The 70,902-nt window shown below is 41.3% G+C and overlaps 4 protein-coding genes across 5 annotated transcripts; 2 read left to right on the top strand and 2 right to left on the bottom strand.

Moving 5' to 3' along the window:
* Positions 1 to 1,940: 1,940 nt before the first annotated feature.
* LOC128776235 (putative oocyte-secreted protein 1 homolog) lies at positions 1,941 to 9,519 on the bottom strand. Its single transcript, XM_053900608.1, has 3 exons — positions 9,333 to 9,519; positions 5,763 to 5,941; positions 1,941 to 2,045 (listed from the first exon to the last, which is right to left on the bottom strand). The coding sequence occupies exons 1-3, from the start codon at positions 9,517 to 9,519 to the stop codon at positions 1,941 to 1,943; spliced, it is 471 nt and encodes a 156-aa protein (XP_053756583.1).
* Positions 9,520 to 14,069: 4,550 nt separating this feature from the next.
* Positions 14,070 to 24,479, bottom strand: LOC128776085 (oocyte-secreted protein 3-like). Its single transcript, XM_053899196.1, has 5 exons — positions 24,401 to 24,479; positions 19,722 to 19,900; positions 17,323 to 17,420; positions 15,108 to 15,249; positions 14,070 to 14,304 (listed from the first exon to the last, which is right to left on the bottom strand). Exons 1-5 carry the CDS (start codon positions 24,477 to 24,479, stop codon positions 14,230 to 14,232), a joined length of 573 nt encoding a protein of 190 aa, XP_053755171.1. The 3' UTR covers positions 14,070 to 14,229.
* Positions 24,480 to 33,604: 9,125 nt separating this feature from the next.
* Positions 33,605 to 41,221, top strand: OOSP2 (oocyte secreted protein 2). The gene is made up of 4 exons (XM_053899195.1): positions 33,605 to 33,668; positions 37,948 to 38,126; positions 39,044 to 39,147; positions 40,961 to 41,221. The coding sequence occupies exons 1-4, from the start codon at positions 33,605 to 33,607 to the stop codon at positions 41,157 to 41,159; spliced, it is 546 nt and encodes a 181-aa protein (XP_053755170.1). The 3' UTR covers positions 41,160 to 41,221.
* Positions 41,222 to 56,233: 15,012 nt separating this feature from the next.
* On the top strand, positions 56,234 to 70,481 carry LOC109246498 (membrane-spanning 4-domains subfamily A member 3). 2 transcript variants are annotated; one of them, XM_019414498.2, is made up of 7 exons: positions 56,234 to 56,439; positions 61,554 to 61,725; positions 62,370 to 62,504; positions 64,966 to 65,022; positions 66,908 to 67,066; positions 69,297 to 69,398; positions 70,022 to 70,481. In XM_019414498.2, exons 2-7 carry the CDS (start codon positions 61,570 to 61,572, stop codon positions 70,049 to 70,051), a joined length of 639 nt encoding a protein of 212 aa, XP_019270043.2. In that variant the 5' UTR covers positions 56,234 to 56,439; positions 61,554 to 61,569; the 3' UTR covers positions 70,052 to 70,481. The 2 variants fall into 2 exon arrangements, with proteins under 2 accessions (XP_019270043.2, XP_019270045.2); XM_019414500.2 differs by lacking the exon at positions 62,370 to 62,504.
* The last annotated feature ends 421 nt before the right edge of the window (positions 70,482 to 70,902 follow it).

Here is a 70,902-nt window from a genome sequence, read left to right as displayed (position 1 = left end):
GATCATGACCTGAGCCGAAGCGTGACACTTCACTGACTGAGCCACCCGGGTGCCTATCCCAAATTTTAAAAAGTGCTCACCACCTCTAGCTTATAGCTTTTTCTCTTCATGGAGAGCTACATCCCAGGTTAGTAACACATACTAATGTATATATTCAGGATTTTCCTCCTCTGCTGTCTGGGAAGGAAAATCCGTATAATTTAGGAAATGTCCTCCCTGACAGCCATTTAATCCTTTCAGGACAGAGTCTGAGCTTAAGATATTTCTGAGCGCACATTCTCGTGGATTATTACCTCATTAAATTCCACATTCTATGATTTTCGTATTAATTTTAAAACATGTATATTTAAAATTCTCTTAATATTGATTTTGGTAAGGATGTTTCCTCCATTGCCTCATCCTGCTTGGATGAGTCACATGGCTGATGCCAGTTAATGCCAGACAGACAGCGGCTGCCAGAAAGATCAACACCTCTAGTAAGCAAGGAAGCATGAACCAGCCCTTCCTGAACTGGAAGCACAGGCATTTACACAATTTCCCGGTAAAAATCGTATTGTTTGTGGTTACAAAATATCCGTGGACAGCATTAATCTATGTGCTTTAAGTAAGCTCACCTTCCCTTTCCTGTTGACTGTCTCTCCAATGTATAAATTTGCTATTCCTGATCTTTTCTTGAGGCCACCTTGTTTATTTGCATCGTTCCCTGTGGTTATTCCTCTAGGAGCTGGGCGGCTATAGAAGGGAAAAGCAGATAAAGAGAGAGGGATGGAATTAGGGTCCTTGCAAGTCCTGGTGACTGAGGTTTAGAACCTGAAGCCAGGCCCTTGACCCTTACTTTTCCTGCTTTGGCATCAGTATCCTTATCCCCTGATGGGCCAAACAGTATGAAATGTTTACATCCTGTTCCGTTTTAGAAAGTGAATTATTGGGGAGACTGGGTGGCTCAGTTGGTTAAATGTCCAACTCTTGATTTTGGCTCAGGTCATCTCATGGTTTGTGAGTTCGAGCCCCTCATCAGTTCTGCACTGGCAGTGTGGAGTCTGCTTGGGATTTTTCCGTCTCCCTCTCTCTCTGCCTCTCCCCTGCTCACATTCTCTCTCTCTCTCAAAAGTAAGTAAACATTTTTTTTTTAAAGAAAATAAATTATTAGTTTAAGGACTGGACCTAGTAAGCTTTATATACAAGAGGGCCCTCCCAAATATGCCACCACATTTGCTATTACCTGATGAATAATCACTAATTCAAAACTTAACAATCTTAGATGATTGTAAAAAGTAGAGTCTCAATGAGCCAATAGGAGTCCTATCCCACAGGTCACAGAGACATTTGAAATATTTAACATTTAAAGTCAAAACGAGTATTCTAGTAAGCTTCCCTTCTCTCCCCAGCCCATCAGTGTTCAGTACTCCCATCCCCTGTGGGTGAATCAGGACCTCTAATATTCCCCGTTGGTCTTGGCTAAGAGATAACATAGTTTGTAATTCGGACTATAAGTATAATGAGAACAAGTTGATTTCTCAGTCTAAGAGCTTCCGGGTAGATGGTGAAGTCAGACCTAGTCCTACACGCAGCTCTACACACACTGTAGAGAATGAACAGACACAGGGATGGCACCAGCCACTGTGTCCTGCGTGCGTCTTATGAGCAAGAGCTTTTCCAGTCTCTCTATGTGCGTCGTCTCTTTAAATCTTCCCTGTAAGACGAGGAGGCTGAGGCACTGAGTTATAAAGTAACTTCCCCAAAGTCACACTGGTAACAAGTAGCACAGCTGGGAGGTCAAGAGCACAGAATAAGAGGGCATCAAGGGGGTAAGAGTCTCACGAGGGTCTGGTCCACCATGTCATAGTAACTTGGTCTCTCAGCTGCAGTGCTCCCACCCTGCCTCCCCTAAGCAGATAAAGGCAGTTGAGAGAGCCTGAAACCACTTGGGCATTCTAGACTTACTGGAAGACAATGCAGGCCACAGGTATGGAAGCTTCAAGATCTGAGAACTTTGACCTAAAGATGATTTCAGATACAAAAAGGATACGCTTTCCTGGGAGGACCTGAAGAGACAAAGAGAGAGTGTAAGTCAGCTTAAAGATCTTGTTAGGAATTCATGGCTCAGTCAACAGCTCTAAAAAGCAGACACATGCACGCAGAAAGGCATCTTCCCAATGGGGAAGAGGGCTCTTTCCTAAGTGGCCAGAAGAGTTAACACCTGGTATAGGGTTTGGCTCATAGGAGGCGGGAGCACCTGCTACTTGAATTTGAACCATATTGCCTCAAAGTTATTGTCTATAATTATCAAGGAATGGTTTATAGAGGCGCCTGGGTGGGTCAGTCAGTTGAGCAACCAACTCTTGATTTTGGCTCAGGTCATGGTCTTGCGGTTGGTGGGATCAAGCCATGTCAGGCTCTGTGCTGGCAGGGCACAACCTGCTTGGGATTCTCTCTCTCCCTCTCTCTCTTTGCCTCTCCCCTGCTCGCATGCTTCCTCTCTCTCAAAATAAATAAATAAACATTAAAAAAAGGGTTTATAACCTCTTTTCTTGAGAAACTTTTCTTTAGATTCTAAGAAGCTTTGAGTTGCTGAGCATGACTTGTGAATAGTAGATGAGGAAGAGATACATCTAATTATAAAGAGCATTTTATGTATTTAAAGGTTTTTAAAAATGTTTATTTATTTATTTTTTTGAGAGAGAGTGTGTGTGTGTGTGAGCAGGGGAGCAGCAGAAAGAGAGGGAGACACAGAATCTGAAGCAGGCTCCAGGCTCAGAGCCCAATGTGGGGCTGGAACTCATGAACTGTGAGATCATGACCTGAGCCAAAGTTGGATGCTTAACCAACTGAGCCACCCAAGTACCCCTAAAGAGTACTTTAAATAGGTTTATAGGTTCTTAAGAAATAACTTTTTTCAAGAAAATATGAAAAATGCAGTATGGACAATATAAAGATTAAATCTCATCATCTAGAGATTGCCACCATGAGTATTTGTGCATTAAAAAAAAATGGATTCTCAATATTCATTTAACGTAATTGAAACTCTCCCATTAGCTTACCTGGCCCCACCACTAACTGTCATCAACATCCTCAGATTTTTGTCAGAACATGAACATAATATCAAAATTTGTTTTAAAAAGACACTAAGTCTTAGTTTTTTGGTTTTTGAATGGAGGAGAGGACATTCCCTCAGGGTTTCTCACAGGGGTTGGGTGGAATGAAAGGAGTTATGTGTGGTGGCAAGGCATCAAAGTTTTCTATGAGGCTTTCCAACTCTCCACACTCCTCCTTAGACTGATGCTCTTGTTCTGCCCATCCTGACTGCCCCCTCCCCCAGGTGGGGGGCCAGATTCTCTCGGGGGAGCTGAGACATCAGGAGATGGCTTGGGCAGTCATTTGTAGACACCAAATGTGTCAACCACTCACACCTTTCCTCCATTTGCCTGCAGCCAGGAAAGACTGGCTGTGTCTTTTTTTTTTAAATTAATTAATTAATTAATTAAAAAATTTTTTTAATGTTTTTATTTATTTTTGAGAAAGAGAGAGACAGAGCATGAGCAGGGGAGGGGCAGAGTGAGAGGGAGACACAGAATCTGAAGCAGGCTCCAGGCTCTGAGCTGTCAGCACAGAGCCCAACGCGGGGCTCGAACTCACAGACTGTGAGATCATGATCTGAGCTGAAGTCGGACGCTCAACCGACTGAGCCACCCAGGCGCCCCTAGACTGGCTGTGTCTTAAGGCTATAAAAATGTATAGGCATCTGAGGCCTCTTGGTTAGCTTTTATACTACAGAGCAGGGATGGACAAACTTCTCTAAAGGACCAGATAGTAAATCATTTTGGCTTTGTGGGCTCTGTGACCTCTGTCCCAGTGATATAGTGTGAGAGTAGCCAGAGATAGTAAGCAAATGAAAAGAGGTTGAGCTGGCGATGTTCCATCTGAATGTTCCAACTGAATGTATGGATGCTGAAATGTGAATTTCATATACTTGTTGCCTATCACAAAGTGTTATGCTTCTTTTGTTATTTTTTAATCATTTAAATTTAAATCTATTCTTAGCTCACAGACCACATAAAAGTAGATAGTGGGCCAGATCAGGCCTTTAGGCTATAATTTGCTAACGCCTGATATAAGGAAGGAGGGAGAGGAAGGAGACAAGGGAGGGAGGGAGACAAGGGAGGGAGGGAGACAAGGGAGGGAGGGAGACAAGGGAGGGAGGGAGACAAGGGAGGGAGGGAGACAAGGGAGGGAGGGAGACAAGGGAGGGAGGGAGACAAGGGAGGGAGGGAGACAAGGAGACAGACGAGGGAGGGAGACAAGGAGACAGACGAGGGAGGGAGGGAGGGAGGGAGGGAGACAGACGAGGGAGGGAGGGAGGGAGGGAGGGAGACAGACGAGGGAGGGAGGGAGGGAGGGAGGGAGACAGACGAGGGAGGGAGGGAGGGAGGGAGGGAGACAGACGAGGGAGGGAGGGAGGGAGGGAGACAGACGAGGGAGGGAGGGAGGGAGGGAGACAGACGAGGGAGGGAGGGAGGGAGGGAGACAGACGAGGGAGGGAGGGAGGGAGGGAGGGAGACAGACGAGGGAGGGAGGGAGGGAGACAGACGAGGGAGGGAGGGAGGGAGGGAGACAGACGAGGGAGGGAGGGAAGGAGGGAGGGAGACAGACGAGGGAGGGAGGGAAGGAGGGAGGGAGACAGACGAGGGAGGGAGGGAAGGAGGGAGGGAGACAGACGAGGGAGGGAGGGAAGGAGGGAGGGAGACAGACGAGGGAGGGAGGGAAGGAGGGAGGGAGACAGACGAGGGAGGGAGGGAAGGAGGGAGACAGACGAGGGAGGGAAGGAGGGAGACAGACGAGGGAGGGAAGGAGGGAGGGAGACAGACGAGGGAGGGAGGGAAGGAGGGAGGGAGACAGACGAGGGAGGGAGGGAAGGAGGGAGGGAGACAGACGAGGGAGGGAGGGAAGGAGGGAGGGAGACAGACGAGGGAGGGAGGGAAGGAGGGAGGGAGACAGACGAGGGAGGGAGGGAGGGAGACAGACGAGGGAGGGAGGGAGGGAGACAGACGAGGGAGGGAGGGAGGGAGACAGACGAGGGAGGGAGGGAGGGAGACAGACGAGGGAGGGAGGGAGGGAGACAGACGAGGGAGGGAGGGAGGGAGACAGACGAGGGAGGGAGGGAGGGAGACAGACGAGGGAGGGAAGGAGGGAGACAGACGAGGGAGGGAAGGAGGGAGACAGACGAGGGAGGGAAGGAGGGAGACAGACGAGGGAGGGAAGGAGGGAGACAGACGAGGGAGGGAAGGAGGGAGACAGACGAGGGAGGGAAGGAGGGAGACAGACGAGGGAGGGAAGGAGGGAGACAGACGAGGGAGGGAAGGAGGGAGACAGACGAGGGAGGGAAGGAGGGAGACAGACGAGGGAGGGAAGGAGGGAGACAGACGAGGGAGGGAAGGAGGGAGACAGACGAGGGAGGGAAGGAGGGAGACAGACGAGGGAGGGAAGGAGGGAGACAGACGAGGGAGGGAAGGAGGGAGACAGACGAGGGAGAAGAAAAGCCTGTCTCTAAGCTTAGGACAAATTCTATGTCTTGTTTAGTCACTGCTGACTGACAAGTAGAAACCGTTCCTTCTTCCCTTCTTTTACTTCCCAGGGCCTAGGTGACATTTGGCAAAATCAGCTCAGCTTATTAGTAGGGAAAAACTAAGAAAAATCCACAACATGCAGTTTGTGAGGCTGAAAGTCTTTAAGAGATTTAGTTAAGTAGCCAGATACCTAATTACCTCAATCCTGATGTTGCAGTCCTTGGGATGGTACCGAAACTCATAAAATCCTGGATGAACTGAGGTGACAGGACATCGATCTCCCAGAAACACTTCATCAGGGGCCACAGGTAGATCGTTATGAAATGCAGTTGACTTAACCCTGGCCAAGAACAAAGAGGGGCTGCATCGTACATACACTGTTGAGAGGTAGAAAAGAAGAAGTGTCCGATGATATAGTGGTACCATGGAAGGTCAGGGAAGCTCAGAGTCAGTTAACAGTATACAAGGCATCCCTGTTGGTCGGGGAGAATATATTTTAGAGGGGATGATCATAGTCTTACCTTCTCCCTTGAAACACTACCACCAAGAAGAGTCCAGGTGATCATATCCATGGATGAGAATTGACCCAAACAAGACTGTAGATGCCCCCTTGTGCAGTTCTAAGTGAAAGGCCATTACCACTGTGGCATTTATATTAGTAATTACTGGCAATGGTCTGCCTACCCTCATTTCCAATTTAAAGTTCAAGAAAGCAAAGCCTATGTTCTAAATCTTAATATCTGCATTTAATCTTGGTATTTTCTGAACCAAATACAGTTATTTGATCAAACTAAAACTAACAAAATTGGTATAGAAACGTAGTGATTGTAGCTTAACCAGGTGTAACTTTTTGATACTACTTTTCTCTTACTACTAATTGGATCTAGTAATTATAATTGTTTCAAATATTGTCCTCTTTGCATAAGAATATAAGCTCCATAAGAATGAAGCTTTGGTCTGTTATGTTTACTGTTGTATTACTTAGAGCCAAGAACAAGCCCACAATCAATTCTCAATATGTATTTGTTGAATGAATACATGAACAATACTACCTGTTACTGAGAAAGAGGGAAGATTGTGCAGACCCTCCCTGATCACAACGGGCTGTGTTTGGGGAGAACTGAAACGGAAGTAGAACTTAGGACGTGTGGTGAAGAGAGGTCCCCAAAGATGAAGTTGCCTGGATGTTGCTGATAAAGGATTGGAAAGAGCTGGTGACTTCAAGAGGTATTACGCCCAATCAGCCAAAGACAATTGATGCTATAATATTATTAGTTGAAGCATTAAAGGTCGCTAGCAGTCAAGAAATATAGGTGGTGAAATATAAGATCTGGTAGTTAAATCCCAGAGTAATTTGAGACTGCTGATAATTTAGAGGATTAATTGGAAAATCTGAGAAAGGAATTATGTGCTTTCTTCAGGAGGCAAGCATAGAACCACTGGAAAGTTAACCTATAGTTAGGTTATAGTTATAGTATAGTGGAGTCAATTGTTCATAGTCTTAAAGCCATCTTTAGCTGCTGGCCATTTCCAACCACTGGAGAATCTCAGTAGTAAAATCATAAACGTGAGTTCACACAAAACCATTGGCCTGTCCATTCTCCCTTTTTGGTTCATATATGGTGGGTAGACTAGATATTCTCTTTTTAACAGAGGGTGACTCAGGCATTAAGTCATTTGTCATTCTGGCCAGTGAGATTATTTCAATTTTTTGGTTTTAAGTTGTCTATGTTCTTTATATATTTTGGATATTAACCCCTTATTGTATAAGTCATTTGCAAATATCATCTTCCATTCGGTTGGTTGCCTTTTTGTTTTGTTGATGATTTCCTAGGGAATATGGTCAGTGATATTGTAATAGTGTTGTATGGTGACAGGTGGTATCTACACTTGTGGTGAGCATAGCATAACATATAGAGAAGTTGAATCACAATGTTGTACACCTGAAACTAATGTAACATTGTATGTTAATGATATGTCAATAAAAAAAAAACACAAAGAAATGTAAAGACACTGGTTAGTGACTTCCAAGAACAGAAAGATCAGTGTGGTTAGAACATAATCAACCATGGTGAGCACACTGTGGGGTAAGCAGGATCTGATTTATGATTTTAAAATTTCATTCTAGTGGGTAGAAGGAGAGGAGGTCGTTGGAATGGAGTGTCATCAGGGAGAACAGTTACAAGGATATTCAAATAGACCAGGACTAGTTGCTGGCAGCTTGGACTTGAGTTTTTGTAGAAGAGATGGACAGAACCAGTGGGATTCTAGAAACATTTTGGATGCATGTGCATGTGGGGCTAGGGAAGGAAAAGTGAGAGTTCTAAGGGAATCTGGATAGATGGTACTACTATTAACTAAGATGCGGAAAACTGGAGAGAAGCAAGTTTGAGATTTTAAAAAAATGTGTGCATTTCATTTTAGACTTAAAAATTTAAAGATAAATATTGTATATATAAGTTAATATGTTGTATAGATAGTTGGAAGAGTTCAAGGGAGATAATAGTAATAGTGGGAAGATCTCAGAGAGCTTAGCATATGGACGATATTAAAATGAACTCATGTGGTAGGAAAGAACTGAAGGATCTTGCCAAATTTTATGAGAGTTAATTTTGTCCACTATGAACGTGTACATAAAGTGACTTCACACTGAGTCCCAATTGTGGTTAGAATCAGGTAGTTATAAAGTCACTGGCTCTTTACTAAAATGTTATCGTGGAGTCAACTACAGCGATTGTTAAAAAAACAAGTTCCTTGGCAAAATTCTCAGAATGCCAATTCTTTAAATGTGGAATGGGCCTCAAATGTCTACATTCTTATGTCCCCCTGATTTCCCCTATATAAAAAGTCTTAAAAAACAACCGTGGGAGGGGTACCTGGGTGGCTCAGTTGGTTAAGCATCCGACTCTTGACATTGGTTGAGGGCACGGTCTCATGATTTGTAAGATCAAGTCCTGTGTCAGGCTTTGCACTGACAGCATGGAGCCTGCTTGGGATTCTCTCTCTCCCTCACACTCTCTGCCCCTCCCCTCCCATCTCAAAAAAAAAAAAAAAAAAACTTAAAAAAAAAAGTACTGTGGGATACAGGATCTGTGTCTATCAGAATTTTGAATTAGTCTCTGCAGCTGTGAGAGATCATTTATTTTTTTTCTCTAGAAATAGCGCTAAGAATCTCCATCCCAAAGTCCTTATGTGTATTTCAAATAATTGGATTCTAGGGGTAGACTAGACTCTGTATCTTGAAAATGTATTGGGATATAACTCTCTTGGCCTCATTGTCAAAATTTCTGCTACAAATAATTCCAATTACTGGCATCTTGGTTCACCAAGTGGAAAAAGTAAAGGTCCCTCTGAAATAGCTAAGGAATCCAGAGATAAGCATTTGATACATATACATATACTGTGAATGTGTTTCTCTTTTCCAGGGTTCTGTCCAGGCATCTTTCTCCATGGCTAAAGCCAAGATAACGTTTCCATCTCAGATACACTGGAAACCTCTTCTATCTAATCAACCAACCCCATTTCCCTTATAGTATGATAAGGATCCTTAAAGGGGGTAAGGGTGTTGCAGGGCAAAGGATGCTACCTGTGGTAAAGCCAGCTGGGAGACAAGGCATCCCAAGCTCAGTCATCTAAAGCAGATCACTTAGACCCTTAGTTATTAGCAACGTAACAGCAGATTGAAACATTCAGATTTGGAAAGTGTAAGAATTAGCCTCCTCGTTGATCATCAGTTACCCACTATGTTTTCTATTACCCTATAAATACCTGGCTGTTCTCCAGAACAAGTCCAAAACACCGCATAAAGGAGGTGCAGCCCTCCTAATGCCAGGAAAAACTTCATCTGGCCAGCACCCAAGGCAACATCGGTTTGGGGAACAGGAAGTTGTGAGAGGACCAGCTGCTTTGTGTTATTATAACTGAAGCCTGTCAGGTGTCCACAATAATCCATCATTTGGCGCAGCTTGAAGAGAGCCTTTACTCATTATTATAAATAAAACCTCCTAAAAGGTAGCATTTATTATTACTAAAGATTCATAAGGCGATTAGAGTAAAATGTATTGTTTGTTAGCACTGAGCAAAATTTATGTAGTTGTGTATTAGGGTTCTCCAGTGAGGTAGAACCAAATGGTACGTATGTTTGTATGTATGATAAGGAATTGTCTCATGTGATTATGGAGGCTAATAAGTCCCAAGATCTGTAGTTGGCAAGCTGGAGACTCAGGAGACCTAACAGTGTGGTTCTAGTCCAAAAGCTTGAGACCCAGAGAGCCAGTTTTGGCTTGAGTCTGAAGGCAGGAAAAACCAGTATCCCAACCTGAAGGCAATGAGGCAGGAGGAGTTTCCTCTTACTCAGACTCTGTTCTGTTGAGGCTTATCCACACTAGGCAGGGCGTTGTGCTTTGCTCAGTCTACAGAGTCAAATGTTAATCTCATCCAGAAACACCCTCACAGACACCCAGAAGAACGATAAGCCAAATGTCTTTACACCCTGTTCTCCAGTCAAGATAGAATTCACTACCACGAGCTGCATGGTCATATCATAACATTGGTCTCTTCTCTAAAGATCAGGTGCCTTTTCTGTATAATCTGTATGGTCTGCATATGGTATTGGAGACAGGTTATTTAAACAGCAGAATTAAAAAGTCATGAATGTTTTTCCTGGAAGTCCTTAGATGAGCAGGCATCAGACAGGGGGCTCTGAGTGAGGTTTATGTGCAAGGTGAAATACAATTTGAGTCTGTTTCACCAGGGTGGTTGTAGGCAAGCTCTGGAATTTTAAAGAAAGAATTGAACTAAGGAGTAGTTAAGGTTCCACAGTAGTGTTCTGGGGGTAGAGGGGAGGAGATACAATCAGATAAGGGACAGTAGTTGATGATGTGTTGCAATGTGACTTAGTGTGAAGAGGTAAAAGAACAACGGAGGTACCATCTGCAGGAAGGGAGAGCAGATGGGCCATGGATGACTAAATGGGAGGAAATGAGGGATAAGAGGCAAAACCAGTTAATTCTGAGAACCCTCAGACTATATTTTCGAGAGAGAAGATAATGATGTGAGTTCATCGATTGTTCAACAGTATTAATCAGACCCAAGGAAAAGACAGTATCTAGGGCCAATTGGAACCATTCATTCTCAGCTTTTAGCAACTAGCCTAGGAGTTCCGTTGTGGCTGGGGTGTAGGGGTACAAGAGTGTGTGGCTCCAGGGGTCCCAAACAGGCTGGGTTTGCCACCCACTGCTGACAAAATCCAAAGGCAGAGTAATGAGTGGCCGTGAAGCAACAAAGCATTTATTTCAGTGAGGCCAACACCGCGAAGACAGCGGACTAAGGTCTCAAAGACTATCTCCAAAGTGCTAAAAATATTTCCAGGTTTATATAAGGAAAATGTGGGGCAAAGGTCAGTGGGTACGTGCAGGTGGGCAGTGAAGGTCAAATAGGTCACTGTCTTGGAGTCAATCACAGGCGTTTTCTCCCTGGCTCAGCTCAGTCCTTATTGTGTGAGGGGGTTGTTTCGGTTCCCATCAGGGGATGCTTTGCCCTTAGGGTCTTCTGCCTGAGCCAAGAGACAAGCTGGAATGAAGAACACAACTAGAAAGGCTCAGGTCAATATGGAGGCAGGTGAAGCCATCTTTTACCATGACTCATGGTCATCGAGAAACCACCCTTTCAAACTATCAGCTAAACTGTACTCCTACACCTGAATCTTGCCCAGAACATGTCCAAATCAAGGAAACATGTAGAAGGTAACTCCACAAAGGGCTTCCTTATGCTAGATCACAGGTTAAGAACCTCTCAAGCAGTTGGAATTTGATAGAGCTGAGAAGCCTGAAGTCGGTTCATGCATAATGCTACACTGACATGTACATGATCGCTTCATTAATCTGGAGAACAAAGAGAAAGCTCTCCACACACTTGAAACTCCATATTCCTGAGACCTGGAGTATAGACCAAGGAAGTGGAAGCATTTTGAGTCATCTTTAGACCATCATTAGGACTTTTGAAGATGTTGTCCATAGAGTAGCCTTCATCCTTATATAGTGGTTCCCAAAATGTGGGCCCTGGAGTGGCAGAATCAGCATCACCTGGGAACTTGTTACACATGCAAATTCTTGCTGTGTTTTAACAGGCTCCCCGGGTGATTGTGATTCATGATAAAGTTCAAGAGCCTCTTTACTTTGTGGAGGGCTACCCTGTGCGATGATTTTTAGGAATACTAAACACACTGATTGAGCTGCTGAGGGACTAATTATTCACTGTTGTATCTATCCACCTGGGAAAGCTGAGAGGCCTAGCTTCCTCTGTTTCCAATTTTTGACAAAATCTAACTTGGTGATTATACTTTTTAAAGAGATTTCAAGGGTCAAGTTAATCACACATTGTGATCATTGGCCGATGCAAGACCCCCCCCCCCTTGATTTAACCGATGTAATCAATCAATCCTCCATCAAAGCTAACTGTTCTAATGTATTGGATGAATCTTTTGAGTCCAGTGTGAAATGTGGGCTGTTTTGTTTGCATAAATCCCTAATTACTTTAAATGGCATTATTGTAGATACCTCATTCTGTCTCAGGACTTTACCCTTCCTGTTATGTCTAGATATCCATATGGCTGGCTACTTGCTTACTTTGTCTCTCTCTCTTTTTTAATGTTTATTTATTTTTTGAGAGAGAGACAGAGTGTGAGCAGGGGAGGGGTAGAGATAGAGGGACACACAGAATCTGAAGAAGGCTCCAGGCTGTCAGTACAGAGCCCAATGCATGGCTTAAACCCACAAACCATGAGATCATGACCTGAGCCAAAGTTGAATGCTCAACTGACTGAGCCACCCAGGTACCCTTTCTTGTCTCTTTATTCACAGCTATCTTTCTGTGAGTCCTTTTCTCTCCACCCTACCTAAAATTTCACACATTAACATTTATATCCCCCTTCTTTATTTTTTCCTTCTTAGCACTAAACACATACTATATATTTTACCTATTTTGTTTTTCTTATATATTAGGATGTCAGGTCAAGAAGGGAAGAAATTTGTCTTTTTTTAAAAAAGTTAATGTGTTCTTAAGGCATAAAACAATACTTTGCTCATAGTAATCTCTTAATATATACTTGTTAACTGAATGAATGGAATTGTGGCACTGTAACTCAAGTGCCAAATCACTGATGTTTCTATTTCAAATACAATTGTGTATAGAAAAATACCCATTTTGGGGGCTGAAGTCAATTGTTAGTACAGAGTACTCTTGGAGTATACCTGGCCTGGGCCTCTTCAAATGTACAGGTTCTAGAAATTATGCATTTTTGTATTTGTCTGTCTACCTATTCAGCCACACACGTTTTTGTGGGTGGAGGTCTATTTTAGAATCTTGGCTTCCGTGCATGATTCCCAGCAGATTTGGGGGGCGGGGATACAGAGGTTTGGACTGCTCCTTGAATGGCTTTTATTTACATTGGGAAGAGCTGTAAAAATAAGATAAAGGATTGTTGCAGGAGAAGATGGTAAGGGTGGGGAGATGGTGGGGAGTAATATTAGGGAGTGGAGTTTCACAGTTAGCTGGTAAAGTATCAGGAACTTTAGCCCTGGGAACATAGGGAGGGCTATGCAGGGGCATCTCTTTATAGGGGTTGCCGATGTTGCAGAGCCCAAGAAAGCACTTAACCCTGACATTGTAGCCTGCAATCCTATACAGGCATAGCCCAGGAGAGACAATCAGAGGGAGGAGTCAGAGGTAGTGAGAAGAAAGCAAAGGAAAAGAAGACTTTTGAAATGGAAATGGCTCTCCTTGCAAGGCAAAAAGGTGGTCACAAGAAATAATGCAAGGAAGCAGGCTCCCACACCCAATTTCTTAATGCCTGAGCGCTACCTAGGGAGGTTTGCGGAATCTAGATCTTGCCCTGGTGGACTGAGATCAAGATGTCCTGTACCTTCGCTGAGAAATGCAGCTGGTTCCTTGTGAAAACGACAGTAGAAAGAGCCTGGACCATGATAGCTTCAGAGAGGGGCTTTCTCTTGCATGAATTCAGACTAATTGGATGTGCAAATTGAAAATATAATATCACTTTTCTTTTTAGTGTTTTTATTCATTTTTGAGAGACAGAGAGATTCAGAGCACTAACGGGGGAATAGCAGAGAAAGGGGGAGACACAGAATCCAAAGCAGGATCCAGGTTCTGAGCCGTCGGCACAGAGCCTGACATGGGGCTCGAACCCACAAACCGTGAGATCATGACCTGAGTCAAAGTCAGACGCTCAACCAACCGAGCCACCCAGGGTCTCACTTTCTATTCATTCTCTTCCATGTGATCTTACTAGCCATGTTACTGCACACAGCCAGCACCCATGTTCAACAGCTGGGTGTTAAATAGCTACTGAGAACAATACTGGTCATAACCTTCCCCCAGGCTCCCACCTTCTTGGTAACTCAGCCCCATAGCATGGAGTGCTAAATTAGAAATGCAGTAAACACAGATATACCATAAAATGTGTCAGTTTTTATTCATGGGTTTGTGGCCACATTGAAAGTTAAAAATACAAATGGCCTCTTCTCAAAGACATCGTGAAAGGGATTACAAAATGAATTAAAAACATGTAAATATATAAAAACAAAATGCCACATGACTGGGCTGTGTTACTTCCGTGTTGCTGCTGAATGTCCAAGGGCAAAAGCTTCTAAAAGTCATCGGTGAAAGGATGGAAGAAATGCTCTTGAAGTGAATAATTGTGTGGTCCATAAAAAGGTGTGGACTGTGGAAAAACAAGGTCCATAATTAGCTGATATTTGGTGTTTATGAGATGGGATATTGTTCAAAGGAGGGGGAAGATTCTCTCTGAGCTCAAATCCATGGGCTAAAATGGGCATGGAAACAGCTAAAATACATCAGATTAGCTTTAGGATATGATTTTCCTCTAACTCTCAGATAGGAGTTATATCCCAGATGGTCTTGAGATAGTATAGATTTTAAGACTGGGAGCAATGTAGAGCCTAATTCTTAGAGATTATAGGCAAAAAGGAAGACAAAATTCTAGGGAGTCTTCTACATGTTTACAATTTTGTTTGAACTGGACCCAGTGGGAAAACCCAAATGACTTAGCTCATTTGGTTCTTTTAAAGGGCCCTCTTCCACCTTAAGATATTTAATTGCTCCATAAAAGATAAGAAAGATGCTCTAATCTGGTAACCTCTAAACTTATCAACTCCTTCTTCTCTTACAGTCATTGGTTTTGGACTCAGATATTTAGGCATGAAATTTGTAGAGTGAAACCCTTCCTGTTCAAGAAAAAAAAAATCCTAGGGTGAGGAGAGAATTATAAGACGGGAAGGTAGAGGGTCTTCCTCATATGAATACCAAGTATGGTGTGCTCCAAGCACAAGAGAAAGAACCCAACGGGACTCTACCTCTATGTCTCTACTACGGAATTGTATGCCACTTATACTTCAGCAGGGATTTAGACTTTACCTGTTGTTACTTGCCCCAAATGCGGTTTTCTTTTCGTCATAGAGTACCTGATTGGGCACATTAAATGTTGGCTTTTGCAAGTATCCTTACCCAGTGTTCTCTCCAGTGGGTATAGCCACATCTCATGCAGTATCTGTACTGTATCAAGAACCAGTGTTGAACAGGTGAGGATAGGAGGAAGCCATTTCTCACTTCAGTGTTGTTATAGGACTCATCAGGTGAGACACAGGAGCTTTCAAAAGGTTGGGGAAAGGGAATTAAAAAGGAATACAAAGACTTAAGATATCATTCTGAACTTTGGGATTGAACTTTGGACCCAGCTTTTGCCTGGCCTTGCTGTAACAGCTATAACTTTTTATTTTGTCTTAAGCACAATGCATGATCATGTCCTTGTTCAACTCCCTAGACCCTCACCAAATCCCTCCTTGTTAGATAATAACTTAAGGACACAGAAACTATCCTCTGTTAAATTAAGAAAAACTATTTCAAGAATATATTCACTGTAATTTTTGCTGGAAGACAGTACTGGGTTTAAGGCAAGATTTTCCTAGAATGTCTTGAAGTTTATTAATACGTTAATCAAGATGGAATAAAGGTCTCTTCTTTTTGTTTGAAAGACAACATTGGTCAGGTTGGAAGCTGACACAAGAGCTTGCTAACCAATACAGACTTGCAGTGCCTAGGGATACAAGGCAGTGGTTTTCCAGCCATTCTACCTAGAGTTAAATTTAGGAGTCTCTAGCTGTGTGACGCTGCAAATCTTTAATGTGTCTGTGCCCAAGTTTCTCAAACATTAAATGGGGACAATACAAACCCCCTTACCCATGGGGTTGATAATGATGATTAAAATGCCTGAAGTTCTTCTAAACTTGTGGCTGGCACATAGTAAGTGTTCAATAAACAAGTTCATTATTAGCAATTAAGGTAATGAAAGTTCTCTCTGGCAAAGCAGAGTTACTTAATCTTTTCAGAAAACAGAACAAAAACACATGGCAGAAGACTTTGAAAATCCAATAGCATGTTCACTCAAAAGCTGTGACCTGATAGACTCAATGCTTAACAAACTTTCTGATCCTGTCCCCACAATTCAATTCCAACTGGCTTAGAAGAAATTGTATACTTATGGCTTAAACCATAGAGTTTCCTTTAATTTTTTTTAATATTTATTTATTTATGAGAGAGAGACAGAGACAGAGACAGAGAGAGAGAGAGAGAGAGAGAGATCATGAGTGGGGGAGGGGCAGAGAGAGAGAGAGAGAGAGAGAGAGAGAGACAGAATCCAAAGCAGGCTCCAGGCTCTGAGCTGTCAGCACAGAGCCTGATGTTGGGCTTGGACCCACAAACTGTGAGATCGTGACTTGAGCTGAAGTCGGATGCTTAAATGACTGAGCCACCCAGGGGCCCCTCTTTTTCTTTTTTTAATAAGCTGTTTGGTACTATTTTTCTTCTAATTTTTTGAAATTTCCAGAGAAGACAGGTGTATATTATACTACTTTCCAGGACAGGAATCTATGGGAAAAACAACTTAACTTCTCTAGGTCCTGTCCCTTAATTTTGTAAGGAAGCAGGAAAGTATTATCTGATGGCAAATTTGGGAGAAGGAACTGGCCATGCTTAGTTTAGGCAGAACACCATTCTCTTTGTGGAGTCGACTTCAGAGGGCCGTGTTCTGGTCTGCTCCACAACCAGGAGGCCAACCTCTGCCAAAAGCACTTGCAGAGCTTTATATAGGCAAGGGGGACACCTGTATTTTTCCAGCTCTTCCTTCCCCTGGGTCTGCAAACTCATTTCAGGGGGACTTGAATGAGGCTTTCCAGTTGTAGGGCTAAAGCTTCATTTGCCCGAGGCTTTACTACAAATTACATTCTGATTGACATCTTTCATAGCCTATGATTTATTAATGGATTTCGAATGCAGGAGGGGAAATGGATTATTATGTCTCTGCCTTCCCAAACCTCAACTTCCTGACTTAGAAATCTCCATAGATGCTGTGCGTCAAGTGTTGGTGCTGTGAATTATGTTTGGCAGCAAGTTTCATGATCTGTGGGAGAAGGGATAGAAGGAACCAAGGGTCTAAAACTAAGAAGCGAAGTCCACTCCCGGTTTTGTAATTCTGTGTAACTCACTTCCCGAGCTTTGACCTCTGAGTAGTGGGCTTCTGTAGAGGTTCAATAGCATTGACAGACACCCTGAGAAGCTATATAAAAATAGTCACGATTTTCAAGGTTTCCAAGTAGATAGCAGTGCATTTCAGCAAAGAGCTATCGGTATCTAAGGAAGGAGCCAATGGAGTTTTTGGACTGACCTGGGAACTGTACACTCCAGGTGAAGTTTAGCAGAAATGGATTGATTCTTTGGTACATAGGTGAGCCAGGAATGGAAGACGGCTCCATCACAGAAGACCTGGTGGGAAAAGAAGCCCTTGAAACAGGTGTTCAGTTGTCTCAACATATTTTAATATATTCGAATAAGAAATTGGCCACACAGTGTCTCCAGAGATCATGACATTTACCCCAGTTAGCGTAGTTAAATTCTCTTTGGCAAAGCAGAGGCATTTAGCTGCATCACACAACAGAACGAGAAGGCGTGGCAGGGGCTTTTGAATAGAACTGGAGGTTGAAGGTCATTCGACCCTGAAAGTTTTGTGTTAGACTCTTCAAATCAAGATTCTAGGGAGGAAAAATTTTCCATAGCTGCTGGGGAGAAAAGTTGTTCCACGAGAAGAGGACTTTTAAGATGACCCTTATCGCGGGGGATCTGAAATGCTTTCTCTGATCTCCGTATTAAAACGTGGTATTTTTTCTTTACTTCTGGACTCCAGATCCTTGAAAAACTCTTAGACCAAAAGGAAGACAGCTAACTGAAAATTATGTATTTGTGCTAAACAACTGAGTTTTCTGAATGGAAAACATGTACTCCTCTTAGGGAATTTTGAAGTGTATTTGGTGTTCAACAAATGAGATTTAATTCCTATAAGCAGATCAGCCTGTTTTCATTCTGTAACAATTTGCATGTATTTCCACCTAACTTTTTTCCCCGCCTTTTTTTTTTATAGTCAACATATACTATATATATATATAGTTAAAAAAAAAAAGGTCTACAGATCTCGTTTCCCTACTTCAATAGAGAGGTTCTCAAGCTGTTGGATTATTGTATAAATTTATTAGTTGCATAGTATCCTATTAGATGGATGAAGCATATATTTCCTGGGATCTCTTGATTTGTCTGGTTCAGTGATTCCAGTGAAGGGGTGAAACAGGAAAAAAGTAGTTTTAGAAATGTGAAGTGTTGTCATCTGGTTTATGTAGCAATGAGGCTAAGAGTTGAGGCTGTGTTTGCCCTCACGGTTCTAAGCTCCTTTAGCGAAAGGCTGCTCAGAGCACAAAGGTGGGGGAGAGGGCAAGTGTGATGGGTTAGGCCAGGTTGTTCAACTACGATGCTGTTGGCATTTCAGGCCACATAATCCTTTGTTGTGGGGACTGTCCTGTAGGGTGTCTAACATCGCGTGTGGCCCCTACTCACTCAATGCCAGTAGCACCCTACCACCTGCCCAGTTTTGACAACTAAAATTGGTGCTAGACATTTCCAAATGACCACGGGGCAGGGTGGGGGGGGCAAAAAAAAAAATCCCTGCTTACTGATACCTGATCCCTGATCAATACTGCGTTAGGCTGTTGCCAAGGACTCTAGGAGTGGCAGGCGCCTTGAACCTCTAGAAGCATCTCAAATGCCTTTGGATCTCTCCAAGGCAGGTGTAGCGGAGTAGAGCTAAGTGACTAGCATGGCATTGTGGGGGGAATAAGGGCTGGTGCAAGGTGCTGGACCAGCATGAACTGTGCTTTCAGACCACGATCCTTATGGGTCCGGGAAGGGGGTCCAGTGAAGGAACTTCATGCTCCCATGTCCAAGTTTTCCCTTGCCTGTGACTTGAAGGCCAGGTTCCTGGCAGAAAATATTTAGCCCCATGTTTAAAGCAACGCCCATGAAGATGAGATAAATTGGATGTATTATACTTACCTTTGGTGTGGTAGAAACCTCCTACATCGAAACCCTCCCAGAGCTTTCCTTATTAGGATGTTGGTACTCAGATTTTTGGTACTCTCTTGTGAGGAAAAGAACAAGTAAAGCAGATTGCTAGTTCAAGACCCTCCCAGATCTCCCTTTCCTCCAAATCCCCATGGTCTTAAAAAAAAAAGTCATTGTCGTACATTCTCTAATTAGAGTTGCTTATCCCAGAGTCATAACTGAAAACAAAATAAAACTAAGAGCTTATTAGCAGTGTCAGCAGACCTGGTTTCTGGCCCTGACTTCCCGAGTTTGGTTACATCACCGGCTCCTGTGCCTCAATTCCTTAATCTACGTAAGTGTAGATGACATCAACCCCGTGAAATTCTGAGGATTAGAAACTGGGTGAAAATGCTGGCTAATCTATCATGCTATCCATGTAATAATGGGTATGCTACACTTCCTAAGAGAAAGCTCTTTGAGTTTCTTATTCACTGTCCATGTCCTACGCACAGTAGGTCTCTGGTGAATGAATGAAAACAAAATGTTCTTCAGGTTCTTTCTATGCATCTGCTCAGTCTGTGGTACCAATGATCAAGCCCAGTAGCCTGTTATAATAATAATATATAAGAACAAACATAAAGCAGTGCTTCCAAAGACTGTACAGACGGTACCCTGGAAAACGATTCCTTCTCTTACCTGCGTCGTAATTCCGCACAGACTAACAGGATAGTCAAATTCAAGTTTGTCCGGCCACACTCGAATTGCCTGACAGCCAGTCCCCAGAAATAACTCATCAGGGCCTACCAATTCATCTCTGTAAAACAGTGCTCTTTTAACTACAACGAGAAAATTCAAACGGCTGCATTCCACCAACACTGTTAAAGGAGGCAAAGAAAAAAAGCAGACAGTCAGCAAATCTGTTTCAGTGAACAGCTCCAAGAAGTTTGAGCAGAACTATTAGGTACCAGGAAGGAAGACCATCTTCAACTACAAGAAATGGAACTTCGAGATCTGTGGAAAACACGATTCCCTTCATGGCATTACATGGGGCTCTCTACCTCTCTCAGACTGCCACTCCCAGGTGACCAGAGTGAATTCACACAGCACTCAGAATTTTTACCTGAGAAAGAAGTGTGGTGATGTGTCTTCAAGCCTCCATCTTGGGTGGAGGAGCAGAGGACAGCATCTTTATTAGGGCATTCGTGCTAGGAACTGAGTTCCCCAGCACCTAGTATTAGAAAACTTTGACTTGGTGAAAATAGATCCCATGTTTTAACTTTTGCCCATGGCTGTGTGCCACACAGTAGCAGGTGTGCAGTAAATATGGTGAGAATGAAGGGACTTTTTCAGGGCCACAGAATACAGAGCTGGGACTGAAAAATCACACTGGGTCATTGCTCTTTGGACTATATCACATTACCTTGGGGGATCCCATTGTCATGCCTGACCTAGACCTCTCTCCCAAGTTTGAGAGTTACCTCTATAATTAGCTGCTAGACATCTGAGTGGATATTTGAAATAGTTCTCTCAAAGGTACGTGTACAATCCAGAAGCTCTGAGGGACCCTACTCCTGGTTTGCTCTCCACCTCGGTCAACAGCACCACAATCCATCCAACTTCTAAGCCGTGAAATGCTAGGATTTCTTCAAACTCCTTGTCCTTCATACCTGTATCTCGTCTATTCCTGAGTCTTCTCACTTTTACCTTCAAAATTTATCTCACTTGGGGTGCCTCGTGGCTCAGTCAGTTAAATGTCTGACTTCAGCTCAGGTCATGATCTCATGGTTCATGAGTTTGAGCCAACAACGCTCTGTGCTGACCACTCAGAGCCTAGAGCCTGCTTCAGATTCTGTGTCTCCCTCTCTCTCTGCCCCTCCCTTTCTAGTTCTCTGACTCTCTCAAAGATAAATAAACATTAAAAAAATTTGGATTCATGTGAATCCAATACCCTGGATTGGGTATTAGATTGGCCAATTGGTATTGGACTGGGTGTTGGGATTGGCCAAGACCCTGGCCCAAACTACCACTGTCACTATCCAGAAAGATAGAAGCTCTTTACTGCTATGCCTTTGCTGCTGGAAATAGTCAGGCCCACAGCAGGTAAATAGGCAAGGAAGGAAAAATGTTAGACGGAAATTGAGCATTCTGGTGCCGCCTGTCCTAAATACCAGGAGGGGAGAAACAGAAGGATAACATGGACCTTACTTTCAGGAAAGGAGGCAAGGGCTTGATCGGACTCTAGACCTTTGTGGGGGACCTGAAGTATTGTGATGTTACTATAGTAACGGAAGTAGCCCAAATAAAGCTGCTGGAGCCTGAGTGCACGAGGGCAAGATTTAGTATCAAAGGTGAACTTAGTTAGGACACAGGAGTCCTTGCTTATCCGTGGTTTCCCTTTCTGCAATTTCAGTTTCCTGCAGTCAACTGTGGTCAGGAAGCAGATGATCCTCCTCTTTGTTTTTTTTAAAGTTTATTTTGAGAGAGAGAGAGAGAGAGCATGCATGCGTGAGCGAGCATGGGAGGGGCAGAGAGAGAGAGAGAGAGAGAGAATCCCAAGCAGGCTCTGCACCGACAGCACCGAGCCCAACATGGGGCTCAAACCCACAAACCATGAGATCATGACCTGAGCTGAAATCACGAGTCGGACACCTAACTGACTGAGCCACCCAGGCGCCCAGATGATCCTCCTTCTGACTTCAGAAGGTCAGTAGCAGCGAATGGGGTGGTGTGGAACAGCACAACACCTGCGTCATTCACCTCCCTTCATCTCAACACGTGGGCATTGTATCATCTCACATCATCACAAGAAGAAGGGTGCTTATGGTATAATAAGGTATTTTGAAAGAGAGTGATAACTTTTGTCGCACTATATTATTATAATTGTTCTATTTTATTATCGGCCATTGTTGTTAATTGCTTACTGTGCCTAATTTATAAATTAACCTTCATCGTGGGTATGTGCGTATGGGAAGAAATATGGCATACATAAGGTTCAGTAGTACCCACGGTTTCAGGCAGCCACTGGGGGCCTTGGAATGTATCCCCCACAGAGAAGAGGGGACCACTCTAGAAATTGCACAAAGTTACTCATTGTCAGCTCTGAAGTACAAGAGACACTTGACCATGACAATAAGTCCTAATAGCCTCATATGCCTCTTTGCTACCAGGCATTTCCAACCACTGGGACACAGACAGACACACACACAGTTTCAATTTCATGGTCCAAAACTTTGAGAGTGATTTGTCTTTACAAAGCACCTGCGTATTCATTCTTTCCTTGGACCATCACATTTCTAATATTATTTTAAGTTTGAACTTCTTAATATCCTTGAGGAACTGAATGAGCGTCTCTGTGTTTGGCAGACTTGGAAATAGGGACTCAAGGGCCTGGCTGGCCAAGTGTACGAGCTGGTCAGGGGTCATCTTGACAGGCAAGCCCGGTCAGGCCAGGGCTCCACCACATCACACAACTGGTTTACAAGGGATTACTTGTTGAGAAGTCATTCTGCCTCCCACAATCCGTCATCCACCTGACTTGGTTTTGCGACTGCTGAGAGCAGTTGTGGGGTGGCCGAGACCCTAAGTCAAACGAATGCAACGGTTCTCAGCACACTATTCTCATCTTTATTACCCGACCCTGGTCTCCTGGTTGGGGTTCCTACAGTGAGTAGGAAAAAGACCAAAGTCCTTAACATGAGCCGCCCTAACCTGGCATCTGCCCCAGAAGTAAGCCAGGCCCTGTTTTTCAGGTTCTAGGGCCAGATGGGGTGGGGACAGATCCTGTTTGATTGGGGCCATGTTTGATTTTTTTTCCTCCCTGCCTCACTCCTGAGTCCTGATGTTTCCATCACAGAATCTTCTATCCCTGGCTTCCCTACAACTTGGACATTGTCCTTCAGCTCTCTATGAATGGCTGGGCCAGCACATCACCCCAGGCCTGGGGAAGGCTTGTTCTTAGAGCATGCCCTGTGCAGAGAGGATGGCCTTCTTGCTTACGATCCACACCCCCTCATCTCAGACCCCCCCACTGCCCTTTCTACCCTCCCTTGTCTACTCAAGTCACCGTTTTCCACTTCCCTGTGTTCCGTTCACATTGGTCACAGTCCAGCAGCCTACACACGGATCACCGCTTCAGAAACAGAGACATTTTGCCCAACTCTTTTTTCACTTAAGCCAGAAAAGCAGAGAGTCATTCCCTGTTCTCAGTCCTACCCCAAGTAAAGACAGGCCATCCCCAAGGTCCTACCTTACATAGGACTTCTTCAGGAAGGCTCTCCTGTCCCCTGGGAACCACATCAATTCTGCTTGTTACATGCACTTGTAATCCGACTAACTTTCCCTTCTGAGCATTTAGAACAGTTTATAAATCTCTTAGTTTTTAAATTAACATCTGCTTCTTTTGATGTGACCCAATGTCTGTGATCTACATGGCTTGAATATATTATGAGGGGTTCTGCACCAGATTTTCTCCAGGTGCCAGAGTGGGACCTTGCAGTGCCTGTGGGGGAAAACAGCAGTCTGACAGCCCCTGTTTGGGGAGGAACCAGACACACGGAATCAGAAGGTGGCTTGAGGTCAGGCTTTATGGCATGCTGAAGGCCAGTTTACGCTTCATCCAGCTGGCTGCTGGGAAGCATCGGAATTAAAAAAGATTTTTTTTTAATGTTTATTTACTTTTGAGAGAGAGAGACAGAGTACGAGCGGGGGAGGGGCAGAGAGAGACTGAGACACAGAATCCAAAGCAGGCTCCAGGCTCTGAGCTGTCAGCACAGAGCCTGACGCGGGGCTCAAACTCATGAATCGTGAGATCATGACCTGAACTGAAGCCGGACACTCAACCGACTGAGCCACCCAGGCGCCCTGAAGCACAAGAATTTTTAAGGAGGGGTTTGGTCAGAGTCGCATCTTAAGAAACAGGCACTTGCATTGCATCTTGTGCAGTGATGCTCTGGATGGGAAGAGAGGCAGTTCGACGAGGCAGGCCAGTTAATGTGTGATCAAGGGGCTAAGGTTTAAAGTGAAAGAACAGAGGAGGTGCTGGGAAAGGGGAGAGAAAGCCACATGACAGAGCAGAAGGTCCAAGGACGGTTTGGTGGGAATTTCCAGCAGCTGACGTGTGGAAGAAGTGGGAGAAGAGAGACTAATTCCTAGAACCTGCAGAAAACACAACTCCTTGAGTTCAATATTCCTTCACTCATTCAACAGTATCTGGCTGGACACAAGGGGAAAATAAAGTGCAGAGCCAGGGGAGTCAGAGTTCTTAAATTTTGGAGGGGGGAAGGGCAATCGAGTCTAAGCCACCAGAAGCCCCACGGCTCGTGGTGGTTGAGAAACTCCCCCTTCAAGGCACCAGCATTCGGGGTCACCTTTGATACCTGGCTCTTGCCCAGAACACGTCCAAATCAAAGAAGCAAGTAGGAGCAGCCGTCCTCCCAAACCCACATAGGCCTTCATGATGCTGGATGCCGGGTCGAGAGCTCCTCGGGCAACAGGAAGCTGGGAGGGGCTGCGGGAGCCTGCAGTGTTTTTATACCTGATGCCATACTCAGATGTGTTCAATTAAGCCACTTCAGAGAAGAGGGAGAAGGCCGGTAACCTGTTGTCAGCTCCAGATCCTGACGTCCCACTCTCTCTCGATCGCTTGGGTATGGAAATCCACAGTGATATACAGAGTGAGCCCAACCAAGCATTACACAGTGTCCAGAGGACTCTCTTTGCTAGGACCTTTGTAGGCCAATTTTTGGTACTTTGTGGGATGAGTTAGGGATGCCACAAAGCTCTGACCCCAGGATGCATTTCATCCCCCACCACTGGAGCATTTCACCACCCCCACAGTTCATGGCGTGCTTTCTTTTTTCTTTTCTCTTTCTCTCTGTTTCTTTCACTTTCTTTCTTTCTTTCTTTCTTTCTTTCTTTCTTTCTTTTCTTCTTTCTTTCCTTCCTTCTTTTCTTTTTTCTTTTCTTTTCTTTTTTCTTTTCTTTTCTTTTCTTTTCTTTTCTTTTCTTTTCTTTTCTTTTCTTTTCTTTTCTTTCTGTGTGCTAATAGGGGCTGCCCCAATAGCTGCGGGACTGGGCTGGATTTTATCAACATGGGAAGGAGAAGTCAACAAGGCCAGGAGGTCTAACCTTGACTACTTCTCTGTTTGTAAGAAATCAACCTTGACAGGGTCCCAGTATCTTGATTTACTGTTCTCCTTAGAGGCCAGACAGTCTAACCTTTGGTAAAACCAGGTTTGACATATTTCCAGAGGGACACAATGGTAGACTAGCACTGATGGACGCTCATGGGTGAGCCATATGTATCTCCTGCAGAGTCTGTTTAATCAGAAGATTTTCAAAATTCCTATGGCCTGTGAAAAGCTATGTGTGTGTGTGTGTGTGTGTGTGTGTGTACTGTAGGTAAATATATACCTACTATATATATATATATATATATGTATGCACCATGTACAGATATAATATATAAGTATAGTGAATATATATATGCTCTATGTGTAAAACTTTATTCTTTTTTTTTTTTTTTTTTTTTGAGAGAGAGAGCACAAGCAGGGGGAGGGGCAGAGAGAAGGAGAGACAGAATCCCAAGCAGGCTCTGCACCATCAGTGCAGAGCCTGATGTGGGGCTGGAACTCACAAATCGTGAGACCCTGACCTGAGCTGAGATCGAGATTCAGATGCTTAACCAACTGTGTCACCCAGGTGCCCCTGTGATAAAGTACAAACACTTTAAAGGTAATTAATATTTACTGTTAAATTTTCCCTGAAAGATGTGTCCATTTATCTTCTTGAAGGGAGTAATGATATTGTCTGTTTTCTAAGGATCCATCACCACTGAAGGTGAATAGATCTCTTAAATTTTTAAAAAAAAATGTATTTATTTTTGAAAGAGACAGAGAGAAGGGGACTGACAGAAAGAGAGGGAGAGGGAATTTCAAGCAGGCTCTGTGCCAACGGCAGAGAGCCTGATGCGGGCTTGAACTCACGAACCACGAGATCATGACCTGAGCCAAAATCAAGAGTCGGATGCTTAACTGAGCCACCCAGGCGCCCCAATAATGTTTCTTTCTATTGCCCAATGATATTCCATGGTCTAGGTTACCACTGTTTGTTTGCTCACTCAATGAAGGACATATGGGCTGTTGTGGCATTCTGCCATCTGTGTATTTTTCTGTATGTTGTCATTGTGAATAAAGCTGCTAGGAACAATTCTATCTAGGTTTTTGTGTGCAAATCAGCTTTCATTTCTCGGAGACACGCACCTGTCCTATTAGGTGCTCAATAGATATCTACTGAAGAATTGAATGAATAGATCAACAAGAAAAAACATAAAACAAAGTATACCACATGTGGTTATCTTTATTCATTTTTTTGAGTTTATTTATTTTGAGAGAGAGAGCAGGGGAGAGGCAGAGAGAAAATCCTAAGCAGACTTGTCAGCACGGAACCTGATGTGGGGCTCAATCTCCCAAACTGTGAAATCGTGACCTGAGCCAAAATCAAGTGTTGGACGCTTAACTGACTGAGCCACCCAGGCGCCCCTCGTCTGTAATTTAACAAGAAGCCTATTTGTGAGAATTTACTGTGCCATTAAAAGGGCCATTAACATGTCAGACTTTTCTACAGATGTGCAAAACTTGGCCTTAACTCCATGGTTCTTATACAGTGTCCTGGGAGCCCAGAGGCACTGCAGAGAAGTTCCAGGGCTACCAGAGAATACTTTAAAATTTCCAGGGACACAATGATGCTTGAAAGCTGGCAGGTGCTGTACAAATGGCTCGTTCAAGGTAACCCATAGTTCTGACATCTGATGGCACTATGTTCCTTTCAGTGCGGCCGTATCGTTGTGGGGCTGGTGGTGTTGTGGTTGCTGTAAAAAGCAGAAGCAGTCACTGTGGGAAAAGAAAGGTGGAACAAAAAATAGAATGTTGATGTCCAATCTGATTCCAAAATTTGAGAAGCTATGTATTGTCAAACAGGCATACACATTCTGTTAGTAAGTAATTGTGGTTACTTAATCAATAAAGTAAGCACATTAATTTTTCTTTCAATGCATGTGTTCTAATGTTTTCAAATGGCTATGAAGTTGTTAGGGCATAAATATATACTAAATTATTTTTGATGTAACCACTTCATACATGAAGCCATTAGTATTTCTTTTGACCTACAGATACTGTAAAAAAAAAATTACTGAGCAATTAAGAGAACTGTGTGAATATTGGGGACCCTCTGCTGTGAGTCATCCCTTATCCTGTAAATTTTATAAGAGAAATAATTCTTCATGTGAAAGAAAAAGCCTGGCAAATAGAAATGGAACTCTAAGCCCAAAGCAGCAAGAAGGAAAAGCTGTAGACATGTACAGGGGTTTCTTGATATGAATAGAAGTGTTCCTTTCAGAGGCTCTGAAAGACGAGGTTGGCTGAGCTGGTCCAGAGCTGACTGAGGGTAAGACCGAGGTGTCTTGTTTCCCTTAGACAGAAGCCAGGCCTGTATGTGGGGCCAGTGGACAGCATAGCTAGAGAGATTTCTTCTTTTTTCTTTTCTTTCTTTTTCCTTCCTCCCTTCCTTCCTCTTCTTTCTCTTCTTTCCTTTTCTTTCTTTCTTCCCTCCCCTCCACTCCCCTTCCTTCCTCTCCTTTCCCCTCCCCCTTCTCTCCATCTGCAAGTGTTAATGGGACAAACCTGAAATGTTTTAGTGTTACTAGCTACTTATCTGAGAGTTAATGTGAGTCAGTTAGGTGTCTTGGGGATCGCACTGCATACAAAAACACAAATGGCAGTGAACTACAAATGACAAAGGCAAATGATTCCTTGGCCCTGGACTGACTTTCCCCTGGTCCTTGTGAAAAGCCCACTGTGGACTTAGCCGGCTGTGTTAATTATTTTGTGAACAGTGTAGAGGGAATCTCTTCTAATTACGACTCCTGTTCCAGAAGCAGTAAGTAAAATGCAGCCAAATACAATTTGAAAAAAAAAAAAATTTAAACAAATTTCAATGGCAACAATACCACAAATGAAGTCAAAAGACAAATGACTGCCTGGGAGGCAAATATTGTCATCTTACGTCACAGATAAAAGCATAATCTCCCTGATACATAAAGAAATCTACAACACAATGCAGAAAAAGAAATTAGAAAAATGAGCAATGAGAAAGATCTGTAAATGTTCCTAACTTTATGAGATCTTCACTACAAGGAGACAACATCACCTATGATTCACTCTTGCAAAAAGGTTTAACTTGAGTCTAATTATGAGGAAATAATCAGACATATTCTGAATGAATATTGTGAAACATATTAAGACAGCTAGCTGTGACTCTTCTAAAAAGAAATCTTCATAAAAAAGAAGATTCAGGAGGGGTAACTCAATAAAAAGAAAACTCAGTAAGAATGAGCAAAATGTTTGAACAGAGAGATGGCAAGGAAGCACACAAAAAGTTGTGCAATGTCACTAATTACTAGCAAAATGCACATTTAAAGGACAATGAGAGCCACACCTACTAGGAGAGCAAAAATTAAAATGACCCATAACACCAAGTATGGGTGAGCAATTAAAAATCTAAATTTCTGGTGAGATTTCAAAATGACACAATCGTTTTGGAAAAGAGATTTGCAACCTCTTAAAAAATGAAACATAGATTTTCCATACAACCCAGAAATTCCAATTCTGAGTATTTATCCAAGAAAAATTATTATATATGTCTATACAAGGACATATACACAAATATTTATAGTAGCTTTGTTTATAATAGCCCCAAACTGGAAACAGCCTCAATCTCTATCAATTCATAAATAATTAAACAACTAGTGGGACGCCACACAATGAAATACTACTCAGCTATAATGAGGAACAAAGTACCCTTACCACTAACAACTCGAATGAATCTCAAAAGCGTTAGGCTAAAAGAAATATAGCAGGCACAAAGGCTGTGTACTGTATGAGTCCATTTAAATGATTAAAAAAATTTTTTTAATGTTTATTTATTTGAGAGAGGGACAGAGCATGAGTGGAGGAGGGGCAGAGAGAGAGGGAGACACAGAATCTGGAGCAGGGTCCAGACTCTGAGCTGTCAGCACAAAGCCTGGTACAGGGCTCAAACCCACAAACCCACAAGATCATGACCTGAGCTGAAATTGGACACTCAACCGACTGAGCCACCCAAGTGCCCCTAAATGACATTTTGGAGAGGACAATATTATAGGGACTGAAAACAGATATGTGGTCGCCTGAGGCTGGGTCTCGGAGATCAGCTGACTGCAAAGAGGTATATGAGAACATTTTGCGGTAATGGAAATGTTCAATGTCTTGATTGTTGTGGTGGTGACCTGACTGTATACATTTATCAAGACTTACGGAACTGTAATATAAAAAGAGTGGAATTTATTGTCTGTAAAGTTTGCCTTATTTTTTTTAAATGTTTATCTATTTTTGAGAGTGAGGGTGCGTGAGCAGGGGAGGGACAGAGAGAGGGGGGCAGAGGAACTGAAGTGGGCTCCCTGCTGAGAGCAGAGACCCCGACGCGGGGCTCCAACCCACGAACCGTGAAACCGTGACCTGAGCCGAAGTTGGACGCTCGACTGAGCCACTAGGCACCCCAAGTTTGCCTTACTTTTTAAAAAGGAAAAAATAATAGAATTTAAACTGAAAAAGAAAGCTGAGGGTAAGATTTTAGTGTATGATAGAAGATTAAAGAGAGATAATAAAACCAATGCATCAGTCTTTATTGTACTCAGAATAAAGCAAATAGCAATATATAGCCATAAGAAGACAATACAGAGGACAACTGGGAAACCTCAAATTGGCCAGTACATTAGATGATCACCCTCAATAAGTCTGGAGGTTTCTAGAACCTCAAATACAGTAAGTAAAGAGGAAAAAATCCTATCTTGCATTCCTACTGCCCATACTGACAAAAACTGAAATATATTTTCATTAAGACACACATTATTGGGATGCCTGGGTGGCTCAGTCTGTTAAGCATCTGACTCTTGATTTCGACTCAGATCATGATCCATGAGATTTAGCCACTCGTGGGGCTCTGCGTTGAGTGTGGAGCCTGCTTGGGATTCTCTCATTTCCTCCCTCTCTCTTTGTCTACCCGCCCCCCCCCCCCCGCCCCGCCTTCCCCCACACACATGCACTGTCTCAGTTAAGCTTGACATTGTCATCATTTCCAGCACTGATATCTCCTTTCTGAAGAAAATTCAAATGGTCTCTTCTCCATGGACACTAGTACATGACCATTATGTTTTTTTTTTTTCTTTTTTCCTTCTTATAGGCCGTCCAGATCCTGAATGGAGCAACAATTCTGGCTCTGGGTGTTTTTATGGTTCCTTACAAAGCATATTTCGTCCCTTCTGCCCGTTTTTCTTGGTCTTCTGCACAGGCTACCCACTATGGGGTGCTATTTTTGTGCGTATTCATGTTCCCCTGACCATAGATCATTTCTTAGATACCACTGCTAGAAATGTGTTAGATTATTAAAGTGTTGTTTTTAGGTTATTTGGAGATTGCATGCTGTGGGTTTGATTTGTAATTCCTTACACAACTTTTAAAAACAAAGTGCCTTCCTGAGTAAGAGAAATCACATTTGCTGAGTACAAATTAAGTCTCAAACATTAACTTGATGTATTCATGCATTAAATCCAGCTATTACATTTATGGATGCTAAGAAAATCAAATGAAAAATGAGTATTGGTGAATCGTCTTGTGCAGTCAAGAGAGTCCTGGTTTGGGAGATAAGAGATTTGCCTGCTGATTACAGTCTGGAAATCAGAAGACTGATTTCCCCTATTTGAGTCAAAACAGAATCAATAAAATAGGCTTTGGTTCTAGGTGGTTTTAAAATTTATTTGAATAAATAAATTTGTTATTTGATTATCAACTACCTGATGTTTTCTTTTTAAAAAGATAATTAGTTGGAACTATTTGCTAATCAGACACTGATTTTTTTGTCTTTGTTTTTTCTTGTCTATTCTGGTGTTAGACCTTTGAGAATTTATAAGTGTTTGGTCTCAGGCTACCATGAAATCCAAGATGGGCAAGTTTAGTTGAAAATAGTAAATGGAACATGTAATTGGCAAATGAAGAAGATATAAATTTATAGCAAATCTGGGGCTCTAATTTATTCGTGAGTTTAGTTTTTCAGAATCATCGACCTTCAGATCTTCTTTAAAACAAAATTGCTCATAATTTGGCAACAATCTCATATGCTGACAAAAGATGACATTCAGTTTCTGGATGCAGTATAAAACACGTAATTTGGATTTAACATTTCTGAAATTTTTAGGTAGTTCCTACTATCATTTTGATGAAATACTTGGAGTCTGAATTTTTCTAGAAAACCTGAAGTACACATTTTCTCTGCATAATGAATCCTGACTATCTAAATGGAAAACTTCCATTTTAGGCCAGTATATTTGAAAGTGAAGATTAAATAAATAATTCTTGTTTTTTGAGGTTTCAATGAATACTTCTTTAGTAAAATGTTAGCAGATGCTTTCAAGAGACAGAAAGTCTAAAGAGACAATTAGAGGACTTAGAAGTCATCTCACGTTTACAAGTAAAAAGCTATTGGGGTAGCATATATGACAAGCAAGTTTTTCTAAGTGTGCACAGATGAAAATTCTCACATTTCATAAGCAATCCTAAAGTCTTAAAAAAAAAAAGATTCCCAAACTGTTGCCCCATGTATGAATGCATATGCTTAGAAAAATATCGTTTATGAAACAGATTCAGAAATATATAGTATTGAAACACTGTGGTATTGAATCCAGCATCTTTAAAAATAATAATTGAGGATAAGAATTTAAGAAGTCCTTTGAGAGTCACAAATGCTGAACACCTACAGTTTTTTCACTTAGTACTTTGAATATATCATCTGCCTCTTTCCTGGCCTGGAAGGCTTCCTTGGAAAAGTATATAAAACCTGAATTCACTGCACTCAGGTTTGAGGAAAATATATGTACTTTTGTACACTATGTACCTTGTTTATATATATATATATATATATATATATATATATATATATATATACATACACATATATATATATATATATATATATATTTTTTTTTTTTTGTATGCTATTAGCTTTGGCTAGACTGCTTACATTTGTTATCCCTTTTAATAGTCACAATAAACTTACAAGGGAAATAGTATTATTACCTCCTTTTTACAGAGTATGAATCTGAGCCTTAGCTTGTTTAACTAATTTTCCCAAACTTGTGTAAATTGAGAGCAGAGAAACTCTCTTAAGCAGTAGAAGCTCTTAAGCAGTAGACTCTGATGCCTTCTAGAACAATACTAGATGCTTCTACTGGAATGATTTAAAAGATAAACATATGGGGTGCCTGGGTGGCTTAGTCGGTTAAGCATCTGACTTCGGCTCAGGTCATGATCTCACAGCTCATGGGTTCGAACCCCGTGTCGGGCTCTGTGCTGATGGCTCAGAGCCTGGAGCCTGCTTCCGATTCTGTCTCCCTCTCTCTCTGACCCTCCCCCGTTCATGCTCTCTCTCTGTCTCAAAAATAAATAAACATTAAAAAAAATGCTTAGCTGGAACTTTCGGGTGCATGGGTGGCTCAGTCGGCTAAGCCTCCGACTTTGGCTCAGGTCATGATCTCATCGTTTGGGAGTTCAAGCCCCACATCAGGCTTGTGCTGACTGTGTGGCGCCTGCTTGGGATTCTCTCTCTCCCTCTCTCTCTGCCCCTCCCTCGTTCTCTCTCTCTCTCAAAATAAATAAACTCTAAAAAACAAAACAAAAACAGGATGGAAAAAATTATTTAAAAAATGCTTAGCTGGAACTTCTGAGTACTGGAATGAATATATATATATATATATATATATATATATTTATTATACATAAAATTATATATATGGCACAAGGGGACAAAATACATGAATATAAATGTTTCTTTTCTAAGAAATCTCAGCATGAAAAAAACATTATTCTCCTGTGTTATAAGTAAATACTTTTAAGGCTTGACCTGGCTAAACTAACTAAAACATTAATTTATGGACATATCAATAAAGACGGATTTTTAGATTTCCTTGATGCCATGAAAGATGGCTTTCTATAGGTCCCTGTCTCCTCCTGGGGATGTTTGTTTCTGGGCAAGTCACTTTATTATCCCTGCTGCTGATTCTTCCAGCCAAAGTCAGAGAAAAGAAGAAATAATCATCTTTTGATTTCAAACGTATATGACTTAGGCTGTTCCACATATTAGCTGGACACCCAAAAATCAGCTGGTGCCAATAATTGCCTACTATTTAGCATGTACTGGAAATGTCATGTGCCATGCTAGCCTCCCAGATGGTCTCAACAGGCCTCATGCAGACACCGTCTGTTATCAAATAGCACTTTTTGTGTGATATGCCTTTCGGAGAGTCAGTGTTTGGGAAATCTGGAGAGTTGCAGCTTTTAGGTGGTTGACATTGAGAGGGTGTCACATGCCCTATCTAAATCAGTAGGAAAATGAAGACAGCTGAGTGTGGGATGCCGCATAAAATCACGTAAGGCCGCACCACTTCCTGTTTCCTGAGAAGTCCTGGCTGGGGGTCTGTCCAGATGAAGGTCTCTATGGCTTTAGGAGTCTGGTCGCTTCTTGCCGCCTTGATTTGGCCTTGCACTGAGAGCATCTATGGTAGAGGCCAGTTCTAAAGAACACTTTCTTGGAGGAGTTTATGGTCGCTTTCCATGCAGGAACTCTCCTCCCAAAGAGTTCAGATCTTACAAGCAGCTGGAAGGGAAATGCTTTCGGGCCGAGGAGACTTGAGTCAATATACTGAGGCCATCTGGAGTGGGGGACTCAGGATGTCAGGGCCCTCTGGGGTAAGGGGATGCAGGGCATTGGGGCCATCTAGGATAGAGGGGCACATGGCATTGGGGGCACCTGGAGTGGGGAGCACAGGGCGTTGGGGTCATCTGGGGTGAGGAAGCAGGGCATTGAGGCCTGGCTGGGATCTATGATGCTCAGGTGCAAGGAAGATTCTAGCTACTTCAGCCAATTTGTGTGGCAGCTACATGTGTTCCTCGGGCTTTCCCTCAGATTTCTCAGATACTAGAGGCACGACTTCATAATGTCAGACTAAGATTAGTATGAGAAAAATAAGTGGCAACAGAAGCCTGGACTCCCTGTATGTTCATATCCCCTTATCCTGTTGAATCCATCTTTAAACTGTCGCAATCTTTTTTCCTCTAGGAAGGATCCTTCTGATACTCTTATCTAGGTGACCGTAGGATAATATTTCCAACCCATGGAGTGATTTGGAGGTGACAGTCACTAATGTAGAACACCTGCTTTCTCCAATGCCACTTTCCCCATAAACCATCTCCCTGAATTTTCTTACTTCCTTGATGGTTTATCTGTAAAGAGCCAGAACTTACTGGCTTACGAAGTGTTGGAATCTCTTGCTCATTGCATATGAATATTTTTTCACCCTGGGAAGACTTAGGTCCTCCAAAGTGTTTAAGAATATCCTGAATGTATTCCAAGGTCTACTGCTCCCTATTACTGTTTGGGGGAGCTTTCCTCATCAAGGTTTGAACCTCTAGCCATTCTCTTCATTGTGTGATCCGACTTTCTATTATTACTTTGTAATGGGAATGTAATGGGAAGGGGAATGGGAAAGCACCAGTGCTTTAGGAAAGAAGATAATAAATAGACAATTAGCCTCTTGACACAGGACTGGCTTGCTCAGAGTCATGGTAGACTTATTTGTGAGAAGTATGAAGTGAGAAGTAATAAATATTGATAGCAGATAGTCATTTTTAAAGTCGTTTGTTTGACTATTTCTCCAATGACTACCTGTTGTCAATTCCTAAATTGATGCAAGAGTCATCTGGGAGGTAATTTAATGAGCTTTTGCTGTGGGAAGATCATCCTCCAGCTCTTAATATTTCTACAGCTACCATAGAGGGGCAGTTTACTCAGCACATCTGTGAAGAGTACAGGGTCAAAGTCAATCAGGTGTATGCTTTGTGCTTCATGGCACAGGTAATTTAATTTTTAGATGATGTTCAGACTGCCATTATCATATATGGCGTGTGGTATATTATTGAGATCGGCATAAATAATGGAAAACGCCGATGACAGGTGATCCTAATTGCTTTAGGAAGGAAAATCTTCCTAACAATTTTTCTGATCACAGATCTGCTCACATATGCCTTCCAAAGGCAGCCTTTAAGCAAGGCTTTCGACTTGGAGCCCTTATCAATTTACTCATCACTTTATGTCCTTTCTGCAGGAGACAATAGCCACTTACTACACCTGAGTATTAGTTAGCATACTCCTATTGTTGCTTTACTTTATTTAAAAATTTTTTCTTTAACGTTTATTTATTTTTTGAGAGACAGAGAGAGACAGGGCATGAGCAGGGGAAGGACAGAGAGAGAGAGAAAGAGAGAGAGAGAGAGAGAGAGAGAGAGAGAGAGAGAGAGAGAGGGAGTCACAGAATCCGAAGCAGGCTCCAGGCTCTGAGCTGTCAGCACAGAGCCCAATGCGGGGCTTGAACCCATGATATGTGAGATCAGACCTGAGCTGAAGTTGGACACTTAACCGACTGAGCCACCCAGGTGCCCCAATTTTTTTAATTTTTCTTCTGCCTTTAGAGAGATGCTGGTGGGGGACAGGAGGCATTGATCGGACTTCAGCAGTGACTGAACTACTTATTTCTGGAATAAGAGGTCACTACTTTATTTACTTCCAGGTTCTGTTAGGCTGCAAAGCATGTAAGTGCTTTGGTTGTGGCTCTGTTTAGAACACCTACAGCTCCTAGGAGACCTCGGGAGTATGGGAAATTTGTCTTACATGTCATCCCAAACCACTGTAGCTTAACTTTCCAGTTACTGGCTAGAATTGCCACCTTGTGTGCACATTCACTTGAACCAGTCCAGCCCAGTCCACTAACTGGACTGAGGCTCTGAGTACACTCCGTCAAACTGCCAGAACTTCTGTTCATCCTGTGAATCTTCCCATTCGGTGGCCTTCACTGACTCGTGAATAAATTGCATTGCAGTTTTAACCAGTTTTTTCAAAATCTAATAATTGGGTAGCTATAGAATTCAAGCCCTATCCAGCCAGCTGTAAGAAGGTTACCTTCCTATAGGTTGGATGGCCAGTCAGACTTTCACTCTCTCCCACCCCTTCCCTTTGTTAAACAGTAAGGGGGAGGTTCTGTAATTTCTGCTCATCTGGAAGTTCCGGGTGCAGGTGGTACTATCAACAAGCACTACAATTCAAACTATGTATATTCAACATTCCCTGGGTTCTGTGCAGCTGTGAATATAAAGATAATTACGAAATGAAATCCAAGTTCAAAGTACTTATCCTAGCTTGGATGACAGGTTGTGTTAGAGCAACTTATATTAGCGTCGAAATAGGAAGATAAGATTTAAACCCGGTTACTTCCACTTTTGCAAAACATGAGGAGGCTGTATCAGATGAGATGTGGGGCCATGTTCTGGGTTATGAGTCTCATGCCTTAAGTGTGGGGCAGGTACTGGCTACCGAAGAATAGTCTCTGTTTGGAAAAAAATCTTTCATAAAAAATGGTTATCTGTCATTTCAACTTTGTATCGTTAGATATATAAGGTTTGTGTTGTGACTTGCTTCTTTCTCATAACTATTTTCAGATTGATACTTTATAATTATATTTGCCATGTTACCTAGAAGTTGATTATATAAATACATTATAATTTCTTCATTTGGCTGTTGGTCATTTGGCCTGAAGTATTTTGTTCATTTACATTTATTATTATTGTTGACATATTCTTGCAGTTCATTTATTGCAATCATCTTATTGCTTATTTATTTATTTTTTTTAGTTTATTTTCTTTATTTAGAGAGAGTGAAAGAGCACATGGGAGGGGCAGAGAGAAAGGGAGACAGAGAATCCCAAGCAGGCTGCGCACTGTCAGTGTAGAGCCCAATGTAGGGCTCTAACTCACAACTGTGAGATCATGACCTTAGTCAAAAGCAAGAGTTAGACACTTAACCGACTGAGCCACCCAGGATCCCCCTATGGCTTAATTTTTGTCCTTTTTTTTTTGTTTGTTTGCTTTGATGTTTTGTCTCTTCCCCTAAGGCTTTTTTGCCTTCTTCTAAATTGTTTCAATTTGTTTTTCTCCATTCTCTTTTGTTCTCCACTTTGGAAGTTTTGTAACCTGTTTCATTAGTTTTTCCCCCCTACCACTAATCATGACTCTTTAAAGCCAATAAATCTGTGTTTTCTTTCTGAACATTAGTAGGATCCATGCAGTTCAACTCTGATCACCGCTCTGAGAAGCTCTGGTTACTGTCCGTCTTTACTTCTTCCATGGGATAAATGAGTCCATTAGAAATAGTGTTGATTCCTGACTGACTGAAGATTTCAATGTAAAGGATAAGAATAGGTTTTACATGGAAACCTTCACAGAACTGCCATCCCAGGCAGCGGATTTTCTCTCTTCAGAGTCTTTCCTCTGTGGCTCTGTCTTTGGTAGGGACTGTTCCAGATCAGGATTCTACTCTCCCACCCTTTCCCCTTCTCCCTCTCCAAAGAGCATTACTGGGAATACATCTCTCCTATTCGAATGCATTGCAATTTACTTCTGTACCTTCTGTGTGGTCCCAGATACATCACCCTCTTTAGAATATAATCTCTTTTAGAGGAGGCAGGGGACTAGAAGATTATGATTTTCTTATGTGTTGATCTTCTTCCCTGTGAGATAAATGAAGCCTAGTTATTTGAGGATAATATGCAGATATTTTGGAAAAACCAGTAATGTGAAAACCCTTTATATGTTATTCTGTAAGCCTTGATTACCTTTGCCGGAGAAAGAAATACCTTTTATTTACCACGAAGGGCAGAGCTGAATATTCTTTGGGCTCTTCCTGGATGTAAATATACATCTGACACTTTCTTATATGATTCTTTCTGTAGTGACAGTAAGTTGTTCAATGGACTGGGTGATGATCTTGGTTAGCCCATGTGGGCACAACAGCGACCTGTATATATTTGCTGATGAATTGCACCTGGGATCAGGTTGCCCTGTGACTCAGATTCAGACCTCTGCATATGATTTTATATACCCTGTACATGACCGTGAGATCAGGACAAAGGTGAGTACAGTACTATTTATAAAAATAACTTCTTAAAAAATTTTTTTTAACATTTATTTATTTTTGAGAGATAAAGTGCAGGCAGGGGAGGGGCAATGAGAGAGGGAGACACAGAATCTGTAGCAGGCTCCAGGCTCTGAGCTGTCATCACAGAGCCCAATGTGGAGCTCGAACCTATGAACCGTGAGGTCGTGACCTAAACCGAAGTGGGATGCTTAACCAACCAAACTACCCAGGTGCCCCTAAAAATAACTTTGAAGTAGTTTTTTAGATCTTTATACCTGGCTCTAAAATTATTGTTTTTTGTTTGTTTGTTTGTTTTAAGGATTACATTTTGCTTCTAGTTATCGTTATTTATGGGCAGATGACAACATGGTCCCTTCCTTATCATTCACTGAACATTGGGCCATCCATGTGCACAGGACCTAAGAGCACAGGTTTCCTGACTGGTTAGGAAACCGACTTTAAATTGTCCTTCAGCTCCTCTTGTATTTCACCAAAGCTTAGCAGACAGTTTTAAGTTTCATTCGATGCTCCAAAGGGGAAAAGTCACAAATCCTGGGAAGGTTTATCCTATTCATTGGATCATTTGAACTGCCCTGAGGCAGTATTTTCACTGAAGAAGTATTTTCACTACAGAGAGAGACAGAGCACATGTTGGGGGAGGGGCAGAGAGAGAAGGAGACACAGAATCCGAAGCAGGCTCCAGGCTCTGAGCCATCAGCACAGAGCCCAACGCGGGGCTCGAACCCACGAGCTGTGAGATCATGACCTGAGACGCCTGAGCTGAAGTCTGACGCTCAACCGACTGAGCCACCCAGGCGCCCCTAGGCATAAATCTTAAACTAGAATACAAACGTATGTATGCCTCCCCTGTTACGAGAAGTACCTTCTGCTTAAATATTGTGCTCCTCTAGGTTGTTTCGGAGGATACCCTCCTTTTTCAAACAGAGATGTTCTTTAACCCTAGGATTGTGCATTGTGAGAGCCAGAAAATCCCTTTGGAATGTTCTGCCTCTAGGTCAGTCCAATAGACCAGACTCCTTTGGAAAGCATCCATCTTACCTTTACCTAATCAGATGCTTCTGCAAAGCATAGACTTTAGATTTGACTCACCCGTAAGCGTATTTCCAAACAAACATGAAATTGACATTTATAATAATATGGAGTATTTTTATTTTTTAATGTAATATTTATTTTAGAATCAAAACATATGCAATCTAGTGTAACTAGGTTATTTTACGGTAACTGAACTGCAAAGCAGAATCATTAGATACCCAGTCGCCTTAATAAGTGGAAGAATCAAACCTGATGCTGTTTTTTAATGTCTTCTCCTTTATAATTCCCTAATACATCTCATGGTTTAATTCCATGTGAATACAGTGAATGACTAAAAAGAGAAAACTAGTCCTTCATTTTAATACTAACTCATGGAAATGCATGAAAGGAAAGGTTTATCAGCCTAATCATTAGATGCACTTTGCTTGCAGTTTTGTGGAACTGAGAAGCTGAATCCCAAAGGGACCCCACATAAACTTTGAGACCAAGTGGAATGGTGAATACTGAAACACTTTACCATGTCATTGTAATATTCACATTGAGTTTTACGAGTTACAAATCTTGGAAAAGATTTCATCCTTGTTTGATATATGGAAATAGTTGACATAAAAAAAGAAGGTAGAGCTCAGAGCAAGTGTATAGTATCTTACAACGTTATCAGAATCCTTTTTGTTGGGGGGGAATTTTTTTTTTAATTTTTTGATGTTTCATTTTTTGTTTGTTTTTGAGAGACAGACAGAGTGCAAGTCGGGGAGGGGCAGAGATAGAGGGAGACACAGAATCCGAAACAAGATCCAGGCTCTGAGTTGTCAGCACAGAGTCCAATGCAGGGTTCGAACCCACGAACAATGAGATCATGACCTGAGCTGAAGTCTGGTGCTTAACCGACTGCCACCCAGGTGCCCGAGAATTGGTATTTTTTATTGTGGTAAAATATACATAAGATAAAATTTGTAACCATTTTCTTAATTTTATTTTTTAAAATTTACATCCAAATTAGCATTGAAAATTTATAACCATTTTTAAGTGTACATTACGTACATTCTTATTGTTAAATACTTTGATCTTCTTTTATTACTTTCATAAGGCAAATCGACGGCTGAGGAATTTAGCAATACTCTGGGGAGTAGCTGACACTAACACTGGATTCTGTAGACACACAGACACACACACACACACACACACACACACACACACACACACATTTTCATTCCTATATATTAGCCGATGCTTCCAGTAATATAAAACACTCTGAAATAACGCCCTGGAGCTATTGCCTCTCCGTAGGCCACCAGATTAATTATGATGACTACAGCATTTCTACTTCGATAGTAATTTTGACGTTGTTTGCAGCTTATCTTCCTTAGAAAAAAAATGAAAACAAGGCCAACAGATATATGATTAGGGTACTGGTGCATAAATGTTACTGCTGCACACACACACACACACACACACACACACACACACACACATCCTTTACTACCACTGCATGGGGTCAGATTAAGCTTTTGACAGCTTTTACTTACTGTTCTTAGGAATCCACTTCTAAATCCATTCCACTGGGCACTTTGGTACTTTACTGAAACATTACAAATCATCAGTTATGCAGAAGGTCTAGGCCTGTGCCACACCCCTAAATCATTATACTGAAATGGCCACTGTGTTAAACAGTGGTAAAAAAATAACTTTGTCCCCACCTGTAGACTCAGAATGACCTGGTACCAAGTATGCCAATAATATCTGCTTCTGTTTTTTTGTTTTGTTTTGTTTTTTAGGAAATCAGTATGGCTCACACCAGTTTCTGCAGATAATGAAATAAAATTGGACCCCAGTCCCTTTATTGCTGACTTTGAGACAACACCTGAAGAGCTAGGATTACTAAGTTCAAGTCAGACGGGTTCCCTCCTTAAGGAGAAATGGAGACTTGGAGTTGGCATCATGAATTTTGTTCGAAAAACTGTTTTTTTGTATTAAAAAAAAAGTTAGTATAAATCTTTTCTTAGATATCTTACCCCTAAACATCCCTAATTCAGTAAAGGTCCTGATTCAGTGAAAGTATATTTTTCATTTTTTTATTCATTAGGGATATAGCTGATTAACTTAATGTTAATAGGTAATTTATACTAGCCATTTGAATTTTATTTTTTAGGGCCACCTGGGTGGCTCAATTGTCTAAGCATATGACTCTTGTTTTCGGCTCAGGTCATTATCTCACAGTCATGAGGCTGAGCCCTGTATTGGGCTCCTCATTGGGTGTGTAGCCTGCTTAAGATTCTCTCTGCCCCTCCCTCTGCCCCACCCCATGCATGCTCCCTCGCTTGCTCTCTCTCTGTGTCTCTGTCTCACAAAAATTTTATTTTCTATTCTATATGGTAGAACAATATGTCTTCAATGACAGTAATTTGATCCAATTGATATGAACCTTCGAGAAATATGTTCTAAATATTTTTTTTTTTTAGTAGGGGCGCCTGGGTGGCTCCATTGGTTAAGAATCTGACTTCAGCTCAGGTCATGATCTCCCAGTCTATGAGTTCCAGTCCTACATCAGGCTCTCTGCTATTGATGGAGTGGAGCCTGCTTCGGATCCTCTGTCCCCCTCTCTCTGACCCTCCCCCACTGGTGTGTGCATGCTCTCTCTCAAAAGTAAATAAACATTAAAAAATTTTTAATATTTTTTTTAGTAAAAATAAAGAATAGAGATAGGTATCTAAATGTGCCAGAGAGTAAATTTGTGCAGAGTCTAAAATTTAACATATTCTCGGGAAAGACAAAGTCCCTTTGTGTGAAGATACTTTAACTTGTGTGGGCTTTACTAATTAGTAGAGTCAGTTCCTAAAAATAATTCCTAACTAGTAAAGTCAATTCCTAAAAATAATTCTATGTATATCATATTTGAGTAATTATTGCAGAAGGAAATTAGATTCATATTCTAGGATTTCAATAACCACTTTCTTAACTGAAATTTGATGTCACATTTTCTGTTCTCTCCCTGATGTGACTTTTCCACACTTGAAATGACTGATTGAGGTGGTGAAAGGTTGGATCATCCTATCACAGTATCATCCTCTTATAACCATTTATCAACAGCTACCTGTGACCCCTTCTTTCCCCCAAGGAGGCAATTTTACCATGCAATGCACAAAAAAGTCTCTTCTGACTTTTGGGATATTTCTTATATCATTTATGAGGATGGAGTTGTGCCATTCAATTGCTTATTAAATGTGTATTTAAATGTTACGTGAGTCTGGGATCTGATTTTGCCAAGGTATTTTTCACTAAGATATTTCAATTAAAAAAACCTGAAGTGCTGCTATTACATCATTTACAATAAAATGCTGCTTATGGTTACTTGTCCAAGAATTTAAAGATTGTCACAGTGGGCATCTACCTTTGACAGTTCATATGAAGCTTAAAGGTAATACTTCAGTGAGGCTTAACACGTGTCAGACAATGTTACTAGCACATACTAACAGCACATTTAATCCTAATAACCCCAAAGTTATGTATGATGATTGTACCAATTTTACAGAGGAGAAAAGAAACATAGGTTAAATCATTTGCCAGCTTCTCTTAAAATTGGTGATGTTTTCCTAGTCTTAGAGAAAAAGCTTTCAGCTTCTCACAATTGGGTATTGTGTTCATTATGGGCTTGTCTGATACAGGCTTTATGTGAAGGGGAAATCCTTCTGTACCTAGTCAGTTGACAGTTTTAATCATGAAAAGATGTTGAATTTTGTCAAACATCACCACTTCTATTCATAATATTGGAAATCCTAGCCAGAAAAGTTAGGCAAGAAAAAGAAGAGGCATCTGAATTGGAAAGGAAGAAGTCAAATTATTTGTTTGCAGATGACCTAATCTAATATATATAAAACCAAAAAAGACTCCACTGAAAAACTGCTAGAGTAATAAGCAAATTCAGTAGAATTGCAGTATAAAAAAAAAATCAACATGCAGAAACCAGTTGCATTTCTACACACAAACAAGGAACTGTATGAAAAAAAAATCTAAAAAATCCCATTTATAATATCAAAATTAACAAAACACGTATGAATACATTTAACCAAGGAGGTAAAAGATCTGCACACTGAAAAGTATAAAACCTTGATGAAAAGAATTGGAGAAAACACAAAATAATATCCTGAGTCAATGAGCTAGAAGAATTCTGTCAAGATATCCGAACTCCCAAAAAGGATCTACAGATTCAACGTAATAATCCCTATCAAAATTCCAATGACATTTTTCACAGAAGTTAAAAAAAATCCTAAAATTCATATGGCTGAACTAAAAAGGCTGAATAGTTTAAGAAGTCTTAAGAGCAAAGCTGAAGGCATCACACTTCCTAATTTTGAATTACATTACAAAGCTATAATAATCAAAACAGTATGGTACTGGCATAAAAACATATTATAGAACAATGGAATGGTATAGAGAGCCCAGATATAAACCCACACCTATATAATCAACTAATCTTCAATGAAGATGCTTATTAGAAGGTGGAGGAGGGTCAGTAAAGTATCCTCCAGCCTGTGAGAGCACTTCAAGACCAAAAAATGAAGGAAGCCAGTCTATGCTATTTACATAGAGTTTTAGTCAGGGTTACTTACCGACAGGGAGGATGGGGGCAGGCAGGTGGTTATCCAGATAGTACACAGCTATTCTCCACCCCCGTTCTCTGCTGCTATTCTCTACCCAGGCCAGACCACACACACACCAAAATTGGATTCTTACCTTACAGCCAAAAACTAACACAAAATGGATTAAAGACATTAAAAACTTGAGGCTGTAAAACTCCTAGAAGAAAACATAGGAGGAAAGCTTCATGACATTGGTCTTGGCAATGAATTGGATACAACACCAAATGCACAGGCAACAAAAGCAAGAACAAGTAGATTACCTCAAACTAAAAAGTTTCTGCACAGCAAAAGAAACAAAATAAAAGGCAACCTATGGAATGGGAGAAAATATTTGCAAAGCATACATCTAACAAGGGATTACTATCCAAAATATATAAGGAACTCCTACAACTCAATAGCAAGAAAACAACCAGATTAAAAATTGGGCAAAGGACCTGAACAGACATTTCTCAAAATAAGACATACAAAGGGCTAACAGGTATGTGGGAAGGTGCTCAACATCACTGATCATAAGGGAAATGCAACTCCAGACCCCGAGATATCACCTCACATCTGCTAGGCTATTATCAAAAAATCAAAAAATAACAAGTGTTAGCTAGAGTGTGGAGAAAAAGAAACCCTTATGCACTGCTGCTGGAAGTGTTACATTGGCACAGCTGCTATGGAAAACAATATGGAGCTTCCTCAAAAAAATTAGAAATGGGTCTCCCACATGATCCTGCACTCCCATGTCTGGGCATATATCCAAAGGAAGTAAAATCAGCATCTCAAAGACATATCTGCACCCCCATGTCCACTGCAACACTATTCACAACAGCCAAGATATGTAAACAAGCTAAACATCCATCGAGGGATAACTGGATAAAAATGTGTGTGTTATACATGACATATTATGCATATATTATGAATATAGATATTAGTCAGCCATGAAAAGAAGAAAATCTTGCCATTTGTGACAACATGGATGAACCTGAAGGGCATTATGGTGAGAATGTCAGACAAAGAAAGACAAGTATTGCATGATTTCACTCACATGTGAAATCTAAAATAATGTAACTCATAGAAACAGAGAAACAGTGGGGAAGAAGTGGGAAGATGTTGGTCAAAGCATATGAATTTTCAGTTGTAAGATGAATAAGTTCTGGAAACAATATACAGCATGGTGACCGTAGTAAATATGTATGGTGTACTTGAAATCATCTAAGAGACTAGATATTAAGAATTCTCATCACAGGGGTGCCTGAATGAGTTAGTCAGTTAAGCGTTCAACTCTTGCTTTTGGCCCAGGTCATGATCTCACGGTTCGTGCATTTGAGCCCCACGTTGGGCTCTGTGCTGACAGTGGGGGGCCTGCTTGGGATTCTCTCTCTCCCTCTCTTTCTCTCTCTGCCCCTCCCCTGCTTGCTCTCTCTCTCAAAATAAATAAATTAAAAAAAAGTATTCTCCTCACAAAAAAAGGTAACTATGTGTGTTGATGGATTTAATATTAAAATTAGCCTGATTGTCAAGCTATTTCATAATATATATGTATTTCAAAACATCACATTGGATACTTTAAATATACACATCTTTTTATTGGCTAATTATACCTCAAAAAGGCCGGAAAAAATAAAATATAAAATTAGAAAAATAAAAAAAACAATAAAAACAAAAAGTAGGTGATCTGGATCTCGGTCTTTCTGCCATTAGCCACTACCCCGTGCTGCCTCAAATAGTTTTATTTTATTTTATTATTTATTTAATATAATTTATTGTCACATTAGCTTACATACAACACCCAATGCTCATACCAACAAGTGCCCGCCTCAATGCCCACTCAAATCATTTTAAATTGATGACCTTTAGTTCTCTAGAAAACCACTAAAGTGTTTACACAGCCCTCAGTAAAACTAAAAGAGTTCATACCTATGAACAGAGAGGGCCCTTTCCTCATCTGGAAATAAGAATATTTTATACTAACAGATTTAGGAGGATATAGAGGAGGATGAATAATTGCTTGGGGCAAAAGAAATTATTGGGTGTGAGGCAACAAGTTTTTAAAGTATTTTTGTGCTACAAGATGAAGGTGATGATGTGGCTGGATTTTAGAAGGGCCTCCAGTCCTGCCACTTGATTCCCCAGGCAGTGTCAGAAAGGGGAAGGCATCTTTCTTCAATTCACACAAACATTTAACGATGAGGCCAGAACAAATTCAGTTCCAGTCTTCCCTTCACAAACTCTCCCATCATCTTTAATGATCATGAATTGAATGGCTTGTATTGTATTGTATTTTTAAGTTTATTTATTTTGAGAGAGGGAGAGAGAGAGAGAGAGCAAGTGGGGTCAGGACAGAGGAGAGAGAATCCCAAGCAGGCTCTGTGCTGTCAGTACAAAGCCCAATGTGGGGCTCAAACTCACAAACTATGAGATCATGATCTAAGCCAAAATCAAAAGTCAGATGCTTAACCTACTGAGCCACCCAGGCACCTCTGGTTGTTTCTATTTTATATGTAGTATCTGTATTATTTGAAAACTTTTGAAAGTAATTTTGACATATAAAACCATCCATTTCATGTGGTTCTATTAGAACTCATTTCAGATTCTCTCTCTTCCTGCCAAATAAAACAGGGAACATTAGATATTTAAGAGTAAAACAAGTCAGATATAAATCAAATCATATATAAATCTGCTACCCTTAAGGCTTTGTTAACAATTATATACATCCTCGCTTCACTTCTACAAAAAGTAAATAAAATATCCATTAATTGTGAGAATTATACTGTGCTTTGTGCATTGTCTTTAATGATTTTATTATTCAGTCATTTACCAAAATAAGAAACAGATACCCATGTCCACAGAAATATATTATCATGGGGAATCTGTCTGGGCTACCAGTAGGAACATGTACTGTTTGTTGTTGTTGTTGTTGTTGTTTGTTTTGTTTTGTGTTTATCTTAGTAAAGTGATAAGTCACTGCAGGCATTGTAAGCAGGGAAGTGATGTAATCTGATTTATATTTGAAAATCAGGGGTACCTCAGTGGCTGAGTTGGTTGAGCAACCGACTTGTTTCGGGTCATGATTTCATGGTTCATGAGCTCGAGCCCCACATTGGGCTCTCCCACATTGAGCTCTCTGCCGTCAGTACAAAGCTCACTTCAGATCCGGTCCCCCTCTTTCTGCCCCTCCCCCACTTGCCCTCTCTCAAAACAAATTATTAAAAATCAATCTTATTACCCTATGAACAATGGATAAGAGCAGTAGCTTAGAGGCATTATAAGAATTTTATAAGTAATTAAGGCAAGTGATGATGTTATCATGCCTTTGTGGCAGTAGAAATGGAAAATATATGGACTAATTTTCTATGTGTTTTGGAAATAGAAAAAAGAATTTCCAAATGGATTTAAAGTAGGTTTGGAAATAAATCATAATGAAGCATGACAACTAGATGTCTTGCTCAGGCAATTGTACAGATAGTAATAATATATACTAATATTGGGAAGACTGAAGATCGGAAGGACATTTTTCCCATTTGCTGAGATGTCAAGGTAACCATTAACTGGATTAGTTGAAGACCACCTTGAATGCCATTTGAGAAAATAAAGCAACGGGTAGAATATGATTGTGGGATCTCTTTTCTTAACCGAATTCCATTAAATTCCATTTAATTTTCTTCTTTCATTGTGCGCAAGATATATAAGAGCTTATTAAATCAAGTCTATATTTCTAGAATTAATTTAAAAATATAGGAACAAGTCCTTTGTTCCACCCTGCCCCCACCACTGCCTTATGGATTTTTGTTGTTGTTGTTGTTGTTTGCTTATGTAATCTTGTGTGCTTCTTTTTTTTTTTAAGTTATTTAAGGAAAATCATCAACCCCAGACTATTCTTGAATAATAGTTGAGAGCAACTTGACTGTTGTTGAACAGTTCGAATCTAGGAGTCAATGAACGCAAATTTAAGGTCTTACACTGCCAGTTGTACAAAACAGTATAAGCTTGTTTCTCCGCTGCACCAGATAGTATTGATTAGGTTCTGCTACCAGAATCTGACCTCAAATGTCACTGGCTGAAATGAGCAAAAGTTTATTTCTCACTCAGGTGAACTCCACTGTGAGTCTTAAGACCCTCCCCCACCCAGGCATCAGGAGCCCAACATTTCAGTCTGTATCTCTTTTATGACCTCACCCTATGTACAGATGCTTTCACCATCATTCAGGCAGGCGAATGTGTATAAAATCTACTGTGGGTTTCTCAAGTTGGGCAATATATCACAAGAGCTGGTGGGTTGAAAAGTCGAACATGCAAAGATTGCACAGTCTCAAAATAACTCTTTTGGTTAAGGTGTCCCTTAAATAATTGCCAGTCCTTTTTGGAAATCAAAAAATGGAAATAAAATCACAAGAATGTCTCTGTTGTTAAATGTTCCTCTTGTAAATTTGTAGCAGGTAGCCTGCCCTGAGTCTCCATAGCAATGTAAGGTTTTGTGTATATGTTCATTCTCTGCTTCAGAACATTTACAAAGCCAATATAATAATAGGTACTTTGTTTTTCAGTTCGGCCCCAGGCAAAGCTGGACTTAGCATAATTACAACTTATCAAAGAGTTAGTATTGATTAGCTCATATGCTTAAAACCTGCCAATTTCCCTTTTGCAAAAGTATTCCTGCTTTCCTTGGGAAGTGCCAAGGGACAGGTGAGAGTAAGGCTTCTTTTTCTTGAGAAGTAGGTTTTAGTGACATGATTGAGTTCCAGATCAATTGTAGATAAAAAGAAAAAAGTTCAACATGCCAAGAATTAGTAGATGTGTAGCTGTTTTAGCTTGATTACAGTAGTGTTTACGCTTCTATGAATGTTAGCTAAATGTAGAAGACTATACACCTGAAAAAGGAGGAAATTTACTGTATATAAATTACAGTTCAATGAACCTGACATAGAAAATATGCTAGCCTGACTACAAGGCACAATACCTCCATCCCATATGAACCCAACTGCATGGAGATACATTTAATGTATATCAGTTAGACTTTTTGACTGGAATTTATTGTTTTATTAGAAAATGAAAATTGTTCAGAGTGCCTGGGTGGCTGAGTTGGTTAAGTGTCTGATTCTCGGTTTTGGCTCTGGTCATGATCTCACAGCTAGTGAGTTCGAGCCCCACCTCGGACTCTGTGCTGACACTGTGGAGCCTGCTTGGGATTTTCTCTCTCTCTCTCTCTCTCTTTCTCTCTCTCTGACCCTCCCCTTCTCTCTCTCTCTCTCTCTCTCTCTCTCAAAATAAACAAATAAACTAAAAAAAAAAAAGAATTAAAATTGTTCTATGAAATACTCCTAAAAGAAAAAGTATTGAGAAGGCCAATAGGGATTTTAGTGGAAAGATGGAAAGGAGATGGAAACACGAAGTGGGGGGAGAGCAGTACAGATCTAAAGACATTTGGACTGAGGCACCCAACATCTTACACTTGAGTAGTTCAATCACAGCCCATCTAGGGAGGGACCCAGGTAAGCTCTTGATCACAGCTTGCAGGGAGTTCCCCAAATAGCCCATTAAAAGGCCCCCAAACTACCCAGTAAAAATCTGCAGGCTGACTGTGAGGAGGCAAGAGTAACTTGATGGCTTACTCAGAGAATGACTTACCAAGAAGCCACTGGAAGATGCTCAGAAGGTCTACTTGGCCAATAAGTTGGGGCAGATCCATCAGGGTGGGATCCCTGTAGATATGCTTCACTTGGGGCTTGCTGCCAACTCTTTTGCTCTTTTCTGAGGAGCCCCATAGCCACTTACAAACCAGAAGTCTAATACCATGGTGGGCTGAGAGGCAGAGTGGTAGCATAGAGCCTACAACATGTCTGGCAATAGGAATAATCCAAGAGAATCGAGTGGAATCTGTGCCCTAAGTAAGGTGTAGGATATTTAGCAGATCAGAATACAGGATGCCCAGTTAAACTTGGATTTCTGGTAACATTATTATTGTTATAATTATATTCCATGCAATACTTGAGACTTTATTTAAATAATCAAATATCATATGGAACATAGTTATATATATTTTTAAATTGTTGTTTTCCTGAAATTAAAATTTAACTGGGACTTTTGAATTTTATCTGGAAACTCTGGTCCCAAGGAATCCAGCCAGAGCAAAGCAGTGTTCTAGCAGTGTGAGTTAATGATCACTACTCTGTTGGTTCTTATTTCTCTACTAGCTTTGGACTTTATTTCCTATGAGTTGTCAACAGAATAATCTGACTAGAACAGCATAGGGTCTATTTCCTTCAGAAACAGCTTTTGACCCTAAAATACTTTTTCAGTCTTCTCCAAAGAAGAAAAGCAGTAGACACTAAGGAATTCTAATGTTTATATACAATACAGAACGCTCCGACTTGTAGAGAGTGCAGGATCACTCTTTATTTATGGGGAGGACTTTTAAATATCAATACTTTTCATAGTTCAGGATCACTCTTTATTTATGGGGAGACCTTTTGAATATCAATATTTTTCATAGTTCAAGATCACTCTTTATTTATGGGGAGACCTTTTGAATATCAATATTTTTCATAGTTCAGGATCACTCTTTATTTATGGGGAGACCTTTTAAAATATCACTATTTTTCATTCTATTTCATTCAATGTGATCTTTTGATTTGGGGCTACTACGTTGGAAGAGTAGAAGAAATACAGGCTCTACAATCAAAATGATTGTGTTTTCATGTGACCCCTTTGCTAGCACTACATCTTGCCAAATTCATATCCTGATTAGAAATAGAAGTGGGTGCCTATGCATCTTCCAATTAGTCCTGAATATCGATTGAACATGTGTCTGCTGATGTAATAGGCTGGACCTAAGGCCTGTAGTCACTCACTTATGGGCCCTACCCAGGCCAGAAGCTCCTTCTTCTGCTACTTTTTTCCCCACGTTAGAGGTTCATGTCTAAGACCCAGGATCTTGTTCCAGACAAGGCCAGCAGCTGGTATGCCTTCCTGCATCTCAGCGTCCCCACTGCCCATGAAGACAGGGCTGGTTTCCAATGGGCGTGGTTTCTATGCAGAGACTGCTATGGACTTGGCTTTGTGCAGTAGACCTTCCTGCCCTTTCTCTTGTTCCTGGGATAAAGTCCCCACATAAAGTGCTTCATCTTCCACCCATAGCATTCTTCAGACAACACTATCCCTTCTGTTGCAGGACTAGGGGTTCTTGCTCACAAGGTTTTATGCAAAGCCCCTGGTCTGGGCAGGGATTCACTGTGGCTTATATGAGCCTCCTAAACCTGGATCTTCTCCTCAATGCCCCCCTCACTGGTGTCTCCTAGGGTCCCCTCTCTCATCAACTGGCATGGAAATTAGACCTTTACTCTTCCTTGGGGCCTGAAAGATAGAGATCTGGGCTCCTTCTGACTAGGCTGCTCCCTCCAGCTTCCACATGGGCATCTGACACTTGAGAAGCAGCTATGCTCCCACCAGGCACCTGCCAGTGCTAATTCAGTGAGACCACTTTGATCCTTCAGTCAGCAGCATGCGGATCTTTAAGACTGTCCTGGACATTGATTACACAAAATTCTTTTTTTTTTTCTTAATTTGGAAACTTTTTAAAAAATGTATTTATTTAAATTCAAGTTATTTAATATACAGTGTAGTGTTGGTTTCAGGAGTAGAACCTGGTGATTCGTCACTTACACATAACACCCAGTGCTCATCACAGGTGCCCTCCTTAATGTCCATCACCAATCTAGCCCATCCCTCTACCCACCTAACTTTCAACAACCCTCAGTTTGTTCTCTGTATTTAAGATTTTCTTATGGTTTGCCTCCCTCTCTGTTTTTATCTTATTTTTCCTTCCCTTCCCCTATGTTCATCCGTTGTTTCTTAAATTCCACATGAGTGAAATCATATGATATTTGTCTTTCTCTGCCTGACTTATTTTGTTTAGCATAATACACTCTAGTTCCATCCACGTTGTTGCAAATGGCAAGATTTCATTCTCTTTGATTGCTGAGTAGTATTTGAATATGTGTATATATATTTGTATACATATATATATGACATATATATGTCATATATATGTTATATATATGACATATATATGTCATATATATGATATATATGACATATATATATGTATATATATATATATATATATATATATATACATATATATCACATTTTCTTTATCCATTCATTAGTTGATGGACATTTGGGCTCTTCCCATAATTTGGCTATTGTTGATAGCACTGCTATAAACATTGGGGAGCGTGTGCCCCTTCAAATCAGCATTTTTGTATCCTTTGGATAAATACCTAGTAATGTAATTGCTGGATCATAGGGTAGTTCTATTTTTAATTTTTTTGAGGAACCCCCATACTGTTTTCCAGAGTGGCTGCACCGGTTTGCATTCCCACCAACAGTGCAAAAGGGTTCCCCTTCCTCCACTTCCTCACCAACATCTGTTGTTTCCTGATATGTTCATTTTAGCCATTCTGACAGGTGTGAGGTGGTATTTCATTGTGGTTTTGAGTTGTATTTCCCTGAAGATGAGCATCTTTTCATGTGTCTGTTAGCCATCTGGATGTCTTCTTTAGAAAGGTGTCTATTTGTCTCTTCTGCCCATTTCTTCACTGTATTATTTGTTTTAGGGGTGTTGAGTTGATCAAACATCATTCTTGGTGGTGAGGGGGCCATTCCTCAGTCACCAGACCCCCTAGACAAGTCAGACCCCTAGCTACCTTTTGGGAATCACCCCACTCATTGACTCTGAGGATATTCCCCAGTTGTGGCTTAGGATCTGAGGATTGCTCAGCTTTGAGTATCTCCTAAATCCTTTGGCCCTTGAACAAGTTCTTAAACCCATCTCCAGTGCTCTTTTACTACAGTGAGAACAACTGAGAATAGAGACAGTCCTTCTTTGGTGAGTGAAGCTCACCCAAATGATTCCACGAGGTAGTTGGAAGTTGAGGAGGAACACTATACTAATGTTTTCTATGTAGACTATTTCGCTTTTTGCCAACAATATCATGATAACTCTTCCTGGTTTCCTGAGCAACTCTAAAAATGCAATGCCTTCCTCCAAAGTCTAAGACTAGATCTGTACAAGTGTATTTCCCCGCCTTGTCTAAAAAAATAGCATGAGGCTAAAACAGGAAAGAATAAGGCTTGTTTCCGATCATTGGTTTCATTTTATTTGATGGCTCACAATTTCCAGACCCTAGTAACAGCAATCTTTGTCTACCACAACCTTTTATTGTCTTATGGTTATACTAAGTAACGTCACACCTGGCAGGGCATGGTTTCCAAGCAGGGACTTAGAAACTTGCAAAGCTATAAACTAGTAAGCAATGAGCCAGACACATTGAACATATTTCAAAGTCAGAGATTTTAGATGGTTAACTAATTTTGTTTCTTAACAAGAATACATATGCTTACTAAGATATATAAAGGTACTGCCCCAAGAAGAGCATGATTTTAGTAGGTATGTGCACACATTAGCGTGCACTTGGGTGTAGGGATAAAAGCAAGGATGCAAACAGTACTTAGTAACTGGATTAAGACAAACAACGCTTGAGAAATGTATCACTTTTCAAGGTCTTAATGGGTCCCATGTGGATGAACAGCTGGAATATTGACTTCATTCAAATCAAGATTCATTTTTTTTTTCCTTTTGGAAATTAACAACTTGAATTTTGAGCTTGATTATTCATTATGTTATTGCAGCACCAAAAGCTAGTCAGCATCCTTGAAAACATTTTCTCTTGAAATTAGGGACTATTGCACACCAGCAGAAGTCATCTGTGCAAATCGTGAAAGCAGTTTCTCATAATTCTCTCTCTCTCTCTCTCTCTCTCTCTCTCTCTCTCTCTCTAAGGAACTGAAGAGCCTTCCCATTTTTATTCATTTATTTCCAATGCATGTAAAGATCTTAGTTGCTAAGACCTCTACATGCATTCTGTCATTTAATCTTTATACGTGCTGTTCTCTAAGGTGGGTACTATGGTCTTATATTTACAAACGAGACAACTGAAGTCTTAGAGTTTAATTAACTTCCTTTCAGAGCTCTTTTTTTTTCCTACAGTTCTTAATTTAAAACGAGTATGTTAAAAGGAACTACTCCTTTCCTCACTTACTCATATTTCTTCCTCTCCTTCCCTGAGAGCACTTTCTTGTCTTTTCCCTTCTTATTCTTCCTCTTCCTTCTCCTCCTCCTCTCCTTCCTCCTCTCCCTCCTCCTTCTCCTTTTCTTCCTCCCTCACTTCCTCCCCCTCCCTACATCCCCTGTCCCTCCCCCCTCCTCCCCCTCCTCTTCTTCTCTTCCTCCCTCTCTTCCTCCCCCCTCCACATCCCCTGTTCCTCCCCCGCCCTTCTCCTCCTACTGTTTCATCAGTATTCCATTTGCAATGGCTCTGGCTAAAGTGAAACATGAGGAACATACCTTTTGCGGCCATCCTGTTAGCTATTTCCTTATGTTTAGAGTTTCTCTGTCATCCAAAGCTCCAGAGTCTCTACTCCAGGCTCGGGTACCAGCCCTGGTCACAGAGCTCCTGCACACGATTACATTTTCCTGGCTGCCAGGCCTCCGCTCACTTCATATGCAGAGTCCAAGTTCACCATGTCCCCTCCCAGAGCGCTCCTTCGGTCATGGTATCCGGCCTCTTTTTCTCTTTTCTGTGACCGAGTTTCCCCTTCTGCTCCAGTTTCTAGAATGAGGACCTCACCCAGTCATGGGCTGCCCCCTCCAGACTCTGTCCTGTGACCTTCCTAAAGACTGCATTTTGAATCTCCACATGTGATTTATTGCCCTACTGCCTCTTGGCTCTGATCTTCCCATCATCTATTTAAGGGCACTTTATTTATTTAGGATGATTGTGGAATGTTAAGCCTAAAAATAAAACTGCCAGTCATTTCACCAGCAAAAATGGGTTGGTGCAGGAATAGTAGGGAATTGCAACGTGACAAAAGCAAGCTACAGCAAACCATAGGAAAATCCTCAAAAGGAAGGGGAGGACCACTCTTTTATCGAGAAAGGGGCGGAGCTGGGGAGGGCTGTTAGAAACAAAAAGTCCATTGGGGAAAAAGGGAATTCTAAGTGTAGGGGCTCCTTGTTGGCTGAGTGTGACTGTCTCTCATCGGCTGGGCTGTTGCCAGGAGAGGGTGGTGAGGTGAGAAACACCTTTCTGTCTTCTGCTGGGTATTAAAGAAGGCAAAATAGTATGGCTTGAGAAGGGAGGTCTCTTCCTGTGGGCTCTGCCATCCCAGGGAAGCAGTAGGGTGTGCGAGCTGCCTGCTTTTGGCTTCCCAACACCATTTTCACAAATGAGGTTTCTTTTTATTCACTTTCCCAATAATGTATCTTCTGAGCTGGGGTACTTTTGAAAGTGAGGAGAGGCTTTATTAATTAATTAATTTGTTTATTAAATTTAAGGAAATGTATATTTATTTTTGAGAGACAGAGACAGAGAATGAGCGGGGGGAGGGGGAGAGGGAGAGGGAGACACAATCCGAAGCTGGCTCCAGGCCCCGAGCTGTCAGCACGGAGCCCGACGCGGGGCTCGAACTCACAAACCTCAAGATCATGACCTGAGCTGAAGTCGGACACTTAACTGACAGAGCCACCCAGGTGCCCCTCTTTATTTATTTTCAACTTTATTTATTTTGAGAGAGAGAGAGCAAGTGAGGGAGGGGCAGAGAGAGAAAGGGAGAGAGAGAGAGAGAGAGAAAGAATCCCAAGCAGGCTCGGCATTGTCAGCACAGAGCCAGACGTGAGGCTCGAACGCACAAACCATGAGATCATGACCTGAGCTGACCTCAGATGCTTATCCGAATGAGCCACCCAGGCACCCCAGGAGGCATCATTATTTACAAATCACACTGGGAGTAGCAGGCATGACCCTGACCTCACCCTAGCCAGAGCTTGAGGTTTGCACACAGCTTGGCCGGGCACCGGATCCGGTTAGGAAAGCTGGTTAACGTTTCTATGCCATAGTTTTCTCTTCTGTGAGATTGGGTTACCCGTTGTACCTCGGCCTGGAGTCATCGCGAGGCTGAAGTGAGTTAATGCGCGCAGGGCATTTAGAGCGACGACTGGTACGCAGCAGTCATTCAATGCCATCAAACTACAATTTGCCTAATTTTTGTATCTTTGACGTTGGCAGACGAACCAGCCTGTCTAAGCCTGTGAGAATTGAACGTAAGGATGCGTGTGACCACCCTCCCTCCTCCAGACGCTGCTCTTACTATCTGACTTCATTCTTTTCTTACTGGGCAAGTGACTGCTCGACGCCCCCCCATCCCACAATGCTTTCCCACCCATCTCCCTGTACTTCCTGCTTGCATTTCTTGGTCCAACCATATGTTAAGCAATGTCACAGGGCCAGCAGACGGTTACTCCTGCTGCCAGTTTCCTAATCAACGGCAAGCCTTGGGGACGCACAGTGAAAGCAGAGTGGTCCCAGGTGCCCGTGTGGTTGGCACACTCTGCAGTCAGCCAGCACCACATTTTCACCGACTCCTCTAGAGTGTTGCCTCAGGCAAAGGTACGTTAAGCCTGAGTCCGAAGAGGCTGCAGTTTTCCAGAAAGGACATCATCGCTATCATTACTGAGCGTCTCCTACTCTGCTTCAGAGGCAGGACGTCTTCCAACGCTTGAAGCCTCCAAGGTAAACCCTACAGATTCGCTCTTCAGAGAAAGCCCCCTTTTTTCTTGTCTCCTGGGTGCCACCCAGGAGAGTCAGTGGGCCGTGAGGATGTCTGCAGAGTGTTCTGGTTGGTTGTCACGTAGAGATTTGGAACTTTCAGCTGTGAACATGGCTTCCCCTTAGAGTCTGATTGTTCCTCTGGTGTTGAAAATGTAGACATAATTGTCTACTTATTTCTTTGGAAAGACACGGGCGCGGACACCACCTACACACACACACACACACACACACACACCTCTTAGATGTATATAATCCAAGTGGCTGCCGCCAAATTCGGCTGCCGGCTGTGGGAATGAGAGATGGTCTGGACACATCTGAAGTAAAGATTTAGTAAGTGAGTTTCTGCATGAGCTCAGAGGGACGGTAACGATACTCTGAAAGCCAGATTGCCAGGTTCGGGTCTCCAGCTCCTGAAATTGCTGGCCTTGTGGGTTTTGGCAAATTACTTAAGTCTTCTGGTGTTCCACTTTCTCGCCTGCAAAATGGAAAGGATCATAGCAGCAGTACCTATTTATATGGATGTGTGAGACATATGGTGGTTAAATGGGTAAAACATTTAGTGCAATGCCTGACACACACTAAAAGCCAGATAGGTGAACTTAATGGGTTCTCAGGAAATCTACACTTCTCCCATTAAAAAAGAAAAGCTCAATTGACCACATTATTGAACATAGTTTATTTTGCCTGAAGCCTGAAAATTCTCCCTGATATGTATAGTTATTTTATTTTTATTTATTTATTCTTTAATGTTTATTTACCTTTGAGAGAGAGAGAGAGAGAGAGAGAGAGAGACAGAGTGTGAGCAGGGGAGGGGCAGAGAGAGACTGAGACACAGGATCTGAAGCAGGCTCCAGGCTCTGGGCCGTCAGCCCAGAGCACAACACGGGGCTTGAACCCATGAACGATGAGAGCATGACCTGAGCTGAAGTCAGAGGCTTAACCGACTGAGCCACACAGGCACCCCATTTATAGTTATTTTAAAAAATCAAGAGGTACCTGGGTAGCTGAGTTGGTTAAGCATCTGACTCTTGGTTTCAGCCTAGATCATGATTTCATGGTTCATGAGTTCAAGCCCCACATTGGCCTTAGGGCAAACAGCACGAGCCTGCTTGGGATTCTCTCCCCCTGCCCCTCCCATCTCTGCCCCTCCTCTGCTTGTGCTCTCTCTTTCAAAATAAATAAATAGGATTCTTGCTCTCTCCTCTCTCTCTGATTCTCCCCCACTCAAGCTTTCTCTCTCTCTCAAGAAAAATAAATAAATAAACTTAAAAAATAAATGATAGATTTCCTCCTTCCAGAGCTACTCGGGAGTTTCTCTGTATGAGAGGCTCCAATCCTCACAAACATATTTCACATTATCATTCATAAGGCATGGCTACATCAAGCTGGACCAAAAGTTCATTTATTTATTAAGCATGTATTTGCTGAGTGCACAGCATGTGACAGACACAGATCTAGGCCCTGGGGTTACCAGGATGGGAAGACATCAGATACAGGTGAACATCCAGTCAGTTGAGGTTCAGACACGTAGTAGTAGGAAAAGGGAAGCAGAGGGCAGGGCGTTCTGAGGTAATAAAGGGGAGGCTTCCTCCAGACCCGGCTGGGACTCAAGATGGCTTCCCTCAGGAAAGTGTGGCATGTGGACTGAGAGTCAGTCTGGAAGAAGAGCAGAAATTTTCTAGGTGGAGCTTGAGAGAAAACGTGTTTCAGGAAGAGAGGAATAATACTGAGAAGGAGAGTTGAAGACTTTTGAGAACTTGATGCTTGGGGGGCATTAAAAGAAATAAAACATGGCTGGACAGAGCTGTGAGATAGGGAGGGGGAGGCGTGAAGCTAGACTAACAGGCAAGCAGGTATCTGATCATGAAGGAGCACCGCTCTCCACATTAATACATTTTAGCGAGGTAGATATCTTATGTAAAATATAGTTGTATTTCCCAGGGCATGTGGTTGGCTGTCAGTGAAGCATGCAACTCTTGATCTTGAGGTGGTGAATCTGGGCCCCATGTTGGGTGTGGAGATCACTTAAAAAAGAATAAAATCTTTAAAAAAATGTATATATATATATATACATATTTCCCAATGGATAAATGTTAAGCCTGAGCTTTGCAAGGTGATGTTCAACATAGATGAGAGAGGGATTTGAGGGAATTAAAAAAATTTTGTTTTACGTTTGTTTATTTTTGAGAGTGAGAGAGACAGAGCACGAGCAGGGGAGGGGCGGAGGGAGAGGAAGACACAGAATCCAAAGCAAGCTCCAGGCTCTGAGTTGTCAGCAAGAGCCTGATGTGGGGCTCGAACTCATGGATCTCGAGATCATGACCTGAGCTGAAGTCAGACGCTTAACCGACTGAGCCACCCAGGTGGCCCTGTTTGGCCATTCTTATTATTATACATCCTGACCAGGATTACATTAGGTATTTATTAAAATAGACTTTGCTGTCAACTTTTTGATATTTCCTCCTTCTTGGATTCCGTGCATAGTGTTGAACATGGAAGGTAAGGGTTCCTTGTCATTCTGTATTTATCAGTGTTTAAACAGAGCATGTACCTAAATGCTAGCATGGAAATCAGTATTGGCAGGACATTTCGACGAGAGGTAAAATAGCAATTTCCAATGTGATAAAGTTAAAGATAGAATGTGTTCTGACTTTCACCTTCTTAGTGCCTTTGTGAATAAATAAGCATGACACATACCCTTTATGATAGAGAACTGGAAAGGTAAACCTTATCCTGAAAGGAAGCAGCATGGATCTAATCTGATAAAAGTGAGTGAAATTATTAGAAAAATAGATCTGCCGTACAATCTGCAACAAACAGTAGAAATTAAGAAACCATTTTAAACTCAAAGTCAATAGTTTTGGCAGAATTCAGCAGTATATAATGGGTTTGTAGTTAATCTCTTTTTTCTTTAAAAAAAAAAAAAGCTTTTTTTAAGCTTATTTATTTATTTTGAGAGAGACAGAGAGCAAGTGGAGTAGGGGTAGAGAGAATCCCAAGCAGGCTCTGCACTGTCAGCACAGAGCCCGATGTGGGGCTTGAACTCATAAACTGTGAGTTGTGACCTGAGCCAAAATCAAGAGTCAGACGCTTAACCGACTGAGCCACCCAGGTGCCCCTGTGGTTAATCTCCTACTGTCCACCTCATCAGTTGTAAAAGCAGAGAAGCATTTTGCAATCACTTTGTGTTGGAGAAGCCTGTTATCAGTTATTTTACTAGCAAAAATGGGTTTATTCAGGAAGAGTAGAGAATTGCAATTTGGGACAAGCAAGCTAACACAAAATCTTATGTGAGTCCAGACAACAAAGAGAAGGAACTGCTCTTTTTATAGAGGGAAAGAGGGGAATTAGGAGTTACTGTTATACACACAAAGTCCCTTGCAGCAGACTGGGACTTGGAAATAGAGTAGCTTTTAGTTGTGACAGCCTCTTGTTGGCTGGGCTGCTCTTCTCTGGGATAGTAAAGTGGTATTGACTTGGAAGATGCCAAGTGCTTCTCTTCCTGTTGGGTCTACAACTGAGGAGGAGGGACAGGGCACGAGAGCCCCTGTTGTGGCGTCCTGACTCCATCTGAAACAAGTTTCCCTTTATCAGTTTTCCCACTAGGAAGTTATATTGCTCAAGATTGAACATACTGTGTGTGTATATATATATATATATATTTTTTTTAATTTTGTTTAGTTTATTTATTTATTCTTTTTAAAAAAAAATTTTTTTTTCAACGTTTTTTATTTATTTTTGGGACAGAGAGAGACAGAGCATGAACGGGGGAGGGGCAGAGAGAGAGGGAGACACAGAATCGGAAACAGGCTCCAGGCTCCGAGCCATCAGCCCAGAGCCTGACGCGGGGCTCGAACTCACGGACCGCGAGATCGTGACCTGGCTGAAGTCGGACGCTTAACCGACTGCGCCACCCAGGTGCCCCTATTTATTTATTCTGAGAGAGAGAGAGAGAGAGAGAGAATCCCAAGTCACTGAAAGTGCAGAGCTTGATGTGGGGCTTGAACTCATGAACCATGAGATGGTGATCTGAGCTGAAACCGAGTCAGACATTTAACCAACTGAGCCACTCAGGCGCCCCCAGTGTATATTTTAGCGACACATCTTTTTTAGGTGTAATGATTGAGGTGGTTGTTTGGCGAACCTTATATACAATACTTTGAGTCTTTTTTTTTTTTTTTTTTTTTTTGCCACAAGGCAGAGTATGAGTTAAAGTTAACATTTACCAACTGTCTATTAGGTTAGGGACTTCAGACCTTATCAAAGTTGCCTCTTGCCATGTTAATATGAAATTAAAATTATTTTCATTTTACATATGTGAACACTGAGGCTCCCATTACTAGATCACACAACTAATAAGTGGCCAAATTTGGATTTAGATTCGTCTCTTCCACGGTGCTTAAACTCTTTCCGCTGTACCGAACGGTGACCTAGAACGGTATCTTCCATATAGTACTATATAGCATAACGATTAAAAAATGTTCGACCTTAAAGTAGAACGTCCCTAATAGAGCTGAACTCAGTTATGAGCTGTGTTAAGTGTGGGTAAGTTATCTGACCTCTCTATGCCTCAATTTTTTCATCTTTAAAATCGGAATAATAATATCGCAACATAGATTGTTGGGAGGATTAAATATGTTAACACGATCACAGCAACCAGACAGTACCTGGCATGTAGTAGCAACTCAATAAATTATACTTCTTGTTATTATAGGGAGGTGACCAAAGTCATTTTCCTCAACCAAGAGATCAACTCTCAGTGAAACCATCTGTCTGGTTGTCCAGGATTGATTTGAAGAAAGAGGGGCTATGTAATGTATACATACATATAAAAATGAGAAAGGAATCACACTTCACTGTTTCAAAGTTATGTGAGGCACTCAGACTTACTACAGTAGTTTGATGGTGTCTACTACTCCAAGACAAAATGAAATTCAACAATGTAAATTGATGCTCCATTTGTGGAGAGTCATTTTGATGTATGGACGGAAATGAACCCTTCTGTTGCACTCAAAAAATTGTAGCTGGTGGGGAAAGGGAAAACATCAAACCTTTGGATTTCTTTTCTGTGATAGCCATCAATAACCCCAGATGGCCTCCCGAGGAGATGAGAATGCAGAACTGGAGGCAGCCTCAGCAGGTGGTACCCCAGCGAGCCAGGTGGAACCAGAGGTGGTGAATAACTCTGTCTACCAGTCCATTAATGGATCACAAAATCAACAGAAGGAGAAGTTACAGGCCCTTGGGGTAGGTCATCTTTAGTTTACAAATTGGTTTAAGACAGAAGAAAATAAATAGCATGTGGAAAACCTTGTCCTCATCAGGAGAGATTTCTGAATTATTCATCACTAAGTCAATAATGTTGCTTCTTTAAGAAAAGACTGGGACCCATTTTAGACCTGGGGAGTAGGAACTGTCCTGTCAGCATTGGAGAATGGACTCCAGTCTGACCACCACCTCGGGAGGCTGAGTTCTTATGAATGCCTTCCGTATTTTAGATCTAAAAATTGGATTGACGAAAGCTTGGATGAACTGCTGTTTAATGTCTGAGTGCCTTCATCATACTATGGCCCCAAGGTGTGCTAGGAAGATATTTGACCCCATCTGTGTTGCCAGCCATATTGCCTCTAGTTTTCTACCACTGTCTGGAAGGAGTTTGTGAGAATGGACAGGAGGAGGGAGAGACGTGGTGATGAAGGGCTGCCATTGGGATCGGTGGGAATGGCATAGAACAAAAACCTCCCAGAATAAGGCCTTGCCCAGTTAAGCTTGACATTGTCATCATTTCCAGCACTGATATCTCCTTTCTGAAGAAAATTCAAATGGTCTCTTCTCCATGGACACTAGTACATGACCATTATGCTTTTTTTTTTCTTTTTTCCTTCTTATAGGCCGTCCAGATCCTGAATGGAGCAACAATTCTGGCTCTGGGTGTTTTTATAGGTTCCTCACAAAGCATATTTCGTCCCTTCCGCCAGTTTTTCTTGGTCTTCTACACAGGCTACCCACTATGGGGTGCTGTTTTTGTGCGTATTCATGTTCCCCTGACCATAGATCATTTCTTAGATACCACTGCTAGAAATGTGTTAGATTATTAAAGTGTTGTTTTTAGGTTATTTGGAGATTGCATGCTGTGGGTTTGATTTGTAATTCCTTACACAACTTTTAAAAACAAAGTGCCTTCCTGAGTAAGAGAAATCACATTTGCTGAGTACAAATTAAGTCTCAAACATTAACTTGATGTATTCATGCATTAAATCCAGCTATTACATTTATGGATGCTAAGAAAATCAAATGAAAAATGAGTATTGGTGAATTGTCTTGTGCAGTCAAGAGAGTCCTGGTTTGGGAGATAAGAGATTTGCCTGCTGATTACAGTCTGGAAATCAGAAGACTGATTTCCCCTATTTGAGTCAAAACGGAATCAATAAAATAGGCTTTGGTTCTAGGTGGTTTTAAAATTTATTTGAATAAATAAATTTGTTATTTGATTATCAACTACCTGATGTTTTCTTTTTAAAAAGATAATTAGTTGGAACTATTTGCTAACCAGACACTAATTTTTTTGTCTTTGTTTTTTCTTGTCTATTCTGGTGTTAGACCTTTGAGAATTTATAAGTGTTCGGTCTCAGACTACCATGAAATCCAAGATGGGCAAGTTTAGTTGAAAATAGTAAATGGAACATGTAATTGGCAAATGAAGAAGATATAAATTTATAGCAAATCTGGGGCTCTAATTTATTCGTGAGTTTAGTTTTTCAGAATCATCGACCTTCAGATCTTCTTTAAAACAAAATTGCTCATAATTTGGCAACAATCTCATATGCTGACAAAAGATGACATTCAGTTTCTGGATGCAGTATAAAACACGTAATTTGGATTTAACATTTCTGAAATTTTTAGGTAGTTCCTACTATCATTTTGATGAAATACTTGGAGTCTGAATTTTTCTAGAAAACCTGAAGTACACATTTTCTCTGCATAATGAATCCTGACTATCTAAATGGAAAACTTCCATATTGTATAACAGAGGATGGTGAAGTGTTTCAGTTATTCCATCAGGAAAGAGTTTTCTTTTCTCAGAAAGCTGGGGTCAGTATGTTGGGAAAATGTGGTCAGGAAGCCAGAGCTCATTCTTTGAAAGCGTCCTCAGCATGAAGGTTCAAATCTGACCATTGGATTCCCATCGCTGGAAGCTTTGCCCCAGCTCTGTCTATCGCTGATGGAGTAAAGTCTAAGATCCACGACATTATCTGGCCTTACCTGCAACTACACCCCTGTCTCCCTCCCCTTCCCTCTGTATACGGGCCCTGCTGTTTATTGACCGTGTGCTTCCTTATATGAACCAATCTTCCTCTTACCCATCCTTATTGACCTTTGAGAAAAATATCTAAGTTCTTACCCTTTAGTTTCTTCAGTAAGATAGTAGAAATAACATGGGGGCCCTCTTTTTGGGCCATTTTTAAATGGGGAAAAAATACATAAAAACCTTAGCTATTGTTAATAATACAAGTGCTTTAGGTGTGCCGGGCCAATTTCCAAGACCTCATCAAGTATCATTTCATTCCATCCCCATATAGCTATAAGGTCAGTAATATTAACATGGGGATATGCACATCTCTATTTTACAGAAAAAGAAAGTAGGCAAAAACTGAGCCTAGGTGACTGAATGAATACAAGCTGAAGATAGGGTCAGGGTGCATATGTTCTCGACCATAAAGCTCTAGTGACCCTGAACTTTCTCGTGATAACCATCTTGTTATTTGACGTGGAATCCGAAGCCTGTTCCTTTGTGTTCAGGCAGAATATTCGAGAATTGAATCTATGGAGCCAGCTCTTGCTCTCCATGATTTTGGCAACTTTGCCCTCAAACCATAGGCGTGGCTCTGCAAATTGTTGTAAGAATTTGTGGGGTATAAAACAGCATGAAATTTTGAGAAAGCCATCAACTTGTAGAGAATTCACTTTATAAAATTAGAGTCATGAAAATAATAGCTTATCAAAATAATCATTTAAAATGAGTGGGTATAGTGATGTAGACAGACTTGCTGAAGTTCTTTCAGAACATCTAATCCAATAAATCAAACCCTCATCTGAAGCTTGAGTCAGAATATGAGAATGACGTTATATATGCATGTGTATGTAAATAAATATTATTTACATTTAATATAAGTATAAGCATAAAGATAATTATATCACATTACATATATGTCTTTATCTTATGTTTTTAAAGTATGCACGCTCATATAATGTATAAAAACAGATGTAATAAAATATCACATGTTTGCTCAAAATTTTAACTAATTTAAAATTTTATTCATACGAAATGATGAGCAACATCGAGTATAATTCTCTGTGATAGAGTGTGAATTTTAGAAAGAAATTTTATGCAACCATTGCTAGATATCTACTAATTGACGGAGGACAAAATGAAAATGGTTGAGACTTAATGTTCTCTTATCTGTTTCATTTCCTGTGTTTAAACAGTTTATTGTTTCAGGATCCTTGTCTGTTGCAGCTGGGAGAAAACCCACAAGAAAGTTGGTAAGTGGCAGTTCTTCCTGTATTCCTATGATTGTGGAACTAGAAATAAGTTACCCATTAATAACAAGAGAGTAGAGGTTGGTGAATTCAACTGAGACACCGAGTCTTGTGTAATGCACAAGAAAATTCTCTTAAGGCATTCAGATGGTAAATTATCAGAAAATCATGGAGATTGTGAATGATTCCTGGGATGGTTACTTTGAATATTTGATGAATCTGAAGCTCAGAAAAAGGCTTCTTGATTTTTGCGTGTTGTGAAACTTGACTAATTCTAACTACTTTGAGTGTACCCTTTCCCACCACTAAGTCCACACCCAAAAGCCAAAAGTTCTATTCCTTTAGTGATTCCTTATACACTTCATAAGTCCCTGTTATGTGTTCTCACTAAATCATCTCTCTGCCAGCTACACGCCTTTCCTAGCTCATTCACTCTGCCTTCTCCATGGATGGCCACCTTGAACACCAATCCCTTTTCTTTTACCTTTATTCTCTGTTGATGACCTTGCTCCCTATTCTGAGAAACCCAAGCCCTTAGAAAAGAACATTCAGATGCCCTCTCTAACATCCACTTCACAGAACAGGTCTGAACCGATTCGTTTTTTATTCTAACTTCTTACCGTAGGTGACTCTGATTTTCTTCAAAGCTGTCATCCCTATTTGAATACTAGATTCTGTTCCTTTTTTTCCCACCTGAGTGCATCACTCCAAATGTCTTTCTGCTAGATTTTTTCAATCAGCCTATCAGCATCCAGTTACTAATCTAAGCAGAAAAAAAATACCTTGACCTTATTTTCTCCTGATAGCTATGGGCACAATTTGCTTTTCCTTCTGTAGTTAAACTCCTCAAAGGAATTATCTACACTCTGTCTCCAGTTCCAATCTACCCAGTAAGGGCTTTATTGTCTTCCCTACCTATCGAGTAAGAACTTCCAATCTACCCAGGAAGGGCATTGTTTTATAATAAGGCTTTATTTTCTTCCCTGTTACATCTTTGTAACCACTCTCCTTAAGATCACTACTGATTTCTCTGTTGGCAACGCAGAGATCAATTCCCGGTCCTCATCTAACTTGATTCATGGGCAGCATTTAGTACGCAGTGGATCACTCATTCCTCCTTCCAATCATTTCTTCATTTAGCTTCTAGATCACTTCCATTAGCTGGTTTCCTCTTGTCTTTTCAGTGTCCCCTTCTCAATCTCCTTTCCTTTGCTTCTCTCTGACCTTCAAAAGTTGGGGTGCCCCAGAACTCAATTCCTTGTTACCTGCCCTACTCACTCCTTTGGTGACCTCATCCATGCTCCTGGCTTCAAGTGACATTGCATGCCCACAACCCTGAAATAAACACTTCCAGCCTAGATCTCCCTCTGGGCAACAGGCCGGTGGATCTCATTGCTTCCACTTAAGAGTTCTAAAATCTCCCAAACTCTATCCTAATCTTCCTCCTCCAACCTTCTCCCTCCATTTCCTCCCCATATCAGCTGATGGGCACTCCCTCCTTCCAGATCCCTGAGGATTATCCCTGACTTCTCTTTCTTTGACAATCTTGAATCCAATTGATTCACACATCCTGTTGGCCCTATGTTCAAGCTAAATCTGACTTTGACTGTTTCTCATCCAGTCAGACACCATCTTTCTTAACCGGGTTCCTTGCTTCTACCGCTGGCCCTGTCTACACTAGTCCTGCTTGAGACCTCAGTGCTCCCATTAATCTAACTGCATTGCCCCTTTGCTCAAAATCCTCCAGGGACTCTATATTTTCCTCAGAGTAAGAACCAAAGTTCTTCTTAAGACCCGCAGGTCTTAGATGGGGGTTTAAATGAATTGCTACCAAAGGAAGGAAGCATGTGCTTCCTATATTAATTGAAAATTCCTGTTCTTTTTTTAGGTGGAACACAATTTTGGAATGAATATTGCCAGCGCTACCATCGCTCTAGTTGGGTTTGTTTTTGTCTCGATCAATTTAGCAGTTAATAAGTATTCTCTCAAGGGATGTCTGTCTTCACAGTCACTGGACTTATGCATTTGCATGGGCGTCTTATCAAACGTATGTTTTCAAAAATTATGTTTAATTATAAAATATTCCAAATGATCTCAAATGTACAGAAGAATATCATATCGGGTATCATGCTACCTTGATTTGAATCCGGGCTTTGCCACTTATTAGCTCTACAATGAAGGGCAAATTAGATAGTGTTTCAATGTGCTCATCTTTTTTTTTTTTTTTTTATTAGTTTTTGAGAGAGAGAGAGAGAGAGTATGAGTAGGGGAGGAGCAGAGAGAGAGGGAGACACAGAATCTGAAGCAGGCTCCAGGCTCTGAGCTGTCAGCACAGAGCCGGATGCGGAGCTTGAACCCACAAACTGTGAGATCGTGACCCGAGCTGAAGTTGGATGCTTAACGGACCGAGCCACCCAGGCGCCCCAATTTGCTCATCTTTGATATGAGGATGGTAATAGTATCAATCTCACAGGGTTGATGTGAGGGTTAAACAAGTTCATATTTGATGAGCAATTAAGACAGTGCACCTTGGGGCGCCTGGGTGGCTCAGTCGGTTGAGCGTCCGACTTCGGCTCAGGTCATGATCTCGTGGTCCATGAGTTCGAGCCCCACATCGGGCTCTGTGCTGACAGCTCGGAGCCTGGAGCCTGCTTCGGATTCTGTGTCTCTTTCTCTCTCTGCCCCTCCCCTGCTCGCACTCTGTCTCTCTCTCTCAAAGATAAGTAAACATTAAAAAAAATAAAAAAAAACCCAGTGCACATTGTGTTATAATATTAGTATTTATTGCTGCTGCTACTATTACACTCCCCAGAGAGATTAAATGAAATTTTTAAAATTTCATATCTTACTTAATAAAACTGACTTGGGAGATTTACAGTGTTCTCTGTGACCTGGGATTTTTGAATCATGAGTCACCGAAGTTTGGAATGTGGTACTTCACGTTGGAATTTTGGGGGTATATTATTTTTAAAGGGAAGCTCCCTAAGAAACTTTTCAAATGATGTTGTTGTTTGCGTTAGATATTCTCCCTCTTCTGAGGTCAATTTAGAATTAAGGTTTTCCTTTAAATTTGCCTTTTTTTTCCCGTGATGACCTATTTGATGACCTATTTTTACTGCCTGACTCCCAGTCCTCCTGTTTGCTGGCAAAGAAGTTTGTGCCTCATTTTTTTTCTTTCTGAAATGTATTGTTAATTATCTAAGTTTATATTTCTATGGGTCTGGGTTTTTTGTTGTTGTTGTTGTTGTTGTTTTTTTCAGGTGGGTTTTGTAGTATTTTCCTTCTGGAACAATCTTGTGTTTGCTTCTCCTTCGAGGTGCCTCAGTGATAATAGCAGGATCGCTAGTCTAGTAATTTTGTGTTTAATATTTCAGTTTAGTGTTTAGTTTCTAGGGATGGCATAGACACATAAACCTTCTAATAAAATCCCATTAATGAAATGGTGGGGGGTCATTTTTGTCCATTGTTCTGAACTACCTACTCGTTTCTTTAGTTGGCTATGACTCAGATTCCTAGACGTTAGCAAGAATATCAGAATTTTGCCTTTACAGCCTCTTCAGCTGTGACCACTTCATGTGGTTGATAAAAAATGCAATGTATCTCTCTCTCCAGGTAAATTTTTTCCATTTATCTATTTATTATTTACTTATTTTTAAAAATTTTTTTTTAACATTTATTTATTTTTGAGACAGAGAGAGACAGAGCATGAACAGGGGAGGGTCAGAGAGAGAGGGAGACACAGAATCTGGAACAGGCTCCGGGCTCCGAGCTGCCAGCACAGAGCCCGATGTGGGGCTCAAACCCACAGACCGCGAGATCATGACCTGGGCCGAAGTCAGACGCTCAACCGACTGAGCCACTCAGGCGCCCCATTATTTACTTATTTTTAAAGTTTATTTATTTATTTTGAGAGAGAGAGAGAGGGTACGCATGGGAAAGGCAGAGAGAGAGAGGGAGAGAGAGAATCCCAACCAGGGCAATGCTGTCAGCAGGGAGCCCAACATGGGGCTTGATCCCATGAACCGTGAGATCATGACCTGAGCCAAAATCAAGAGTCAGACACTTAACCAACTGAGCCCCCCAGGCCCCAGTTTCTATGTTTTTAGGTTGATAAGGTGTCTCTTAAAGAGTGTTGGTGTGTGCCTGTGTCTTAAACCTAATCTATGGTTCACTTTGTTCTGTTTTAAGGGAGGGAGATGTTATATTTGGTTTCTTGATGACATGTTTTCCCTCTGAATGTTTGTACTATGTGTCATATGAGGCATCATATCTCCTAGGGCATCATGTCTCTAATGCTCATCCTTACCTTGCTGGAATTATGCATCAACATCTCTGTTTCAGCCATGTGGTGTGCAGAAAACAAATGTAATTCCAGAGAGGTGAGTTTGTTTCCATGACTAATAATTCACATGGTCTGCTAAGGTTTAAGGTTCTCTCCGACTTCCAGAGTTGAAAAGATATACTTTTATGTAGTAAGGATTTGTGGGGTTCCTGGAGTTAGAGACGGTGTGAAAGTGAGGGATGGAATGAAGGCTGGAAAAGGATTCTGATGTGAAAATCTAACCGGAAACAATATATTTAAAATAATATTCAATACATTTATAACATCACAGTATGATCTTATAGTAATATAATTAGTGTGATAATAAATGACAATATCAATAATAATACAGTTACTACAATATAATAATATAATAATAATATTTAACATATTTTTATACAGATATAATTAAGTTCAATAATTTCCATGTAACCTGTCAGTTTCTAACTGTATACCCAGGAAAAACCATGAATTCTTTCTAGATTTTAGGTAACTCACCTATAAGATGAAAACATTTTCATTGTCTTCTGACATTTGTTGTGAGGACTATGTATATAAAACTTTAGCATAGTAGTAATCAGTGAACACATATTATTGACGATAATCATGATGATTAAGGAAGGGATGGAAGGAGAGGGAGATGATGATCCTTTTCTTGGAAACTGATGTTTTATTTTCCAGGCGATTTCCTCACCTCGTAATTCTGTGTAAGCAGAAATGCCTCCTGATGAAACTAAATCTGAGAGCAAGGAAGTTCAACCTCAACTCTCCAAGGAGTCAGAGCTTCATCAAAGACCTCAGGAAGACAGGGGCCTCCTCTCTTTACGGCACGAATCAAGAGAAACTTGAATTTCTGACTCAACTTTTTTGTTTTTGTAAATTCTGTGCTCACCACTCCAAAGTTGTTCCCATAATCGGTGCTCTTTCTTCTTACCCACCTACCCCATTGCCTTACAAGGTTTAAAGGAGGCAGGCAGAATAATTCCCGTTTTATGAATTCTCTCTAAATCCAACTCCCAACCACCCATTGAGAAGGAAAACGAGACAGATGTTTTTTGCATTGCAGAAAAATGCTTCTTGACTTTAGCTGACGTCAGCATTGTAAAAACTCAAATAAAAAAATCATCATTATCATCGTTAAGATCGTTTTTTTCTCACATTTGAGGGGGGTAGGGTCATGTCTCAGAGGTTTTATTTCGGTCAGCTTCTGAGATTCCCACAAGCCCTGATACGTAAACGATGGTGTTGATCGGGGACTTTGAGAGCAATATCAATCAACATTTGTTCTTCAAAGGATGGCGAGAAACTGTAAAACGGAGAAGTAAGGAATAAGGGCTTTAGATCCTTACAGATCTGGGTTTAAATTGTGGTACCGTCACTTGTTACCTGTGTGAAGTTGAGCAAGTTACTTAAGCTCCCTGACCTGTTTTTCCTCATCCATAAAATAGGTGTAATATCAATGGACTACCTCATCGGTTGTTATAAGGCTTCAGCCCTTGTAAGTGGTACGTAGAACCACAAGTCCTAAGTGGCCGTTGGTGCCGCCACTGCTGTTAAGGCTG

The sequence above is a fragment of the Panthera pardus genome, unplaced genomic scaffold (assembly GCF_024362965.1).
Source record: "Panthera pardus isolate Hobbes unplaced genomic scaffold, ASM2436296v1 HiC_scaffold_12, whole genome shotgun sequence".
Lineage (NCBI taxonomy): Eukaryota > Metazoa > Chordata > Mammalia > Carnivora > Felidae > Panthera > Panthera pardus.
The sequence above is the reverse complement of the archived record's forward strand: the minus strand, read 5'-3'. Positions and strand labels throughout refer to the sequence as shown.

Coding starts and splice junctions, on each gene's coding strand:
- LOC128776235 (XM_053900608.1), bottom strand. CDS start 9,519: ATGATGGATTATTGTGGACACCTGACAGGCTTCAGTTATAATAACACA. Junction 5,942..9,332: donor TTGTTCTGGAGAACAGCCAG/GTATTTATAGGG, acceptor ACCTCTCAACAG/TGTATGTACGATGCAGCCCC. Junction 2,046..5,762: donor ACTGCAACATCAGGATTGAG/GTAATTAGGTAT, acceptor TTGTCTCTTCAG/GTCCTCCCAGGAAAGCGTAT.
- LOC128776085 (XM_053899196.1), bottom strand. CDS start 24,479: ATGAAGGCCTATGTGGGTTTGGGAGGACGGCTGCTCCTACTTGCTTCT. Junction 17,421..19,721: donor TGTGCGGAATTACGACGCAG/GTAAGAGAAGGA, acceptor TTTTCCCACCAG/GTCTTCTGTGATGGAGCCGT. Junction 15,250..17,322: donor CTGGAGTGTACAGTTCCCAG/GTCAGTCCAAAA, acceptor ACCTTTTGAAAG/CTCCTGTGTCTCACCTGATG.
- OOSP2 (XM_053899195.1), top strand. CDS start 33,605: ATGGCTTTAGGAGTCTGGTCGCTTCTTGCCGCCTTGATTTGGCCTTGC. Junction 38,127..39,043: donor ACCGTGAGATCAGGACAAAG/GTGAGTACAGTA, acceptor GTGCTCCTCTAG/GTTGTTTCGGAGGATACCCT. Junction 39,148..40,960: donor TTGGAATGTTCTGCCTCTAG/GTCAGTCCAATA, acceptor TTTGTTTTTTAG/GAAATCAGTATGGCTCACAC.
- LOC109246498 (XM_019414498.2), top strand. CDS start 61,570: ATGGCCTCCCGAGGAGATGAGAATGCAGAACTGGAGGCAGCCTCAGCA. Junction 61,726..62,369: donor AGAAGTTACAGGCCCTTGGG/GTAGGTCATCTT, acceptor TCCTTCTTATAG/GCCGTCCAGATCCTGAATGG. Junction 65,023..66,907: donor GAAAACCCACAAGAAAGTTG/GTAAGTGGCAGT, acceptor TTCTTTTTTTAG/GTGGAACACAATTTTGGAAT.